This window comes from Vicia villosa, linkage group LG3 (assembly GCF_029867415.1).
Source record: "Vicia villosa cultivar HV-30 ecotype Madison, WI linkage group LG3, Vvil1.0, whole genome shotgun sequence".
NCBI lineage: Eukaryota > Viridiplantae > Streptophyta > Magnoliopsida > Fabales > Fabaceae > Vicia > Vicia villosa.
In genome coordinates this window covers 5373340-5445428 of record NC_081182.1, presented here as the reverse complement: position 1 = coordinate 5445428, position 72089 = coordinate 5373340, and the positions used below count along the sequence as shown (strand labels likewise).

The 72089-nt window shown below is 32.5% G+C and overlaps 3 protein-coding genes and 1 long non-coding RNA gene across 4 annotated transcripts; 1 reads left to right on the top strand and 3 right to left on the bottom strand.

Moving 5' to 3' along the window:
- Window positions 1-49375: 49375 nt before the first annotated feature.
- Window positions 49376-51390, top strand: LOC131660138 (tubulin alpha-1 chain). Its single transcript, XM_058929295.1, has 4 exons — window positions 49376-49598; window positions 49766-50000; window positions 50115-50485; window positions 50588-51390. The coding sequence occupies exons 1-4, from the start codon at window positions 49506-49508 to the stop codon at window positions 51242-51244; spliced, it is 1356 nt and encodes a 451-aa protein (XP_058785278.1). The 5' UTR covers window positions 49376-49505; the 3' UTR covers window positions 51245-51390.
- Window positions 51391-55581: 4191 nt separating this feature from the next.
- On the bottom strand, window positions 55582-56261 carry LOC131660140 (uncharacterized). The gene is made up of 4 exons (XR_009300744.1): window positions 56161-56261; window positions 55989-56078; window positions 55715-55778; window positions 55582-55638 (listed from the first exon to the last, which is right to left on the bottom strand). It is a non-coding gene; the product is annotated as an uncharacterized LOC131660140 (long non-coding RNA).
- A 1594-nt stretch (window positions 56262-57855) lies between these two features.
- LOC131660137 (xylulose kinase 2) lies at window positions 57856-61792 on the bottom strand. Its single transcript, XM_058929294.1, has 11 exons — window positions 61638-61792; window positions 60897-61551; window positions 60710-60798; window positions 60237-60301; window positions 59682-59737; window positions 59339-59459; window positions 59154-59228; window positions 59026-59079; window positions 58834-58925; window positions 58578-58752; window positions 57856-58401 (listed from the first exon to the last, which is right to left on the bottom strand). The coding sequence occupies exons 1-11, from the start codon at window positions 61694-61696 to the stop codon at window positions 58169-58171; spliced, it is 1674 nt and encodes a 557-aa protein (XP_058785277.1). The 5' UTR covers window positions 61697-61792; the 3' UTR covers window positions 57856-58168.
- Window positions 61793-63424: 1632 nt separating this feature from the next.
- On the bottom strand, window positions 63425-66776 carry LOC131654800 (cation/H(+) antiporter 2-like). Its single transcript, XM_058924732.1, has 3 exons — window positions 66527-66776; window positions 65436-66416; window positions 63425-64711 (listed from the first exon to the last, which is right to left on the bottom strand). The coding sequence occupies exons 1-3, from the start codon at window positions 66677-66679 to the stop codon at window positions 63500-63502; spliced, it is 2346 nt and encodes a 781-aa protein (XP_058780715.1). The 5' UTR covers window positions 66680-66776; the 3' UTR covers window positions 63425-63499.
- Between the last annotated feature and the right edge of the window lie 5313 nt (window positions 66777-72089).

Here is a 72089-nt window from a genome sequence, read left to right as displayed (position 1 = left end):
AAGTGGTGATACCACCGGTTAAACAAGCTGAAGAAAAAATTAAAAAAGATGCTGAACCGGTAATCAAATTACCCTTCCCTTCAAGAGTAACAAAGAAGAATTCAAAAGAGAAAGACTTTATGAAGTTCACTAAATTGTTCAAAAGGTTAGAGGTGAATCTACCTTTTTTTGAAGCACTTGAGCACATGCCTTTGTATAAGAAATTTATGAAGGAGGTGTTGGCAAAAAAGAGATCACTAGGAGGAGAACCAAAAATTGTAATCGAGAAGTGTGGTATAGTCTCTTCAGCAAGAAAGATCCCAATTAAGAGGAAAGACCCTGGGCCGGTGGCGATACCATGCACTATCAAGAATATAGCATTTAAAAAGGTACTCCTCGATTCTGGTTCTAGTGTAAGTTTAATGCCTTTATCCATTTTCAAAAAGCTTGAATTAGAAAAGATTAGTGAAAGTAAGAAACAGTTAAGGTTCGCCGATCACACCGTTAAGAAATCCTATGGGGTAGCTGAAGATGTACTAGTGGAAGTTGATAAGTTTGTTTTCCCTGTTGACTTCCACATCATGGACATTCCGGAAGATGAAGAAACTCCTATCCTTCTTGGGAGACCCTTTTTGTCGACAGGCCGCTGTAATTTTGACATTGAAAAAGGGACGCTAACGCTGAAATCATTTGATGAAGAAGTAACCTTGAAGATGTTAGGAGTCAGGAAACATAGGTCAGATGTGAATGAGAAAACTTCAAGTGGTATGACGGAAGGTGAACAAGAAGACAAAAATCTTAAAAATCTCCAAGAAAAAGTTTCAAGCATAGCCTCTCTGTTGGAACCAACTTATGTAGCTGTCAAAAGTCCTAAGAAAGCTAAGGAAATCGAGAAAAATGTGGGAAGCAATTGAAGAGAAAAGTTATCCAGGCTTTTCATCTTCATGAGTTCGCGGTTGCGGAAGTGGCAAGCAACAAGGTTTGGAAAAGGAAATACCCTCCATAAAAAAAAGGGTAATGGAACGTCGAGCCATGCGACGTTAAACGAAGCGCTTCGTGGGAGGCAACCCACGATTTTAATAATTAATCTTTCTGGTTGTTTGTCTTATTTTCAGGAAATAAAAGAGAGCATCTCCAGTGGAATCTAGGAAGTGATCATTGGAATGCAGTACCTCTGTAAGCAACCTCTCTGAGGCTGGTTCTAAAACATTGAGGACAATGTTTAGTTCAAGTGTGGGAGGGGTTCTTTTCAGTTGCTTTTAGTTTATTTCCATTTTTTTTTGTGTTGTGTTGACATTGTGTTATAGATTGAGTGATGGATGCCGAATGAATGATGAATGGTAGTTAGTGGATGAAAGGTGCAACCTGAACTTAATCTCTCGAGGTACTTTGGAAGTGGACATAGCCGAAAGTGTCAGACGCAACTTGAAGAACTGGACTGAGAAGGCAAGTGGTGAAATCGAGCCGGAAAGGAAAGTCATATGACATAAAGGGTGTGTTGAAGCTGCGAACTTAGCCTACATGGTGAGGAACATAAAAAGCCAAACACATGTAAAGATCATCATGAGAGTGAAATCAGGTATGACTTTATCTCTCTAATTTTGCGTTTGTCCTACCGACACCGTACAAATATGAAATCACACACTGAGGCACTTGTTTGTTCTCCCCAGAGCCTTTCCGTCCTTCATTTATTTTTATTTTATCCCTCGTTAAACCCGTTGAGCCATTCCCCCTTGTTTGTTTAAACCCACACATGTCATCCTTAACCATAATTCTATCATTTTGTTTGGCACTTGTGTAATTATTGCTTCTTTTGGACTTGTGTTAAATTGTAAGTTCGGGGTGGTGCTTAAGAAAATAAAGGGCAAGTGTGATATGAAAAAAAAAGGAGAAAAGAAAAGTGTGTAAAGCACAAGAAAAAAAAAAGTTTGAAACACTTGCCTAAAAAGATTTGAAAGACTCGAATGATGTTGATTACCCGGTAATTAGGTAAAAAGGAGAGTCTAAGAAGAAACCCCCTCACACAAAACCGAACACAAAGACAAGAAGAATAAGATAAGTGCTAGTTCATAAACCATTTGCATATCAATTCCTTGTTTATCCTTCCTTCCACCTCAGCCACGTTACAACCTAAAAAGTCCTCAAAAGTGTGTGAATTCTCTTTGTGTAGTGAAAGTAGAATATATGCAAAGTCAAGGGTTGATATTGCATATCGTGATGTTGAGCGAAAAACACTCTAACCCCGAGAGACAATGTGAGAAGTGTGAAAAGTTTGCAGGTGAAATACACTCTGTTATGAAGAGTGATGGACAACAAGGTTCGATAAGCCCAAAAGCCTAATCAAGAAAGAGAAGTAAGTTGCGAAAGACATCGACTATGTTGTGGAAAAGAAAAGTTTAAGGTGACCTCTGTTTGATCTCTTGCATCACTTGAGGACAAGCAATGAGATAAGTTTGGGGTTGTGATCGGTCACCATTTCTACTTAATTTCGTCATACATTCGGCATAAGATCGCCATACTTGGTAACACTTTGTGGTTGTTTTTAAGTGTTTTTCTTTAATTCATCTAATTCTAGTTATTCTATGAGCAATGTGTTTTTATGTCGTTTTCATTGTCAATTAGGTGCTTTTGATCTCGTTTGGTAATGGTTTCAGGTTAGCTTCAGATTGATGGAAGATCGCGTGGCCAAAAGATGTGAAGAAAGAAGCAAAAAGCAAGAAAAAAGCATATGGGCAGAGGCGGACACGGTATGACCGTGTCACCTGACACGGCCGTGTCAGGCCTCAAGAAGAATTGATCTCCCAGACCAGAAGCGGACACGGTCAGACCGTGTCAAGTGACACGGCCGTGTCAGCTGTGCGGACAAAATTTCTGAATTTTGGTTTTTTCCAATTTTTAAAGTTCCAGGGGCAGTTTGGGTATTATGGCTGAGATCTGAAAACCTAGAGGGATTAAAAGAAGATTGAAAGACAAGGAGAAGACACTTTTGATCATACGATAGAATTCCAGAGCAGAGAAAGATAGCTTCATCAAGGTTGTGGAAGACGAAGAGATTCAACGGTGGAAACCATTGAAGATCAGAGTTCTCCTACTCTTTTGTAAATGTCTAAACTTTCTGATTTTGGTTTCTTAAATATTATGAGAGGCTAAACCCCCCAATGCCAGGGGGTGTCCCTGATTTGAATTGTAATGACTTTTGAATTCCGTATTTCTTTAATCAAGTATTAGTTTTATGCAATTTGATTGTTTAATGTTTTTATGCCTTCTTTGTCGGAAAAACAAAGATTGATCTACGGTTAACAATTTGTAGGACTACGGTTGTTAAGGTTTTTAAACAATTTGATCTAGTAGTTATCACCTAGGACTAGGGATACCGAAAGGTTATTTGAACATTCTTGATTATTTACATCTTTGGTTTGCAAACCTTTGTTTCTAAGGACTTAGGCAATAGGATTGCAAACCAAAAGGTTTTCCACTAAGGCCTTAGGGAAACACCCTTAAGAACAAATAGTTGCATTCTATGAACTTGTTAAAGAGATCTTTTTACAGAGTCATTATAAGGAAGATCAAACACCTACCCTGGCATTACCTCAAATTACATCTAAAAAGTCAAACTTTAATTTCAGCTTTTTTTTATTATTTCTTTTATTTAAATTTACTTATTGCATTATAACAAAACACCTATTTGCTCTTTTGTTTAATTGACTTAAATAACTTGTGTTTCCTACGCAATCCTCGTGATCGATACTTGGGGTAAAACCCATTATTACTACATCGGTGAAAATAGTACACTTGCTATTTTTCCGATCAGAGACTTATCGAGAATCAAACATCCCGCTGACTGTAATCTCAAAATAAACAGTTCAGGCAAAAGTTAGGGATAACAAAAATCAAAGAAAAAATAGGTCACTACAAATCCTCGACCAAAGCAAAAAGAATTACAAAGAAGGATGATTGACTGTCCAAATAAACTTCTGGTACTTCGACCACTATCAAATATCAATGTTAACACTTCAAGCTTTGCTAAAGATGAAACGCAAAGTTAACTGAGCATAGGATCGAAGAACATCTCGAAGATTGGGATGGGTATAAATAAATTTTGAGCCATTATCCTTTGTTTCTTAAACCGTGAACCAAGTCACGTTACAACCCTTGAAAGTTCTAACTGAAGTATGGTTAGTTCGAAAGCATACTGTAACCAAAAAGGTATCCTGACTCCTTAAGGTTTACCAAAAATGCTGAGTTGATATTTCATATTTTTACAAACACCACGTTTTTAAAAATATCACGCTTTTACATGTTTTAATGTTTTTCAAAAACTCAAGACAGACGTATGCATTGCATCTCATGAATTCATTATTAAACATATTCTGCTACATAATTTCAAATGTTAGCAACAGAAAGAATTTGCACACGGTACAACTAATGACTGAAAGTTATCCCGACAAACAATATTACTCCAAGAAGCAATGTCTCTTACGTATACAAGGGGCATGACACGTTTTGCCCAATCAATCTGGGGCAATCAAGTCAAGATTCCAAGAATCTCTCAAATTCCAAATAGTCAAAGGCATACATCCCAAGTGGGTTTCAAACTATTTCCCAATCAATCTGGGGCAATCAAGTCAAGATTCCAAGAATATCTCAAGGATGCCAATCAGGGGCATGCATCCAAGAAGATCATGAAGCTACTTCTCAACCAACATAGGACATTGTCTTGGGCCTATGATTACTAGGGGCATGTCGCCCATAATGCACATCTCATAAAGTCCTCGCGAGGCGAATCTTTCCAAAAGTTCCTACTAGCAGGGGCAAATCTATGCAAGTCCAGTTTGACATCTTGATCAATACTCAGTGGTGTGTCCTAATCAAATCCAGGAATGGTAGTTACTATAATACTGGGGGAAATGTTCAAGGCATCCATGCCTTCCCACAACTCCGATTTCACAAGATCATATCCCCACAGAGCAATCCTCAAGAAGATATCTTCAAACATACTCGACCAACAAAGACATGGCTCCCCGACAGAGTTTACATCTTCAACATGGCCGGTTCCCCGACACCTTGGCTCTTCTCTAACATGGTTTACTAATATCTTTTATTCCCAATCAAGGTACATTAAGTTGCTGATCATCCCCAAGCAGAAATCATAAATCCCCAACCAAGCATCTCCAAGATAAGATCAACAACAGAAAGATCCGCCTTTTCAATCAAGATGTGTCAAATAGCATAAATCATAGTCATACGTCATAAATCATAAACATATTCATACATCGCATACATTACCTCATAATGAACTCATGCATAACATACAAAGTTTCTCATTTATTTTGAGGGACTCATTACATAACACATGCATCATGACATTATATAAATTGCTACACCTATTTGCAGAATGCAGGTACAAACAAATGAACGAAATCTATAACTTTCCAAGATCTAATTCATTCACCACGAACGGTGATGACACGATCATTCTCAAAAATCTAATTCAGCTACTACGAACGGTAGTGACACAATCATTTTCAAAGGTCTAATTCAGTTACTACGAACGGTGTTGACACGACAAGAGAATCTAATTCCATCATCACGAACGGGGTGGACACGATCAATTATCCCCTAGAGTCTAATTCAGTTACTACGAATGGTGCTGACACGACAAGATATCTAATTCTATCATCACGAACGGTGTAGACACGATCATCCTTCCAAGGTCTAATTCAGTTACTACAAACGGTGCTGACACGATCAATATTCCAAGATCTAATTCTATCATCACGAACGGTGTAGACACGATCATCCTTCAAAGATCTAATTCGGTTACTACGAACGGTACTGACACGATCAAAGAAAGAGACAGACTTAATCATGACACCCAATTCAGAAAAGACCACGATAATGGAATCACGACAACAGAGTCACGATAATGGAATCACGACAACTGAGTCACAATAATGGAATCACGACAACTGAGTCACGATAATAGAATCACAACAACTGAGTCACGATAATGGAATCACGACAACTGAGTCACGATAATGGAATCACGACAACTGAGTCACGATAATGGAATCACGACAACTGAGTCACGATAGTGGAATCACGACAACCGAGTCACGATAATGGAATCACGACAATGGAATCACGACAACTGAGTCACGATAATGGAATCACGACAACTGAGTCACGATAATGGAATCACGACAGCTGAGTCACGATAATGGAATCACGACAATGAAGTCACGACAATGGAGTCACGACGATTAAGTCACATATCTAATCCCAGCATTCAGTTCAGAAACGATCATGACAATGGAGTCATGACGAGGAAGTCACGGCAATCGAGTCACGACAATACGATAATAGAGTCACTACAATCAACTCACTTCACACTCCCAACATCCAGATGGCATCTATTAGATGGCATCTTTAAGCCCGTTTCATACATCTTTTCCAACACTTGGACGACATCTTCAAGCCCGTCTCTGGTAAAAGTCCTTGCTTCAACCAGGGCAAATTCCTGGGTATTCTAGTGTTCAATCCCTTCTATCTTCAGATCCCGACAGGCACACGTGTCAGTCTACATCTTCAGATATAAGAAAATTGAACAGGGACAGCTGTCATACCCCCAAAATTTGCCCAGACTTTTTCTCCTATTCAAATTCAAAGTCAAGACACCTCATATGGTTTATGATATTTCAGACTATCTCCATGACAAAACTCAGGCTCTAATTCAAAAGATTGATCATTCAATGGCCCAAACGATCAATAATCGACTAGTTGACCTAAAAGTCAAACTATGGTCAAACCACAGTCAAAACTTCTGATTTTTTGTCAACATCCTCATTTTGAAGTGTCATTCATTATTTGATCAAGGATTGATCATGATTCATTAAGGAAAGCTTTAAAATCATCAAAATTCAAACTTTCTAAATTAGGGTTTCGGACCTAAAAGTCAACTCAACTTTGACCAGCCATAACTTTCACATGGAACATCATAAATTTCCCATCCAAAGCTCATTTTGAAGGAAATTGAATTCTCTACTATTTTTTCTCTCACAAGCCAAGGCCCAAAATGCACCATATGGGAGATATGTGCCAAAACATTACAGGTCCTCCTAAAGGATCGCAAAAAGTCATTTTTTCTCAAAGCTCATAACTTGAACATGGTAGACTCAATTGAGATGAAACCAAAAGGAGCTTTTAGAGGACTCTTTAAGCTTTCTAAAAAGTCCTAGAACACTTTCATACAACAAAAATGGAGAGAGTTATGATTGGTAGAAGTTGGCTAAAAATCAAGAAGCGCATGGAACCCTAATTGATCAAAACTTAGACTTTGGATTAATGGGCCTAAGTATTGGACTACAAACACATCCATGGCACAATTAAGGGCCTATAAATCCATCCTCGCCCTTTTATGATTTTATTTTTTTATTTATTTACATTTATATGGATTTTATTCATTTAAATACTAAATAAATTTAATAAAATATAAAACAAATGGATCAAATGACATGGGTTGGTTTATAATCATGTGAAAGCCCAAGCAAAGTTTAAAATTCGTGATAGCTTGGAAAAGGAGAAATATTTTCAATTTTGGAAAGATTATATGCAAATCTTTTTCAATTTCTTTTCTCCCCAATCAACATAATTCATTCAAGGATTAATTGACCTAATATGTTCTCTATATATACTAGAATACAATCAGCACAAGGATTCACGCAGGGCTGCCTCCAAGAGAAGACCACAAGGATTCAAAACATCTTCATAGCTAGGGCACGAAAAAAGAACGAGTTCCAATAGGATTCAGTCGAAACAAACCATTCTATCTTCTTCCTAAGGTGCCAAAGAACAGGTATGGACCATAAGATATGATTTAAATAGCCCTAAATGCGTGTGTTTCATCACCCATGTTCATATATGTTTGGTTTTTGTTTTCAACGCATAGACATATTTTAATGAAATCTAATGGTATATTTGAGATCCTTGTGACTTTTAGAGAAGGTCTGTATCGTTGGCATGAAGCTTTGAGGGGGATACAACGTCCCACCATTGTTAGGGCAAGAATCATGGAGGCTTTCGTTTTCATTAATGCAACGTGATTAGATCCAAAATGATGGCCCCTATAGATTCAAGGCATCCTATTTAACATATCTGGGCACTTTGTCTCTTTGCCTAAACGTGTTTATGCAGGATTTGAGTTTTCCAGAAAAAACGCAACAAAATTCGCAGGAGTTTTCAAAAGAAAATCCGCAGGTAATTCTGGATGGGAGGTTGAAGAAGACGATGAATAGTGGTGGCCCACGCGTGGCTCAATTCTGTTGGCCGGTCAGCCCATACACTCTCCCTCCTCACGCGTGTCTTCCTTTGGCTGGCCAGTCAACTTTCAGCGCCTCCCTCTCTCTTCTCTCATTGGCCGCGTGCAGATTACAGGGACCCACCTTGACTTGGTCTTTTGAACTTCACATTTAATGTTTGTTTTTATACTTATATTTTTCGTGCATACTATTGTTGACTAAAAACACGCAGCAAGATTGGCAAGAGGAAACGGTTATTAACCAAAAGGGGACTGGTTCGATCCCCACTCCAGCCATATATTTTTTATGAAGAAACAAGCTGGTAGATCCTGTGTGTGCTCCCCCCTGAATTCCATCACGCGCCTTCATTCAATAGCCATCAGGTCACACCACTATCAGATCCAACACTCAAGAAAACGATGGTGCACCATAGACGCTCATAGACATGGCACACCTCATAAAACGCCCACCAAGTTTTTTTTTAATTATTTTTTTTATATCATCTTTTCTTTTCTCTTTTAACTAAATTAATTTAGTTTTGACATAGTTCTTTTTTTAGTTTTTATAAAAATTCTTTAAAAATCTTTCATAACCTTTTTTATTTAGATTAATAATATAATTCTAATTTAATTTAGTTTTAATTTTAGGTTTGTTAGATAATAATTAATTTCAACTTAGGTTTAGTAATTTAAATTAGTTTTAATTTTTTAGGTTTGTTAAATAATAATTAATTTATAATTTTAGGTTAATTAGACAATTAGTTTAAATAGGTTTAGGTTAGCCTTTAATCAATAAACCATGTGACTATCAGTAATGTAAGGGTTGTCTATCAAACCATGATCAAACTGTAAGTTTAGGTTTTATCCTTAAATTTTTAGCCATAAAACTTTTAACCCTGATTTTTCCAACTTTGATTTTCTCACGATTCTCTTCTCATCTCAAAATCCATTGAATGGCGCATGTACGATTATTTGCTATTTCCGTCATTATTTAAATTATGCATTTATTTATTCATGCTTTCATTTAATTATTTAATTTCTGTCATTTAAATTCTAGAAGGTGTATAGGTTGTTCATTCGATTTTGATGTAATAGTAATTAGGACCTTTATGCTTTCCGTACTTTACTTTCCGCCTCCCCCGGTTTTTATTATGTATCCCCCAATCCCGAAGCTTTGTAATAGCGTAGGATTTAATTCCCGCACTTTAAATTTCTGCATAATATTTTATTGCGTGGTTAGTAAAATAGGGAGTGACAACAAGTAATCGAATATAGCTCACCTAATACAAGATAAATATTTGAATCTAACTCACGTGATTGATGCACACACTCACCTTTAAGGTACCCCTCTTGTTGCCTGTTGCCTTCGATTTCGATCAAATAGTCAAGTCCCTTCGAGCGTAGGGATACCTTAGCTTGCTGCCTTCGATTCAAAAATCACCACGTCCCTTCAATTAAAGATCATAGTCCCTTCGAGATGCCTACGATAAATATGATCTCGATGTTGCCTCGATAAATGATGATAGTCCCTTCGAATGCTAAGGTATCCTTATTGTTGCCTAATGACTATTATATCCTTCCCTTAGACTACCTACCCTCTTTATGGTAGGGACAGTCTTATGGTGAACGATTTTTCTCGATGACCCGCACATCCAATTAAAAGACTTTCTGCCCTCTTATGGTATGGATAGACCCTTTCACCTGAAAAGCTAAAAGAACGAATTTTCAAACTTAGGGTAAGTAGCTTTTAATTGCTTGCTCGATTCAAATTCAAATCAAAAATACTTTTCCCACTCATTTTTCAAATACTTTCAAAACAAGGCTACGCTTATTCACAAGCTAAAGTCCTTAAACGAATCTTTTCTTATTCAAACTTTTCAAACAAACAAAGTGAGCTAAGCAATTAAGAGCCCATGGAAGACTATGGATGCAAAGTGTGTCTTACACCTTCCCTTTGTATAACTTACCCCCCGAACTCAAAATCTCTTTAAAAGGTCTTTTCCTGTTCTTTTAGCCTTTCCTAAAATTGGATAAAATAAAAGTCGGTGGCGACTCTTGCTTACCGCGACATTTCGAATAAAGTCAGTTCACCGTATTACACTTGTACAACCTCATTCATAACTCTCATTCCCAAAATCAACTATCTTCGAGTCTTATCTGATTATAGACCAATTTTTTTGATGGGGTTTCTATGTAAGATATTATTCAAATTACTTGCTCTCAAGTTGAGAAAATTGTTAGGGAGGTAAGTATCCAAAAATCAAATAGCATTTATTTTAAGGAGGAATATTTTTGATGGATTTTTTGTTGTGAATGAAGTTTTAGACATGGCTAAGAGAGATAAAAGGAATTTTTTGGTGGTTAAGGTGGAATGTGAAAAGACTTATGATAGTGTAAACTAGAACTATATTATGTTCCTTCTTAAAAGGATGGATTTTGGAGTTAAGTGGAATCAATGGATAGAGGCTTGCATTTTTAGTAACTCAATGTCAATATTTGTTAATGGAAGTGCCATTAAGGATATTGAAGTATATAGGAGTTTTAGGCAGGGGGCTCAGTCCCTATTTGTGTTAGTTACGAAGGTCCTCAAAAGGTTGATGAGAAAAGCGATTGAGGTAAGGGATCTCACTAGTTATTATGTTAATGAGGAGGTGTTTGTACATTTTGTTCAATTTGATGATAAAACTTTGATATAAGGTGAAGCTAGCTGGAAAAATCTTTGGTGTATCAAATCAATTTTAAGGTGGTTTGAATTGGTGACAACTTTAAGAGTCAACTTTTGTAAAAGTCGGATTTTTAGAACTTGTATCTAAGAAAGTATGATGAATACATAAGACACTTTTCTGTCTTGCAGAATAAGGTCCATGCCTTTTAAGTTTCTTGGGTGTGAAGGTGGAAGATAGCCCTAGAAGATTGAATATTTGGAGTAATGTTATTGATAACTTGAAGAGACGACTATCTACGTAGAAGAGTATACATCTTTCTATGGGAGGGAGAGTGGTGATGATAAACTCTACCCTTAACTATATACCATTAAATACCCTTTATTTTTACAAATCTCCTAGTAAGGTGCTTAATCATATCAAAAGCAGTCAATATATTCCTTTGGGGTGGCTCAGATAATAGGAATAAAATTCATTGGGTAAGTTAGAACAAGGTGTGCATGGCCAATGAAAAGGGCGGGCTTGGCTTAAAGAACATTGAAACTTTTATAAAGCTTTGCTTTTAAAGTGGAAGTGGAGGACATTAAAGAAGATAGATGTTATGTGGTATGAAATCCTTGAACATAGATATAAAAATATTGAAAATTTGATGTTCATAATGATAAAGGAATGATTAGGAAAAATGATTCCATATGGTGGAGATATTTAATCACTTTGGATGCTAAGGTAGGTACAGAGAAAAACATTTTCTCTTATAACACTATTTTTAGATTGGGAGAAATGAGGAATTTAGTTTTTTGGCATAGTAAATGTCTAGGTGATCAAACTTCGAAAAAGGCTTACACCGACGTCTATGAAGAGGTAGGGAACCCTCTTGTCAGTGTTGTAGAAGTTGGAGCGAGGAACCAGCTGGAATGGATATGGAATTGGCAGTCTAGCTTAGAAGATTGTAGTGGTGATGTTGTTGATCAGGTGGAAGAAATAAAAGTCATGTTGCATGAAATGGAGCTTGACCTAACTGTTGAAGATAGATTCACTTGGATAGCCAATAACTCACATGTTTTTACTGTGAGTTCGTGTTATGCAGCGTTGGAGAGAAGAGACAATAACGCTTTGCTTAATGAAGAACATAAATTTGGGCTGACAATCTTGTGAAAGAGTAAAGCTCATTCTTAAGTTCTAATTTTTGGTAGGAGGATGATCATCAACAATTTTCTAACTAGAGACCAACTACTGAAAAGAGGCATCATTAATAGAGATAGTGTTAATATAAGCTAATGTGTTTTGTGCTTTTAGGAGGATGAAGACAACCACCACTTGTTCTTTGATTGTCTAGTCTCTTGAAGATTGTTGGAAGTTGTTCATAATTAGGTTGGCTAGCGAGAGGGAGGTCAAGAAAGGAGTTTGTTTAGATATATTTTCCAAAGTCATCACTAGAATAAACCGGATGGCAGAGACACTATTAGCTTCATTTGGTTATCAACAATTTGGAATCTATGGATAATGAGAAATGCAATCATGTATCAAGGTCGTATCTTCAATTTTGAGAATTGTTTATTGTCCGAAAAATTCTTGTCTTGAAAATGGTTTGTTTTAGATTGCAAAAGTCATATTAAATGTAATTTTTATGATTGCTTTAGCTCTCCATTAAATTGTATTAGGAGGAAAACTAAAAAACTTTTAATCTTGAGATATGCTATTTATATACTGGGATTTCTTGCAATGTATTTTACACCATATACTTTAACAAAACAAAAATGTTTTTGCACAAAAACCAAGAAAAAATAAATTATTAAAAAAATAAAACTTATGCATAGTATGTATAGAAATACGGTGTTAGTGTAATCAATGGTGTACACTTATCATATCTGTTTAATCTTTGGTGTATTGTGGCTTAGAGTACCCTTTATACTTTGCTCTTGCTCTTGAATGATATCATTGTTTATAAAAAAAACTCATTTCTTAAGTAGTAGTAGTAGTAGTATATATATATATATATATATATATATATATATATATATATATATATATATATATATATATATATATATATATATATATATATATATATATATATATATATATATATATATATATATATTAAAATCTAATGGTTCAAATTCATTTTCATATAAAATGTCATTCTCATATGTTAAATTTATTTAAAAATAGTCAAATTCCTAAATTGTCCTCTTAATCTAATTAATTGAGTCATTGAAAATACAAATTTTTTAATAAATTAAGATATATTTTAGAGATACTTTCATTAGAAGAGAATAAAGCGGTATGGTTTATATTTCATTCAAAAAAAACATTAGTTATTTAATATAGAAAAATATTAACGAATGTATTCGGAGCACCGGTTAAAAAACTAAAAAGGTAAATTAAACATTTATTAATTAATCAAATAGAGATTAATATGATAAAAAAATTTAAAAAATAAAACATAAATCATTGCTTTTCTAAAAAAGTAGTGTGTGTACTCAATACATTAAACATAGAATTTTTTAATTTAAAATTCTTAATCAATGTTCTGGGACACTGGTTAGCATAATTTTTTATATAATATTATTGTTATTGTATATTAAATATTAACTATTAGTTATTAATAAAAATTTAAAATTTTTATTACAGAGAAAAATAAGTAGAATACAATAGTAAGTAGTTAGAGGGATTTGATAAAAAAATAGTATATTATTTTTTTAGGAAACTAAAAAATATAAATTATTTTTAATTTTGAAATTATGAATCTCATGTGCTTTAGTGAGTTTTATTTATTTATCTGAAAGAATATTTAGTTTGTAAAAAAAAATGTGTTTTTGGATATGTATTTTAAAAAAAGAGTTAAATATACAAATTTCCTTGTAATATTAGCGAATTTTGCTTTAGGCCCCTGTAAAAATTTTAAATTTTTCTAATTTTAATATTGTTTTCTAAAATTGTATATATTAAAATATTATTTTAGCCTTTAGGACACATGACCTAATAAATCTTCCGGCCCAATACCGACACTGTCGTTGGGCATAGTCTATCTTGTTATACTTCAGATCTAACTGTCCCTCCGCATTTGTCTCCTAAGATTGTTACACTTGTATGATAATTTCATTAATTAACAACACTACTATAATTTTTTTTATTGATTAAAGGATTCTTCCCAGCTTTAATATAAGAGAGTTCAAGTTTATTCGAAACGCACCAAACATACAATGTTGTAATTATTTAAAAAATAATTATTTTTATAATTTAAAAAAATTTGTGACAAATAAAATATAATTTTTTAATCAAATTAAAAAAAATTAAATAAACGAAATTTTATTGATGTACACTTGTTGGATATGTGCCTTAGAAATTATTCTTTTTATTGTTGTAATTTATTGGATGTATGTCGTTGAAGATTAAACAAAGGATACAATAAACTAATAACGTGTAATGAGAATTGATGAAATTGTTGATTTGTTATTGATTAAAATACATTTTAGTATCATTTCTCAGCATATAAAAAAATGAGAGAAAATTTTCAAAATAAAAAAAAAAATCTTTAAAAAGAAAAAAGTTCACGTACGAAAGTGTCATGAAAGGAATAAATATACTTTAATTTCATATCATAAATTTATTTTAATATTTATTTTTTAAAAATATTTAATATTTAATTATAAATTTAAGTTATTATTTATTAATAATAACTCACTTTAATTATATTATAACTATGTTATAAATAAATATCTTTTGAAAATAAAATCAAAAGAAATTTGGGATATTAGTTAATTCAAATATGGATATCCAAAAATCATTGAAAATAAAATAATAGGATATTTTGGATGTGCATATCCAAAAATATTTGAAACTAAAAGTTATGTGTATTCGGATATGCATATCCGGAAAATATTTTCAGATTTTTATATGAATTTTTCAATGTATAGGGGTGTATAAAAGATTCCCTTCTTAAACTACCCATGATCAATAAAAGAGTGAAGTGCGCCTCTAAGTGATAGCCCAAAGGGATGAATGAGCCTATTTTAGTATGACTTGGAATTCTTGAATGAGTTTTCATTGCTCGGTGATGAAAATGCAAAGCAACTAGCAAACAAAGATGCCCACTCTCCAAAAGTAATGTTGATTTGGCAAAAATGATGACATGCCAATTCCCTACAAGTTGATTTAATCTTCTTTGCACTTGCATAGGGATCCACAATTTATTGAAGAAGAGAAAAATAGTTGTTATTCTTGTGTCAAATAGGGATGTACAAAATCGAATCGGCCTAATAAAAAATTACAAACCGAACCAATTCAAACTGAAAATCGTAAAAATCGCATTTGGTTCGGATTAGTTCGGATCATTTTTTAACAAAATCGTATGGTTTGCTTCGGTTTTCGGTTTGTATTTTACAAACCGAATCAAATCAAATCAAACCGATGTTACAAAACCTACTAACCATTGTATATATTTTTTAATTCTTTAGAAAAATCAACATGTATTTTGTGTATATTTTATCATATTCTTTGTATGAAATATATATATACGAAAAAAGTTGATAAGGATAAGATTAAAAGAAGTTTAACGGACATTATTTTTGCATCCCTTTTATATATGAAATACAATAATATTTCAAATTTATTTAAGCAATTTCATGTATATTATCCATTTGACATAAGATAAAATTATAAAACGCAATTCATATTTATGCATTCAAATTATAAGCTTATTTGAACAATAAACTTGTTTTATAATCATGTATGAATGACTAAACACAAAATTATGTTGTCTTAAATATGTGTATGTATGAATCAATAAAAATCTAGTAAAAAACCGAACCAACCAAAACAATCCAAACCGCATTGATTTGGTTTGGTTTGGTTTGGTTCAGTTTTATTTCTAAAAGTCAAGCGAACCAAACCTAACCGCATGTGTTTTTTTCTTGCGGTTCAGATGACTTTTAGCATAAAAACCGTCAAAACTGCACTGCGAACACCCCTAGACAACAAGCATAATGAATGGATAATTATGCTCTATTGATATTATGATCTCTATAATATAATGCACAATGTCTAGAATATTTCAATGATTGTATTACTATATGCTCAAAATTTATAAGTCACCACTCAACACACAACACTCACCTTCTCATGAGTTAAGTTTTCATGTCGTCTGGATGTTGAATACGATGTCGAGATCCATTGAAAGAGAAAGCCAAAAACAGAAAGACCAGGAGCACGAGAAAGAAGTGCAATATAACAAGTAAAAACGCAACACCAAACAAAGGAATCTCACATAAGTGGACAGAGAAAAGAGGGGAAATAAAATAACAAGAGCAGAGAAATGATTCAAACACAAAGAAGAAGAAAGATCTTAAGAGATTCAATATGTTCTTGGATCATTCTTGGAGCAATCTTTTCAATCTTTAATTATGTATATGATATGGATAAATGTAACTTACAGATAAACTATGCAATAAAATCTACAAACTTAGCGTGTTGCGACTATGTGAGAGAAAATTAAAACTGTTATAAAATAAAGAGAAATAAGATAAAAGATAAGAGAGAAAGATATAATGATTCTGTATTATTTCATCGGTGTATTTCTACAAAGAGATTGGTCCTATTTATAGGATAACACTTAGACAATGTAATAAATACAAATGGTTATAAATAAGGAATAAAATCATTAGGAAACAAATATCCAATTATTCATAACACTCCTCCTTGGATGTTTGTTTTGGATATGCCTCGTTAAAACCTTTACTAGAAAAAACTCAGTGGGAAAAAATCTAGTGAAAGAAAAATAGTACAATATCCTTTTAAAATAAATTTATTTCTCCCCTCAGCTGAACGTTCATTTCTTCAACGATGAGGACCAAATTTTTGTGCTAGTTGATTAAAAGTTCTGCTTGGGAGTGACTTTGTGAAAAGGTCTGCAACATTAACACATGAACATATTTGTTGGATGTTTATATCATCATTCTTTTGAATATAATGAGTGAAAAAGAACTTTGGAGAAATGTATTTTGTTTAGTTTCTTTTAATGTAATGATCTTTCAATTAAGCGATGCATGGCGTATTATCTTCATATATGGCTGTTGTATTTGTTTTTCCAAAAGACACCACGGGTATTTTGTATGTGTTGGATTAAGGATCTCAACCAAACACATTCTCAACTTTCCTCGTGTAGTGATAAAAGTTTTGCATGATTAGATGAATTTGTTGTTATTGTTTGTTTCACCGATCTCCATGAAGTAGTTGTACCTCCACATGTAAATAAATAACTTGTTTGTGATCTACCATTGTGAGGATTTGACAAGTAATTTACATCTGCATAACCTGTTAATTCGAGTTTGGATACTTTGGTATAAAACAGGCTCATGTCCATTGTACCTCTAAGATAACGAAGTATAAGTTTGACTTTGTTCCAATGTCTTCGTGTAGGTGAAGAATTGTATCTTGCTAATAGATTGATCGCAAATGATATATCAGGCGTGTATAATTAGCAAGGTTCATCAGTGCTCTGATCACACTGAGATATGGTACTTCAGGACCAAGCAATTCTTCATCATTTTCTCAAGGCTTGAAAAGAAAGGACCTTTCTCTATATCTAATGATCTAACAACCATTGGAGTAGACAACGAGTGACATTTTTCCATATAGAAGCGTTTTAACACTTTTTCTATATAGCATTCCTGGTGTACAAATATTCATTTGTCAAAATGCTCAGTCTGTAAACCTAGACATAATTTTGTCTTTCCTAGATCCTTCATCTCACACTCTTTCTTTAAACAATTCATAGCTTTTGAAAACTCTTCAGGAGTTCCAATAATATTTATGTCATCGACATAGACAACTAGTATTGCAAATTCTTTTCCTGATCTTTTTATAAAAATACAGGGACAAATGGAGTTATTTGTATATTCCTCTCAAAGCAAATATTCACTAAGTCGGTTACACCACATGCATCCAGATTATTTCAACCCATAGACAAATTTGTTCAATTTTATGGAGTAGCTTTCTCGAAATTCGAAATTATGTGTCTTTGATATATTAACCCTTTAAGGAGTAAATGTCACTATCAAGTGAGCCATATAAATAAGATGTGACAACATACATCATGTTCATATTAAGTCCTTCATGTACTATAAGGCTAATAAAATATCTAAAAATTAATTGAATCCACTACAGGTGGATATGTTTCATTAAAACCAATCTTAGGTCTTTCTGGAAATCATTGAGCAACATATCAAACTTTATACCATTCTTATTTTTCTTTTTCACAAAAACTCATTTATATCCTATTGATTTCACACCTTGAGGTGTTCGGACTACAGGTCCAAAATCGAGTCACTTATAAAGTGAGTTTAAATCTTATTCAATCGAATATATTCATTTTGACCAATTCACTTAGTCTACAATCTTTAATAGACTTTGACTCATGATCTTCTTTGTCAATTATCACATTTAGCGCTATATTTTACAAAAAAATCATCACTGTCGACTTCGTGTCGGTTCCATTTTATTCCATTATGGACATAATTTATCAAGATCTCTTTATTTTCATAAGTTTCAGGTACCTGATCATTCTCTTCTGGAGATAAAATGTTTATTATGTCCGAAGATTCTTTTAGATTTTCTATATCCTCACTTGGGTCATCTTTAATTTTAGCTTATTTGTTCGGTAGAGGATTATTAATATTGGAACCGACTTTACTACCATGCTTCATGCACGGTTTCAATTCGTTTGCTATATTTGATTATCCAATAAGGGAATCCACTTCGATTGTAGTATTAGCAACTGTAATTGGTTGTATTAAATTTACAAATGAATAATCTTTCGAACTTCTGGTTCATATTGGTTTGTACAAGGATCAAGATCTAAAATTGTTCATTTGAACTTCTTGTTCATGATTTCAGCTGATTATTCTCTCCCCCCTAATATTGGGAAAATTAATTTATCAAGTGATAATCAGCCTACTGGGCTGCAATCAAGTATTTGATTATTTTCTCAAATTATATCCTCAAAATCGAGACTCATATTAATTATATTTTTTCAATATTCTTTCATGACTCATCTTAATGTATTATATTGGAGCAATTGGAATATACACCAGACATCTAAAAGTTCACTTAGATGAGAAGTATTAGAATAAATTAGGGAGGACTAAGATATAATATCTTGTTGGCTTGATGCGATAAATATTTTAATACCTTATTTTGGGTGTTTCAAATATATAATTTAAAATTGATGATCTTATAAGTATCAACCATATAATTAACTTTAGACGTCTAAGAGAATGGATCTTCAGGTCCATTTTTTTATGAATATATATTACATGATATTTAATATCAATTTTAATAATATATGTGATACTTATATAAGAATTTCTAAACAAAATCTAGAAAACAATATCTTAGTCTAATTAGTTGAGAAAATAATTTCACAAACTTCTGGTTGTAAGTAGAGACATATGCATGATCATTTAGTCGATGTAACAATTAATGTCATAAAAACTCAATTTCTCAAATTTTTCTTTGAAAACACAAAAAATTATTGGATTGAAGAAACTTCTGATTATCCAAAACTAATTATCGCATCATAATACATCCTAGATGACCAAACCAATTTTGTCAACAATTCACTTAAGTGTGATCTGTAAACTTCTGGTTTACATTAATACATATGATTATATTCTTCTAATTTGTTTCAATCCATAGTAAATAATAAAATTATTTATATAAACTATATTTTTTAAAATTGGATGGCATATAATTAATTACAATTTCTGCATCTAAATTAAAAATTTATAAATTTTGATCATAATGACGTAGTACATAAAACACGTTACTACATTTTCTTAAGCTTTATGTATATAGAATATAGCGTACAGAAATTATTCAACAAATATAAATAACTCTACAGATTTTATGTAAGAATTATAACTTAATAAACAAATTTTTAAAAAATAAAATAAATATTTTTTTCATTAGAAATTTAAACAAAAGAAAATATATGTATACTATAAAATGCATTATTTTTAAGAAAATAATTTATCCAATCAAATTACCAGTAAGACTTATAATATAAAATTTTCAAAAATAAATATACAGAAAAAGTTCATTTTATATTTGGGCGATTTGTTTTATTTATATTTTTATAAAACACACTAATAACAATAACACAAATTAGTAACAAGTTGATAACATTTAACTATCAAATTAATACTTGTCAATGTTAATAAAATAGTCACAAAACTATAAGATTCTATTATAAAATAAATATTAAATTAATCATATTAATTTTTCCAATCAATAATTTATAACAAACTAATAACATTTAGTTATGAAATGTTTATTTTTAAATATTAATAAATTTACAATCTTGATTTTTTTTAAATAGTTATTCAAGATTTCAATCACAAATATTTTATTAATAAAAATAATAATATTTTCTTCTGAATTTTTTAATATTATTGATACAATCCTCCTGGGATTCTTTAATAATAATAAGAATATTTCTGAGAAACTTTAGCATTATTGATTTAATCTTTCAGGGATTCTTTTTAATATTATTGATACATCCTTTTGGGATTTCTTAGCATGATTGATGCAATTCTTATAGAATCCATAAAAATCGTCATTGATACTTTTCTAATTAATGGAGACAGAATAGTTATTTTTTTTATCAATCTTCAAAGGATAATCATTCTTTGATCAATGCATAATGCATTAAATAAATTGATCTTTAAACAATCCTTTAGGGATCCTTTATAATAAATATATATATATATATATATATATATATATATATATATATATATATATATATATATATATATATATATATATATATATATATATATATATATATATAGTTATGAATATTTATGTTAGTGGATGTCCATCCATCTCCTAGTTTTTCATCTTCCTATTCCATACTTAATATGTGTGATTTTCTATCTCCCTTGAGTCCTATAAATAGAGGCCCATATTACAATGTAAAGCACACTTGAAAGAAGATGATATAATATTGTTTTTCTCTTCTCTACCTCTCTTTGATCTCTATCGTTTTAGTTAGTTTTATAACACGTTATCAGCACGAAACTCTATCGTGTGAGCGATTTTATGATCAATTTTCATAATCATGTTTCTTCTCTTTCGAGTAAGTTTTTAAGATTTTTCTTCATCTTATAGATTAAACTTTAGCATGCTATTCTATTTTATTTTTTTATAAAATTTTATTGAAAATTTTGTTTAATTAACACAATTATATATTTTAAAGTTGTCTATCATCGATAAGTTCTTGAAGCATCCCTGAAGGATTGCTTAAAGAATGATTGTTCCATTTTTATGAAAACAACAATTGTAACTTTCATGCATTCCTGAAGAATTGCATGAATAGCGTGCATCCCAGAAGGATTATAAATATTATTATTTTTATTAGTAAACGATTTGTGATTGAGTTCTTGAAGAACTACAAAATGTGATTGAGTTCCTGAAGAACTATAAAAAAAATTGTGATTGTGATTGAGTTCCTGAAGAACTACACAAAAAACAACTCTCTTAAACTAATGTTAAGATATCTCAGAAGGATTGCTTAAAGAATTATTTTTCTTAATCGATGTGAATATTTGTGACATGACTTTGAAGCGATTTTTTGAGCTTCCTAGAAGAATTATACAAGTAATTGTTTCTTTTTATCACTACAAGGATCATTTGTGATATATAATTCCCGAAGAGTTAAAGTTTTAAAATAAGGATTTCTCACACCTTAAAATGTTGTATCTAGAATATTAGAAGAATTTTATCATGCTATTAATGAATCGCAGAAGGATTGCATCTATACTAATAACATATCCCAGAAGGATTGCATGTGTTATGTTAAAAATTTGAAAAATGATTGCATCACCTATATTATCGAATTCTAGATGGATTGGATCAATAATACTGAAGTATTCCAGAAGGATTTCACAAAAAATTTGTGTGTTTCGATGTAAAAAAAATTGTAATATACTCATAAAATGTTTGTCATTCCAGAAAAATGACATGAGTGACTCTAACACATCCCAGAAGGATAAATATATTTTTGGATTATTGTAATTTTCTAGCATTTGTTTATGTTAAAAACTTATTAAATTTGTTAGAGTATAAATTATTTCATCTATATATATGATGATATAATTTTAGTGATATGATTTTGTATGATTTTGATAATTATATGATAATATGTTCATATGCATGTGTATGATTAAAGTGTTAAATCATGAGATATTATTAGGATGATCAATGTTTGCGGATACAATTTCTTTATTCACATTATTTCTAATTATTGATATTTTAACAAGAGAATTAAAACATTGCAATCTAATAAAGAATATATCAATAGTCTAAAGTTGCTACATATTTTAAAGTTGTTACAATAGTGCTTAGATTTCTCATTTAAATCTTAATTATACTATTCTTTTCTTTTTACAAGTATAGTGCATGGATGACATTTGTTAGTCCATCTTAAAGACACACGAAAGTAATCTCATATTTTGATAGAGTCGAGATTCGAATGAACTTTAATCCTTTATATTTTCTTTTTGTGTGTTCTCTTTATGTCTTGCCAAATATTTTCGTCATAGATAATTCACATGAATTTATATTGGAGGAATTGAATATCTTTGTACTACACAAATGAATTTGGACATAAAATGTATAATAGAAAAGCTATCGGCTTTTCCCCCGGGCTTGTACAATACTTATATTAGTACAATTGAAGCACATGTCATTGTAAACCAGTAGTTCACAAATTACACTTAAATGTGTCGTTGGTAAAACCGGTTAGGTCATCTCGGATATAATATGATGCGAATAATTTGTATTGAAGAACCAGAAGTTTCTTCAATCTAGTCAATTTTTGTGTGTTTCTAAAGGAAAATAAAAATTTGAGAAATTGCGTTTTTATGACATTAATTATTGCATTGACTAAAATATCATGCATATGTCTCTACTCACAACCAGAAGTTTGTGAAATTTTTTTCTCAACTAATTAGACTAAGATCTTGTTTTCTGGATTTTTTTATAGAAATTACTGTATAAGTATCCCATATATTATTAAAATTGATATTGAATATCATGTAATATATGTTCATAAAAAGAAAATGGACCCAAAGATCCATTCTTTAGACGTCTAAAGTTAATTATATGATTGATACTTATGAGATCATCAATTCTAAATTATATATTTGAAACACCCAAAGTATAATATTAAGATATTTATTCGCATTAAGTCAACAAGATACTATATTTTAGTCCTCCCTAATTTATTCTAATACTTCTCATCTTAGTGAACATTTGGATGTGTTGTGTATATTCCAATTGCTAATACATTAAGATGAGTCATGAAAGAATATTGAAAAAATATAATTAATATGACTCTCAATTTTGAGGATATAATTTGAGAAAATAATCAAATACTTGATTGCAGCCTAGTAGGCTGATTATCACTTGATAAATTAATTTTCCCAATATTAGAGAGAGGGGATAAGCAGCTGAAATCATGAACAAGAAGTTCAAATGAACAGCTGAAATCATGAATAGGAAATGAACAAGAAGTTCAAATGAACAGCTGAAATCATGAACAAGAAGTTCGAATGAACAATTTAAAATAAATTGTTGTCTTGATCCTCGTACAAATCAATATGAACCAAAAGTTCAAAATATTATTCATTTGCAAAGTTTATGAAATAAATTATCAGCTGATAATACTCCACTCAAAGTGGATTCTCCTATTGGATAATATATTATTACAAATGAGTTGTTGTTGCGCCTGAAGCATGGTATGAAAGTCGGTTCCAATGTTAAAAGTCCTCTACTAAGAAAAGAAACTAAAGATGACCCAAGTGAGGATATGAAAATGCTAAGAGCACTTTGACCTAATTTAGTTTTCAGTTCCAGAAGAACAAATTAAGTACTTGAAATATGAAATAAAGAGATCTCAATAAATTATGTCATGGATGAAATGGAATGGAACCGAAATTGAGATAACAAAATAAAGTCAATATTGACAATATCTTTGTATACAATATAGCGCTAAAAGTGATCAATGATAACGAGGATCATGAGTCAAAACCTATTAAAGATTGTAGACTAAGTGAGAATTGGCCAAAATAAATATATTCAATTGAAGAAGAATTAAACTCACTTTACAAGTGGCTCACTTTTGGACCTGTAGTCCGAACACCTCAAGGTGTGAAACTAATTGGATATAAATGAGTTTTTGTGAAAAAGAAAAATAAGAATGATATAAAGTTTGATTTATTGCTCAATGATTTTCACAAAGACCTAAGATTGATTTTGATAAAACATATTCACATGTAGTGGATTCAATCGATTTTTGATATTTAATTAGCCTTGTAGCACATGAAGAGCTTAATTTGAATCTGATGAATGTCATGACATATTATTTATATGGTTCACTTAATAGTGACATTTACATGAAACTTCTTGAAGGGTTCAATGTACCAGAGGCACATAATTTTGGATCTCGAGAAAAATACTCTATCAAATTGAAAAAGTTTCTCTATGGGTTGAAAAAATATGGATGCATGTGGTATAATTATCCCCAGTGAATATTTACTAAATGATGAATATGCAAATAACTAAATTTGTACTTGTATTTTCATAAAATGATGTGGAAAAGAATTTGCCATACTAGTTATCTGTGTGAATGACACACATATTCTTGGAACTCTTGAAGAGCTTCTAAAAGCTATAAATTCCTTAAATAAAGAGTTTGAGATGAAGGACCTAGAAAAGACAAAATATGTCTAGGTTTGCAAATTGAGCATGTGGACAAAAGAATATTTGTACATCAAGAAGGCTATATAGAAAAGTGTTGAAATGATTCTATATGGACAAATGTCACATGTTGCCTATTCCAATATGGTTGTTAGATCATTAGATGTGGAGAAAGATCTTTTTAGGCCTCAAGAAAAGGATGAAAATTGTTTAGTCCTGAAGTACCATATCTCAGTGCAATTGGAGTACTAATGTACCTTGCTAATTATACACGTCATAATATATCATTTGCGGTCAATCTATAAGTAAGATAGAATTATTCACCTACACAAAGAAATTGGAAAGCGGTCAAACATATACTTCGTTATCTTAGTGATAAGTGCCAAAATGTACTTATTTTGTGTATGTAAATAGTGGCATTTATCGATACTTTTGTTAATACCGTTTGAATAATTCCCCGTTTTGTATATAAATACGTATACTTTGTGAATAGTTGTATTTTCATATGTTTTATATACCGTTTAATAGTTTTTTCTTTGTTTTTATAGGTATTCATGCTTATTGGAGCCTCGAGGAATAAAGTGTCGAAGGCACGGCTCCGATTGCGCAATTTTGGAACTGAATAAGGAAGTTTTGTAGCAGAAGGTCCGCTCAGCGGAGTTCAAGCGGAGCTTGGCAGAGATTTGAAGCATTTTTGGGTCCGCTCAGCGGAGGTAGCCCGCTCAGCGGAGCTACGTATACTGTTGTAGATATTTTGGGGAATAAGTGAAGGCCGCTGAGCGGAGGGGGTTCGCTGAGCGGACCTGTGCAGATTTGTGTTTATATTCTCTTCATTTGTACATTTCTAGGTTATGGTTTGGGTATTTTTGAGTCCCAACACCATCATTTTCATTCTTAGATCAAGATTAGCTTAGAAAACAACTTCAGAGGTTGCATTTGGATGATCGGGGGTGGATTGAGCGTCAAACGGAGCTGACAAACCGGGAGATTTTCGGTTCATTTCTCTTCTTCTTTGTGTATTTCTCTTTGGTTGGGTTTTGTTTGTATATTTACTTGAATCTTTTGTATATTTACCGATTATAATCTTATATTTAACTTGCTTTACAAATCTGTGTTGATATTATCCTGGATTTTTGCTCTATGCTGGGGATTTGGGGTGCTTTAGAGATAAACTTCTTGAATCCTTATCTAGGATGATAATCTGTTGGTTCTGAACTCTAGAGATAGATTTAGAGCTAGCATTCACTGTTTGTATATGTTCTTAATGCTTTTGTGTTTGAGCGGTGCGCGAGAGATCGCCGACGCGAGAATACGGATGTTCTCGTGACTTCGCGTTAGAGATAACCTTAGTTTTGAGATGATCTCGTTTGTGCTCCAGAGATGGACGCTTATGTGAGAGATACGTGATGACATAGATGAGTATCGTAGGTTGAGTATAATGGGTTGGTAAGTGTATGTTTGTTAAGAGTGAATATATTTACATGCCTGATAAGTTATTTCTCTTCTAAGAATGTGTTTATTCTTTTCCTGTCTATATCTTTGTTTACTTTTTGCTCATTTAATCCAAAGTTCAAAACTGTAGAAACTGTTGAATGGCATCTCTCCATCTCTGAGGACGATAAATCCCGGATCAATATTTCCAAATCTTGTTTGTTGCTTGCCCTATACTGCATTCAACAAAATGGCGCCGTTGCCGGGGATGGTTGTGATTGCATCACAATAGTTTTCGTGGTCTTGAGCTTTGTATATATCGTATATATTGTATAGTTTCACTTGTATATATATTTACTTGTACATGTTTACTTGTTTATGTTCACCATATAAGTTTACTTGTATATGTTACATATAATTATACTTTTATTGGTGAATGTTGGTGAAACATATTGATCTCGGATTAGCTATTTCCTTACAAATCTTCACTTTTCAACTTGTGCATCCAACATTCACCAACTTTCTCTTTATGTATGTTAATAGTTATATGTGTTTCATGTTTGTATATATGTGTTTGCTCTTGTACATATTTGTATATGTGTGTTTTCTTTTATGTTTGTATAATTGTTGTATATATTTGTACCCGTAACGTTTGTTGAGTGTTTTGGTTAGGACACTTTCTTTAGGCTTGTGCGGTGAGACGTCACCATGGCATGACTAGAGGAGGCTACTTTCCAAACACCGAAACAATAAAGGCGTCGAGCTAACGACGTAAAACAAGCGCTTGTTGGGAGGCACCCCAATGGTTGTAAATATTGTTTATATTTCTGTTTATGAGTTATTTAGGTGAAGTGGTGAGTGATTGGAACAACAGATCCTGTTCTGATTTTTCTGGTTTCTGCTATGTCCGCTAAGTGGAGCATAGCTCGCTAAGCGAGCATAGCATAATTTTGTTTTTCTGCTCTGTACCAGTGAGGTTCCCATTCCACCTGGTTCACTCATTTTTCCCACTTTCACCAAGGCTAATTAGTAGTGTATAGTAGTTTTGTTTTTCTAATTCTTTTGTGGTTGTTTGTACTCAAATTTTGTTCGATAATTCGAAGATTTTTGAGGTGATTCTCCAAAGCTTGAGTGTTTCAACTTGCGGATGTATGGTAGGATATTATTTTTGAAGTTGTATCACTCAAGGTAATTATTTATCGCTTTCTATAGCATAACATGTTTAGGAAACTTTTCATTTGTACAATTACCATATCATTCATTCTTTTGCATTACTTGCTTATTGATTGAATCACTTTAGTTCCCAAACCATAAATGTAAGGAAGTTTTTCATTGTTTACATATGCTGGAGGCCACAATCTTTGTTTTAACTGGATTTTATTATGCTTAATCTTTTGTTTATGTTGATTTTATGAAAGCATGAAAAGGATCAAGGCATTTTGTTTCATTTTGAGCACAACTACAAAAACCAAATAGTTAAATTCACCTTGTGAGTGTGTGATCATTTGTTAACCCTTCTGAGCCTTTTTGTCAACGTCCATGTTGTTTTTACTAAATGCTTATCTTTGAGTGTTTAGTTCTCATTTTTGCATGGATGATTGATTCTTTGTTTTCTTGAACCCTCAACCATGATTTTTGGTATGAATTTTTACCTTGCCTTAGGAAGTAGAGAGTATTCATATGATGGTGTGGTTGAATTCAAGTTGGGGAGAAAAATGATTGTGCACTTATTTGGTTGTTGCTATGAGGTTGAAAAAGAAAAGAAAAAGAAAGAAAAAAAAAGTGAAAAGAAAAGAAAAGAAAAAAAAAGGAGAAAAAGTTTTGAAAAAGAAAAAGAAAAGAGAAGTGAATAATTGTGCTAATAAGTATTGTGATTGGTTTGAGAAACTTGTGGTTAAGGAAGAAGTTTGATCGAGATTTTGTTGTTTGAATCTTTGGTGGATTGATCGCTCCCTTAGGTTTAGGCAAGTTTTTGTTTCGATTAGCCTTAGGATATATCCCTTGTTTGTTAACCAAGCCACATTACAACCTTGAAAAGTCCTTGTGATTCTTGCTTTTGTATCTTCAATGTGATTTTTAGATGAGTGCATAATTTAATCTTTTGTTTGCAAGATTGTTGGATGAGTGTTAAAAGTCCTTTACCTTTGTGTGTTCTTCATCCATTGATGAATTTTTACTAGGTGTGATTCATGATGTAAGCATGTATTGTGTTAGAATGTTTTGTATGCTTTTTGTGCTTAGGATTTGTTTCGTTTACATGTTGTCGTTGTAGGATAGTGGTAAGTATTTACTTTGTTTATACGTTTTTGTATTAAGCCATGCATTTGTTTTTGGTTTTCAAAACTTGTTGATTCACAATTCTTTGGTTTATTACTTTCAATTCTTTGATTTATTTGACATTGTTTGAGGACAAACAAAGTTTCAAGTTGGGGAGAGTTTGATAAGTGCCAAAATGTACTTATTTTGTGTATGTAAATAGTGGCATTTATCGATACTTTTGTTAATACCGTTTGAATAATTCCCCGTTTTGTATATAAATACGTATACTTTGTGAATAGTTGTATTTTCATATGTTTTATATACCGTTTAATAGTTTTTTCTTTGTTTTTATAGGTATTCATGCTTATTGGAGCCTCGAGGAATAAAGTGTCGAAGGCACGGCTCCGATTGCGCAATTTTGGAACTGAATAAGGAAGTTTTGTAGCAGAAGGTCCGCTCAGCGGAGTTCAAGCGGAGCTTGGCAGAGATTTGAAGCATTTTTGGGTCCGCTCAGCGGAGGTAGCCCGCTCAGCGGAGCTACGTATACTGTTGTAGATATTTTGGGGAATAAGTGAAGGCCGCTGAGCGGAGGGGGTTCGCTGAGCGGACCTGTGCAGATTTGTGTTTATATTCTCTTCATTTGTACATTTCTAGGTTATGGTTTGGGTATTTTTGAGTCCCAACACCATCATTTTCATTCTTAGATCAAGATTAGCTTAGAAAACAACTTCAGAGGTTGCATTTGGATGATCGGGGGTGGATTGAGCGTCAAACGGAGCTGACAAACCGGGAGATTTTCGGTTCATTTCTCTTCTTCTTTGTGTATTTCTCTTTGGTTGGGTTTTGTTTGTATATTTACTTGAATCTTTTGTATATTTACCGATTATAATCTTATATTTAACTTGCTTTACAAATCTGTGTTGATATTATCCTGGATTTTTGCTCTATGCTGGGGATTTGGGGTGCTTTAGAGATAAACTTCTTGAATCCTTATCTAGGATGATAATCTGTTGGTTCTGAACTCTAGAGATAGATTTAGAGCTAGCATTCACTGTTTGTATATGTTCTTAATGCTTTTGTGTTTGAGCGGTGCGCGAGAGATCGCCGACGCGAGAATACGGATGTTCTCGTGACTTCGCGTTAGAGATAACCTTAGTTTTGAGATGATCTCGTTTGTGCTCCAGAGATGGACGCTTATGTGAGAGATACGTGATGACATAGATGAGTATCGTAGGTTGAGTATAATGGGTTGGTAAGTGTATGTTTGTTAAGAGTGAATATATTTACATGCCTGATAAGTTATTTCTCTTCTAAGAATGTGTTTATTCTTTTCCTGTCTATATCTTTGTTTACTTTTTGCTCATTTAATCCAAAGTTCAAAACTGTAGAAACTGTTGAATGGCATCTCTCCATCTCTGAGGACGATAAATCCCGGATCAATATTTCCAAATCTTGTTTGTTGCTTGCCCTATACTGCATTCAACACTTAGAGATGCAGGTTACTTGCCAGATTCTCACAATGGTAGATCAAAAAGAGGTTATTTGTTTGCATGTGATGGTACAACCATTTCATGGAGATCTATAAAAAAACTCGTGGCAACAACTTCATCAAATCCTACATAACTATTAGCACTACATGAAGTCACTTCCAAGAAGAAATTTTAAGCAACTACTACAAATAATATCGTCTCACATGTAAATGTCTGCATGAGGGGGAGAAATACATATGTTTTGCACTCTTTTTTCCTTCACCATGGTTTTTTCCCATTGGGTTTTCCTGGTAAGATTTTTAACGAGGCAATTCACATTCAAATGATATTGTACTCTTTTTCCTTCACTAGAATTTTTCCCACTGGGTTTTTTCTAGTAAGGTTTTAACGAGGCATATCTTCAATGGACATCCAAGGGGGAGTGTTATGAATATTTATGTTAGTGGATGTCCATCCATCTCCTAGTTTTTCATCTTCCTATTCCATACTTAATATGTGTGATTTTCTATCTCCCTTGAGTCCTATAAATAGAGACCCATATTACAATGTAAAGCACACTTGAAAGAAGATGATATAATATTGCTTTTCTCTTCTCTACCTCTCTTTGATCTCTATCGTTTTAGTTAGTTTTATAACATATATAATTTATTTTTTCGAAAGCTAAGCTTGATCATAGATTTGATATATACAATTCTTACTTAAATATGAGTCCCTTGTGGATGTATATGCAAATCTTTAAGAACATTTGAACACTAATTTTGTTATAATTCATGATAAGAAAATATTATTCATTGTGAATATTTTAAAATACTCATGTAAATCAATATATCGTAAATTCTTAGTTCTTCAATAACTCAACAATAATTTTTTTTTGAAGTTCTTCCCAAACTTAATCACAAATCTTTTACGAAAATTCAATCACAAAATTTTTATGCAGTTCTTCAGGAACTCAATCACAAATCTTTTTATTAATAAAAATAATAGTATTTATAAATCTTTAGTTATTCAAGAACAATAAAACAGATTTATTATTTTTCTATCCTCGATTATTCATGAACTATAAAACAAATTCATAATTTTTCTATCCTTCACGATACTTTATATGTTCTTCAGGAACTATATAAGAAATTCATTATTTTGCTACCATTCAGAGATACTTTATATGTTCCTCAGGAATTATATAAGAAATTCATTATTTTGCATCCTTTAGGAATGCTTTATATGTTCTTCAATAACTATATAAGAAATCAGGGTCAGTCCTTTGAATTTGGGTGCCTTGGGCGAATCAAAAAAGTGGTGCCCCAATAATTTTTTTACAATAAATACATAAGGATAAAAGAAATAATTGGATAAAAAACACATTTTCATTTGACATTGTGCAAAAAAAATTAGAAATATAGATCTTTGAATTAATATTTATACTACATCAAAACATAAACCACGATAAAGAGACTTATTCTTCTTCTTCTTCTTGATCTCGTCTTTTTTCCTATAAAAAAAATTGACCAAACCTTTAAAATTATTTAAATATCATCCTCTTAGCATTTTTTTGTTGCAAAATCGTTAATAATTTGTTCATAATCAAGGTTCTTTAAAAAATTATTTTCAATTGAAATCAACGCAAGACTATTCAATCTATCTTGTGATATAGTAGACCTAAAATAAGATTTTAATAATCTTAATTTAGAATAACTTCTTTCAGCAAATGCAACACTGATAGAAATAGTCAATATTACTCTATAATATATGCGTGCATTAGGAAAACAATTAAAAGTCTTTAAAGATCTCAATATCATTTAGCTTGATTTTGATTCAATTGTTAAAATTTCTCTAATAACTTCTAATTCTTCAAACAAAATTTCACCATCAAGATCAAGAGAATTGTCATGTTTTAAACAAGTTTCAAGATGTTTACAACATGCTTTCAAGTTCCTATTAAATAATGATATAAGCCTTTCAATACTAAACTATAATCCAAAAATATTTTCATATGTGCTATACTGCTCAAATCTTCTATCAAGTGAGCCAATTCTTTGATCTAAAATATATAAGAAATAATAATTTCGAAAAGACTCTTCAGTAGACTTAAGATTAAGTTGTGTGGGTTGACATGGATTTTTATCATAGTGTTTTTTTCTACTAATTTGACATTTTTGAATAAACACACATTCAATCTCTATTTCATTCTCAATAAGCACTAGTCTTAGCATTTACAAATCCAGATTCTCTATGTTTTTTTCTACTAATTTGACGTTTTTGAATAAACACACATTCAATCTCTATTTCATTCTCAATCAGCACTAGTCTTAGCATTTACAAATCCAGATTCTCTATATTTTTTTAAATACTTGATCAAACCTTTTACTAGTTCTATAGCCACATCAATACACATGTCTTTTTTTTTTTGCAAACTTTTGTTAATTTCATTAACAAAAATTAACAATTCAAACCAAATAATCATAGCTACTAAAAATTCAAAGCTTCCAATTTTATGAGTTGCTAAAGATTTGACTTCACTCTTATTTTAGATATCATTATCTTGTTCAGTTAGTTGAAGTAGTGCTTCACTCTTAATTTTGGGATCAATAATATAAAATATTTTCTATATCATTGTTTTAATTTTAGTGTCTCAATTAAACTCTTTAGTTTCTAAAATTATGGATATATTAATTGATTTTATTTAGAGAAATCAATTAATTTTATTCTACTCTAGATTTTATTTATAAGAAATTACATTCTTTTATTAAGTAGTGCCCCTATAATTTTGTTAAGCAGTATTTTTAAAAAAAAAATATTTTTAGCAAGTATTTTTGTAATAGAAAATTCTCTTTTAATATATATAGGGGTAAGAATTTTTTTTGGTGCCCATAAAATTATGGGGCCCTGGGCTCCCGCCCCGCGAGCCCGTGCTCAGGGCCACCCCTGTAAGAAATTCAATATATTTCGATCATGCTTCATATGTTAAACTATATAACAAACTCATTATTATTCTTCAGGGATATTGAATAAGTTTTTCAAGAATTATATAAATAATTTATTTTGCTATCCTTTAGGATGCTTAATAAGTTCTTCAGGAACTATATAAATAATTTGTTTTGTTATTCTTCAGGATGCTTGATAAGTTCTTCAAGAACTATCTAAATAATTTGTTTTGCTATCGAAATAAGATAAAAGAGAAGAGAGATATAATAATTCTCTATTATTTCATCGGTGTATTTCTTCAGATAGATTAGTCATATTTATAAGACAATATCCAGACAATGTAATAAATACAAATGGTTATAAATAAGGAATACAATTATTGGGAAATAAATATCCAATTATTCATAACAAAAACAATAAATTTTAATTTTTTAAAGAAAATATGAGAGTTTATAGATTTTTTTATTATAAAATATAACATAATTAGCATTTTAGAATACAAATGATTAAATCAAAAGAAAAAAGAAAGAGATAAATAACCAAACATTAGGTGAAATTACGTTAAAGAATTACAAGAGCAATATTACCAAAATGTTATGAATAAATATTATTGTGGATGTCCATATGTATTGTAATCTTTCATCTTCATATTCCCTATTAAGTGGTATAGTAAGGTTATGATTTTTCACCTTCCTAATGTCCTATAAATAAGGTCCACTTTGCAATGTAGATAATACTTCTTGAAGAAGATAATAAAATACCACTTTCTCTCTTACTTTCTCTAGTTCATCTCTATATTGTTTTTGTTAATTTCATAACACGTTATCAGCACGAAACTCTATCAAACTTGAAAAAAAATTGAAGTCCTAACTATTAGAGGTAATATTAGTTAATTATTTTATTGTTTTACTTTCTCATTATCCGTGTTGAATTTTGATATTATATCTTATTAAATTATCAATAATATCTGAAGGATTACAAAACAACGTGTTTGTTATATAGTTCCTGAAGAACTTAATAAATATCCATTAAAGATAGTATTAAGTTTGTTATATAGTTCCTGAAGAACTTATCAAGCATCCCTGAAGGATTATAAATATTATTATTTTTATTAGTAAAAAAATTTGTGATTGAGTTCCTGAAGAACTATAAAAAAAAAATATTTGTGATTGTGATTGAGTTCCTGAAGAACTACACAAAAAAAACCTCTATTAAACTAATGTTAAGATATCTCAGGAGGATTGCTTAAAGAATTATTTTTCTTAATCGATGTGAATTTTTGTGACATGACTTTGAATAGTTTTTTTTAGCTTCCTAGAAGGATTATGCAAGTAAGAGTTTCTTTTTATCACTACGAAGATCATTTGTGATATATAATTCTCGAAGAGTTAAAGTTTTAAAATAAGGATTTCTCACACCTTAAAATGTTGTATCTATAATATTAGAATAATTTCATCATGATATTAATGAATCCCAAAAGGATTGCATCTATACTAATAACATATCCCAGAAGGATTGCATATGTTATGTTAAAAAATTAAAAAATGATTGCATCATCTTTATTATCGAATTCTAGATGGATTGGATCAATAATAGTGAAGTATTCCAGAAGGATTTCACAAAGAAATTTGTGTGTTTCTGTAGCAACCTGCCCTAAAAATATAGATTTTAGAGTCGCCACCTATTCTACCAGGGCGAATAGGAAACCCCTCGAAATTATAGAGATCAGGGTAAGATACTATATTCAGGTCGATGGAAGGTGTTAGGCACCCTCAACCCTTTCCTAAGGTTTACATTATAAAGCTAAGGTTTATGGCTAACATAAAGAAAGATGACAGACAGTTAATAGGGTTAAGCCAAATAATTATCAAAGTTAAAGGTTTATGATTAAGGAAACATAGTCAGGACAAAATGAGATTTATGGGGGAGGGGACTCGCCTTGTTGCCAAGTGCCTACGTACCTCCTTATGGAGGATCAGAGTCTACGTAGTTCGGGGCAGGGTTGTACGCCTTAGAATTTGATATGATATGGTTTGAAGGCTTTTTGAATGGCCTATCGTAGTTTTGAATTTGTGATTTTCGCAAGGTATTTTGAATTACCTTATCGTAGTTTTGAAAATCGCAGAATCGAAGAGATGAGTTTTGAGTGTTTTAAGTGGCGTACAACCCTGGTTTAATTTGTACTATTAATCGCAATGATAGATAGGTTTGATCACCATAATTAATAGATTAGTAGAGAACTGCTGGCAATTTTAATCGATTGATTCGATTATCACTTTTAGCAAATTGAGGTATTTTAATCACTGATTTATTAATTTATCGTTACCCCTCATAATCGATAGATTCAATTACAAATAATAACGAATTGATAAGAAGGAACGCTAATCATCGTAACCAATATGATGGTTAAAACCTTTTAGCAAGATAAATGTTATTTGGAATTAATGATTTGAATTTAATTGATTAAACAACTGATTATTACCCACCACGATCAATTAATTTAATCGAAGCGAATAAAATTCTAAGATTACTTGGCTAAAACCTAAGTTGGCTAGAAAACCCTAATCCTAATACCTTGGCCAATGGCCAATGGGATTGAGCAAACCCTAATATTTTGATAAACTCTTTCTAGGTTTTTTGTGATTTTTATAAGTTAAAATTAAAATAAAACTAAATTAAATCGAACAATCGAAAGATTCGGGGAAAATAATCCTAAACACTAATTATATTACTAATATGATTTTTTTTAAAATTAAATTATGTATAATAAGAAATGATTAAAACCAATTGTATAATTATAAAAATAATATAACAAATAAAGTAATAAAGGAACCTGGGCGTTACTCCTGTGCATTGCGCTCCTTGATGTCTACGGTGAGCTTCTAGTCTCTGGCGCGTTGGATCTGGGAAACGGATGATCCAGTGGTTGATGGTTGAGAATCCATGGTGTTCCTTCTTGGGCGCGTCACATGGAATCTATGAGAAAGAACTTTGTAAAAATCAAATGTCATGGTGGGGGTTCGAACCCATGCATTGTAACACACCTGCGTTTCTTCTTTACCAATTGGTCTGGGCATTTAATCTGTTTATTAAACAAATGTGATCAAAGAATTATTAAAACATGAAAATTTATGAAAAGTCAAAGTATCCGTCAGCCTGGGTCCCACGCGTTTTGAACCGTCCAATCGCGTTGGGAGAGAGCAGAAGACTTTTGACCGGCCTATGGCATGCATCCGCGCGTGCAGTCCTGAGTCAATGACACTGTTCATCTTCTTTAACAATTCAGCCCTATAATTTGCTACGAAATAGTTTCCCTTTTGCTATGGTTTTGGCCACGAAGACTCCTAGCGAATCCCTGCAAATATCAACACGACCAAATACGAAGCATGCGAGAATATAAAGAGACCAGATCCACACGAAATCATCCCCTGGTTATGAATATGGTCGTCGTTTGACCTGAAAACACCTGCCAACATGAAAACGACACACTACAATTTCCTTGCCCTAACAATGGAAAGTAATGGTTCCTGTGTTAAAACTCCAAACCAATGGTCCAATATTGCTCTAAACATCAACAGGAACTCATACACGTAGTTAGATTTCATTTAAACAGACTAATGCATTGAAAACGAAAAGTAAACATGGGAGAGGATAAAGAACGTGAGGGACGAATTCTGGGCAGCATGGGACACATGTGATGATCAATACTTACCTTCTCTTACCTCATAAATAGGTTGGAGCAATTATTTGGTACTGATAAGGGTTGTATGAATGAATACAAATTCTACACCTTTCCTTGCATTTTTGACTTTCAAACCCTAACCCTTGCAGCCATTTTTTCGTCCCCCTTCTCTTGTGGTGTGTTAAGAATATATATATGATAGCATTAGGGTTCCAAGTTGCTTGGAAATCAAGTTGAATGGAGAGGGAAAAAATTGAAAAGATTTGATTGAGATTTTAAATAAAATCTTGCTATTTTTGTTCCATTCTCTTTCCAATCACCATGTTTGATTTAATTGAATTTTAAGAATGATTTAATGATTGAAAAAAACAAATCATATACTAATTTGATTTTTTTACTTATTTTTCTTTGATTTAATTTGCATAAAATCAAGAAATAAATAAAGTACAAATACCAATCATGGACTAACGAAATTCTTTGGATCTCAATATGTTTCTTGGGCCTTTAAGTGATCCAAAACAAAGCCCCATGATATGATTCATTATTTTTGATATTTTACTTAATTTATTTTGCATTTATATAAATAAAATTCAAATAAATACAAATAAAAATACCAAAAATATGAGTATGGTTCCATAGGCCCTTATTTGGATCACATGAGGGTTTGAAGTCCAAAACTTAAGTCCATTAGTCCAAATATCCCAAAATTGGCCACTTTGTATTTATGCATTTCCTCAAAATCGTCTAACTTTAACCATGCGTATCTCCCTCAATTTTAACCCTATGGATGTGTTCTTGATCAAATTAGAAAGCTTAAAGTGTCCCCTAAATGATCCTTTTTGTTTCGTCTCAATTGAAGCTTCCATGCTCAAGTTATAAGCTTTGACCTGAAAGGTGTTTTTTGTTGACTTTTTGGAGGACCTATAATGTATTGGACCATATCTCTTAAATGAAACATTTATGGCCTTGGCATGTGAGAGACAAAGTTGTAGAGAATCCAATTTCCTTCAAAATAGGCTTTGGTTGGGAAATTTTTGATACTCCATGTGAAAGTTATGACCAGTCAAAGTTGCGTTGACTTTCTCCTAAAGAAACCCTAATTTGAACCTTTTTTGCATTTGTTCATTTCTGAGTTTCTGTTGATAAATCATGATCAACCTTTGATCAAATGATGGATATAACCTCACATACTTCATGTTAATCGAAAATCTTGAAGTTTGACTGTACTTTGACTATAGTTGACTTTTAGGTCAACATAGTCGATTATTGATCATCTGAGCCTTTGAATGGGAAAGCCTTGGGATTGAAGTTTGATAATTGACATGGATATACTTTGATATATGTGAGGCACCTTGAGATCCATTTGAGGTCTTGAATATTCACAATCCTTTGATAAAGTGAAAACCCTAGTTTTGGAGATCTTTGATTAGGAGAGAGTGACCTGAATAAGCCTTTGAAACTTAAGCCATTGAAGACGCATAGAGGAACCTTTGATTGAATATAAGAGGGAAAATTTTGGGGTATGACAGTTTCGATGTAAAAAAAACTTGTACTCATAAAATATTTGTCATTCCAGAAGAATGACATGAGTGGCTCTAACACATCCCAGAAGGATAACTATATTTTTGAATTATTATAATTTTCTAGCATTTGACTATGTTAAAAACTTATTAAATTGGTTTGAGTATAAATTATTTCATAATTAGAATTATAAATTTATATATTTCATCTATATATATGATGATATAATTTTAGTGATATGATTTTGTATTATATGATAATATATTCATATGCATGTGTATGATTAAAGTGTTAAATCATGAGATATTATTAGGATGATCAATGCTTGCGGGTATAATTTTTTGTATTCACATTATTTCTAAATGTTGATATTTTAACAAGAGAATTAAAACATTGAAATCTATTAAAGAATATATCAATAGTCTAAAGTTGCTACATATTTTAAATTTGTTATAATAGTGCTTAGATTTCTCATATAAATCTTAATTATACTATTTTTTTTTTCTTTTTACAAGTATAGTGTATGGATGACATTTGTTAGTCCATCTTAAAGGCACACGAAAGTAAGCTCATATTTTGATAGAGTCGAGATCTGAATGAACTTTAATCCTTTATATTTTCTTTTTGTGTGTTCTCTTTATGTCTTGCCAAATATTTTCGTCTTAGATAATTCACATGAATTATATTGGTGGTATTGAATGTCTTTGTCTTACACAAATGAATTTGGACATAAAATGTATAATAGAAAAGCTATCGGCTTTTCCCTGGGGCTTGTACTACACTTATATCAGTACAATTTAAGCACATGTCATTGCAAACCAGTAGTTTACAAATTACACTTAAATGTGTCGTTGGTAAAACCGATTGGGTCATCTAGGATATAATATGATGCGAATAATTTGTATTGAAAACCCAGAAGTTTCTTCAATCCAAACAATTTTATGTTTCTAAAGGAAAATAAAAATTTGAGAAATTGCATTTTTATGACATTAATTGTTGCATCGACTAAAATATCATGCATATGTCTCTACTCAACACCAGAAATTTGTGAAATTATTTTCTCAACTAATTAGACTAAGATCTTGTTTTATGGATATTTTAGAAATTGCTGTACAAGTATCACATATATTATTAAAATTGATATTGAATATCATGTAATATATGTTCATAAAAAGAAAATGGACCAGAAGATCCATTCTTTAGACGTCTAAAGTTAATTATATGGTTGATACTTATTAGATCAATTCTAAATTATATATTTGAAACCTCCAAAGTATGATATTAAGATATTTATTTGCATTAAGCCAACAAGATACTATATCTTAGTCCTCCCTAATTTATTCTAATATTTCTCATCTAAGTGAACATTTGAATGTGTTGTGTATATTCCAATTGCTCCAATATAATACATTAAGATGACTCATGAAAGAATATTGGAAAAATATAATTAATATGACTCTCAATTGTGAGGATATAATTTGAGAAAATAATCAAATACTTGATTGCAGCCCAGTAGGCTGATTATCATTTGATAAATTAATTTTTCCAATATTAGGGGGAGGGAATAAGCAGCTGAAATTATGAACAAGAAGTTCAAATGAACAATTTAAAATAAATTATTGTCTTGATCCTCGTCCAAATCAATATGAATTAAAAGTTCAAAATATTATTCATTTGCAAAGTTTATGAAATGAATTATCAGCTGATAATACTCCACTCAAAGTGAATTCTCTTATTGAATAATATAATATTGCAAATGAGTTGTTACGGAGCCTGAAGCGTGGTATGAAAGTCGGTTCCAATGTTAAAAGTCCTCTACTAAGAAAAGAAACTAAAGATGACCCAAGTGAGGATACGAAAATGCTAATAGCACTTTGACCTAATTTAATTTTCAGTTCCATAAGAACAAATCAAGTACTTGAAATAAGAAATAAAGAGATCTCGATAAATTATGTCATGGATGAAATGGAATGGAATCGAAATTGAGATAACCAAATAAAGTCAATATTAACAATGTCTTTGTATACAATATAGCGCTAAAAGTGATCAATGATAACGAGGATCATGAGTCAAAGTCTATTAAAGATTATAGACTAAGTGAGAATTGGCCAAAATAAAGATATTCAATTGAAGAAGAATTAAACTCACTTTACAAATGACTCACTTTTTGACATGTAGTCTGAACACCTCAAGGTGTGAAACTAATGGGATATAAATGAGTTTTTATGAAAAAGAAAAATAAGAATGATATAAAGTTTGATTTATTGCTCAATGATTTTCACAAATACCTAAGATTGATTTTGATAAAATATAATCACCTGTAGTGGATTCAATCGATTTTTGATAATTAATTAGCCTTGTAACACATGAAGGGCTTAATTCGAACATGATGAATGTTATGACATATTATTTATATGGTTCACTTAATAGTGACATTTACATAAAACTTCTTGAAAGGTTAAATATACTGGAGGCACTGAATTTTGGATCTCGAGAAAACTACTCCATCAAATTGAACAAGTTTCTCTATGGGTTGAAACAATCTGGACGCATGTGGTATAATCACCACAATGAATATTTACTAAAGGATGGATATATAAATAACTCAATTTGACCTTGTATTTTCATAAAATGGTGTGGAAAAGTATTTGCAATAATAGTTGTCTATGTAGATGACATAAGTATTATTGGAACTCCTGAAGAGCTACCAAAAGCTATAAATTGCTTAAATAAAGAATATGCAAATAACTAAATTTGTACTTGTATTTGTATTTTCATAAAATGATGTGGAAAAGAATTTGCCATACTAGTTATCTGTGTGAATGACACACATATTCTTGGAACTCTTGAAGAGCTTCTAAAAGCTATAAATTCCTTAAATAAAGAGTTTGAGATGAAGGACCTAGAAAAGACAAAATATATCTAGGTTTGCAAATTGAGCATGTAGACAAAAGAATATTTGTACATCAATAAGGTTATATAGAAAAGTGTTGAAATGATTCTATATGGACAAATGTCACATATTGCCTACTCCAATATGGTTGTTAGATCATTAGATGTGGAGAAAGATCCTTTTACGCCTCGAGAAAAGGATGAAAATTGCTTGGTCCTGAAGTACCATATCTCAGTGCAATTGGAGTACTAATGCACCTTACTAATTATACACATCATGATATATCATTTGCGGTCAATCTATAAGTAAGATATAATTATTCACCTACACAAAGAAATTGGAAAGCGGTCAAACATATACTTCGTTATCTTAGAGATGCAGGTTACTTGTCAGATTCTCACAATGGTAGATCAGAAAGAATTTATTTGTTTACATGTGATAGTACAACCATTTCGTGGAGATCTATAAAACAAATCATGGCACCAACTTCATATTATCCTGCATAACTATTAGCTCTATATGAAGTCACTTCGAAGAAGACATTTTAAGCAACAACTATAAAGAATATCGTCTCACATATAAATGTATGCATGAGGGAGAGAAATACATATGTTTTGCACTCTTTTTCCCTTAACCATGGTTTTGACCCACTGGGTTTTCCTAGTAAGGTTTTTAACGAGGCAATTCATATTCAAAGGATATTGTACTCTTTTTCCTTCACTAGAATTTTTCCCACTGGTTTTTTTAGTAAGGTTTTAACGAGGCATATCCTCAATGGACATCCAAGGGGGAGTGTTATGAATAAATATTATTGTGGATGTCCATATGTATTCTAATCTTTCATCTTCATATTCCTTATTAAGTGGTATAGTAAGGTTATGATTTTTCACCTTTCTAATGTCCTATAAATAAAGTCCATTTTGCAATGTAGATAATACTTCTTGAAGAAGATAATAGAATACCACTTTCTCTCTTACTTTCTCTAGTTCATCTCTATATTATTTTTGTTAATTTCATAAAAAAAAATTATTAGTATTTATTTTTAATTTTTGTTTAATTTTATTATTTATTTTTATAGGTATGCAATTTCTTTATAACTTTACCTATTGTCCTTTGGTATTTGTTAAGAGTTTTACATCACGAATAATATATAGTTTGAATTTACATCTTACTTTTCATTAAAATTATATATATATATATATATATATATATATATATATATATATATATATATATATATATATATATATAAAAGTGGAGATAACATTTTTTTTTTAAATCAATTTTATAAAGTAAAAATTATTCATAGTACTAAATATATGTTTATACCGCATACTATTCAATGTGAGATATTTAAAAATTTATTAGAAAAATTTTAAATTATATTTTAAAAAACATAAGTAATAATCTATATAAATATATAAATATATGTTTAAATCAGATAATATGTAATTTGAATTTACATATTATTTTTCGTCAAGAGTCTCACATGATCACAAATAATATATGGTTTGAATATATTTATAAGTGGAGATAATTCTCATTTTATGTATAAATATTTAGACCGCATACTATTTAGGGATGATCAAATTAATCGATTATTTGGATTATTAGTATCCATATTTAAATTCGGTTATTAAAAATCGGTTAATTGTTTTAACCAAATCTATTTTTTAATATATTAATAATATGCTTTTAATCAAATTCATATTTTGAACATCCATATCTAAAGTAAAAATCAAAATTATCTATTTTTTGAAAATCATTAAAAAAATTAATATTAATTTTATGGTTTAATTATAGTTTTAGTCCCCCTATTTTCTCGGATTCACGAAATTGGTCCCCCTATTTTAAATTTAAACAGTTTTGGTCCCCTATTTTAGATTTAAACAATTTTGCCCCCCCCCCCTTTCATACTTTTTCACTTAAAATTAACGATATTTTCATTTTTTAAATGACAAATTACTTGTAAAACATGACAAATCATCGTATATAAACTTATTATTGAATATCGTAGATAAAAATATAAGTTAAAAAATAAAAAATCTCATCGATTTTCTTTGAAAAAACATGGGAGGGGACTAAAACTGTTTAAATATAAAATAGGGAGACCAAAATTATTTGAATTTAAAATAGAGGGATTAAATTCCTGAATCAAACAAAATAGGAGGACCAAAACTGTAATTTAGCCTAATTTTTAATAAAAAAATTCAAAAAAAAAATTAAATTCTGAAAAAAAATTTTAATATTTTCTTTTGGCTTTTTGGAAAATTAAAAAAAAAATAAAAAAACAAAGAAAAAGATTTTTATTTGTTTTAGAAGACAGTGTTTTTCTTAAAACTAAATTATTTTTAAAGAAAAAACATATTTTCCAAAAAAACCAAATTTTTTTTTTTGTTTATGAAAAAAATCAAAAAAATAAGATAATCTATTTTTGAAAAAAAAACCTGAACTATTTTTCCTTCTGAAAATTCCAAAAAATTTTGAAAATAAATTGTTTAAAAAAATTTTAAATTTAAATTAGTTATAAAATTGATTATAGATATAACCGAATAATAACTAATTTATAACAATTTTTAAAAAAATGGAATCGGGTTATGACATTTAGTTTTAATAACCGGTTATAATATATGAATTCTATGTGATTATGGATTAAATACTATTTGATGCGAGATTTTTAAAAATGTTAAAAAAATTCAAATATATTTTTTACAAACTCAAATAACAATCTATTTAAATAATTCAAAAAAAAATTTAACGGTACATTAGACATTGTCAAGATCTCCTTATAAATGAAAGAAAACAAATTGAAATATATATATATATATATATATATATATATATATATATATATATATATATATATATATATATATATATATATATATATATATATATATAGAATTGTGCTTATTTTGTTTATTTTTCGAAATAAGTTTTCTTATTTGATTTGATTGATAAACTCATCAAATAATAACGTAGGACCTATATAGTGTTGATAGGCCACCAGTTGAAGATATATATATGTACCAGAATATGGGCCAGGCCCATCACATGCAATACAGTATGCTTATTCTTTACCCTTCCCTTGCCATCATTAACAAGAGAGACTACAGAGGCATTGTTTAAAAAAATGTGAGTTATGTATCCTTTTAAGTCTCGAGTTAAGAGTAAGAAAAAGTATGACTTACTCGGCTTTGGTGGTTTGAATACAAGGAAGAAGAGACAGGTAAAATTCCACATAAAAATAAAAAATCTAAATAAATTATGTAATTTAGAAGCTATGTCAAATAAATTATGATATCTTGATAGGTTGTCGGTGTTCTTTTTTTAACCGGCTAGCAAACTCTATTATTTATATGTATCAATTGTGGCTAGAGTTAAGGGAGCTGTTGTTTCAGAGTTTAACTCTTGACAACGACATTTATTTATAAATAAATTGTTGATATTTATAAATCATCAACTATTATAAAATAATAATAATTTGTGGCTAGAGTGTGTCATATAGTTTTCTAGGAGTGTGAGTCTAAGTTGTGCTTAGAGGATATTACTTGTTGAATGTGGTTTGTTTTGTTGGGATCTAGATTGGTCATTTTGGTGGTTTTTGGGTTCTTGAAGTCTTCGATTATTTTCTTTTTATCATGTTTATTTCTTGTGCTTGTTTTTCTTTGATGGACTTTTCGTGCACTTTTTATGCCAAATTGATAACTTCTTATGTATCTTTGTACTCTTTGTCTCTTCTATTTATATAATTATTTGTCTTTAAAAAAAAGTTTTCAAAGGGATCCGACTTCTCACAAAAGTTGATGATTTTAACTTGAGAAAAAAATGCAATTAGATCTTCTAATGGAGGTGCACGTTGGTTGAATATGACCTATTGCTCATTAGTTGATGAGATTTTTCGAAGTTATATATTATTTTTTCATCATTTGTTGATTTTGTATCATCATGTGTGGATGAAGGATGTTTCTAGTCATTATCGGGATTATTATAAGCAATTTTTATTGATTCACACATGTCTCAAAAAATCAAGTAAATCTCAGTATTATTTTATGACGTGCTTTCTTAATCAAAAAGTAGAAAGAAACTTTAGCCACCTCATGTCTCATCTTTCACTATAGCAAAAGTGATTAAAAATATGTTGTTGTTCCCATCATGTGCGATGACTATCAATTTCTCAGAGTTGTTCGATAAAATGGACTTAAAGAAAGAAAACTTGTGGCCAGACGAGGGGTCTAACTTACAGGCGTTCAATGGCACGACGAGCCATCCTTTGGGTACATCGAATTGAGGATTTCTATAGGGGAGGGAAAAATGTCAGGACTTCTGACTCACAGTTATTCGTAGTTTTACACAAGATCGTCTACAATTGCATACTCGATAGACCTTTTGTGGTGGCTCTAGACGTTGTAGCTTCTCCCAACCACTTTAAGCTGAAATTTCACAATCTATACGGTGAACCAGTTACAGTCGATGTTGACCTTGTGGGAGTCAAGCGAATTCACCAAGCATTGCAACAAGATCCAAAGAAAGGAGAGAGTGCAAGGCCATGGAGATCAACGTAACTTCCCTTACTGACCAACTAATGAGCATGAACATTCAACCTCCCACATGTGGAATGTGTCATACCACCCGAATAAGCAAGAACGATTGACTCAACAAACTACAAAGGTGGGGAGAATATGCGGTGGCATGCCCACCTGGTTATGTTTACAACCTCATTGGGTTATTGTTTCTTTGTATAATTAATTACCTCACCACAAAGACTCAGGCGTGCTGACATAAACACCTAACGCATATAACTAAAGAAATAAAATCCCCATGATTCAAAACACATAAACATGGGGATAACCAGCACACCCCCGCATAAACACCTCACAAAAAATTGCAAAACAACTAAATTGGCTATAACGAGCACACTCTCACTTGATAGCTAGCCACTCTCGATGCTAGAGATGGTCTGTCACATGTCAACCTCAGACTAGGTTTTCACTTGGGTGGGGGAAAAGGTACCCACCATTGATCAGGAACGAACCTAGAGACATCTAGCAAACTTTAAGCAAAAGCCTCATAAGTTAAAGCAAAGCCTGAAACAATTAACTCATTTTTTTTATAATCAAAGAAGGTATAATAAAAAGCACAAGGGGTGCTAACCCACGATTACAAAAGAGAGGAGCCTAAACCACTCTCAAAATAAAGGAAAAAACTCCCAATCACACCCACCTAACAAGAGAAACAACTAGATGGATTCACACACCATTCCACCCATTGAATGGATTCTCTAGAATTATAAGAACATAAAATCCATTCCCACGCTACTACTTTCATCATCCCAAGCGCATCAAAATTATGCAACAAGACATTATTAAAAGTAATCTCATTTCTACAATTCCAAACCCCCCAACAAAACGCTAACCCAAAAAGCCATCTACTATTCATCTTACATTTTATTCTACAAATAGACTCCAAAGAGCAAAGACGGTTAAAAAGATTACCCGAAAAGCTTGCTCCATCAATCCGAAGCCAATCGCAAAACTTTTCCACCAAAGACAAGACACCGGACACAAGGAAAAAAGATGCTCCACATTTTCCTCCTCCAAACCACAAAGCGGACACAACAAACGTAACAGATCCACCAAAATCTTCCGCTTTGCCAAATTGTCCTTCGAAGGAATTCTATTTAACAATAGTCTCCAACCAAAAATTAAAACCTTACTAGGAACTTTTGTTTGCCAAAGACCATCTAATGCCTTCAAAAGAGAGACATCAAAAGTAGAACTCCTACCATTCCCTTCCAAAACCATAAGATATGCATTCTTCACCGAAACACCCGACGAGTTCCTCCACCAAATGAAAGGATCATCTACACCAACTTTTGGTTCATTACCACATAAAAAAGATATAAGAGACTCCACACTTTCATCATCCGCTTCCCCTCCAAATGATTCAATAAAATTGATGCGCCAAGCCCACGATCCGGAAATCCAAAAACCATTATCACTCACTTTTGAGCAAAAGGGATCGGCAAAGCTAAAAAGAGACGGAAAACGATCACAAAAAGGGATACCTCCCAACCTCCTATCTAGCCAAAAATCAATAGTATCTCCATTACCAAGTTTGCAAAGAATAGAAGAAGAAAACCAATTCTCCAACGGTCCCTCTCCTCCCGAACCGACCAAGCAAATATCCTTCCACCAAAGTGAGACTTTGATTCTTTTATGAATCACCGAATTAGAGAGCATAGTCCTTGTTATGTCACCATACCTGTAAGAAAGAAGGTTAGTCCATAAAAGATTTTTTTAACTCAATATTCTCCATCTCCATTTACTAAGCAACGCCACATTGAACATCCTGCAATGCTTCACGCCTAAACCTCCCTCATTCTTAGAAAGACAAACCGTATTCCACCCAATCCAACTCACCTTCTTCTCCCCTTCCACCCCACCCCAAAGAAAACACCTTTGATTCTTGATAATCTCCTTAATTCATGTAACATCAATTTCTTAATTGTAAATTCACATACTCTTATTTCCCAATTAAGGATGGCACATTTAGAATAAAAAAATGGTGAAAGGTATGGCTAATCTCTGAGTGAAACAACCTTCCCACCTCTAATAATTTGGAGTTGTACTTGCTCCCTGGAAATATGAAAAGGAGAGTGAAAATGCTCTACTTACAATAAAGCATTTTTGAAAGACTAAAAAATAGTTGTGAGACCAACGTTGGACGCGACATCGAGTTTCTGGGCCAAAGAGATATTCTCAAGGCGTAAGTTTTTTAGATCTTCCTGAACAATTGAAAGAGATACCTTCACAACAAATAAAAAAGACTGAGAAGATTAAAAGTAGAGCTATTCGAACAAAAATTCACTTTTCTTTAAGAAGTATCGAATTTTAGGTATTAGCTCACTATGTTGTAGAACTGGCATCTCTGACCAATCCAAAAGGGTCTGAGACACTAATTCTCTCGCTAAATGGTGTTCCCGATCTTAAAGTCGGCAAAATAATGTAAATTACATGCATGAAATGGCTAGTTAGAATCAAAGTGAGAATTAAAGGGAGAGAATGGTATGGCGCATCCGAGATTTTAAGGGAGGTGTAAATATAAAAAGGACCCTCACCAATCTATAAAAATTATAACATCAATATAATTGACACAAGAACAACCAATAGTGGCTATACTACAAAAGGGTTTAAAGCTCTTTTCTTGAAAGTTATTTGACATATCGAACATTGAGAAAAGCATTTTAAGCCATAAGTTGTCACTCGTCCCTTCGATAAATTCAATATTTTAAATAAAGCAACCTATGGTCGAAGAAAAGAGGAAAATGGTAAATTAATAGATTATGAAGCTAAATGATGTTCACTTCATCAAAGAGATCAAGTATTCCACTTATATGACAAATGTAGTCATGGTGAGAAAAACTACCACCACCAACAACAATAACAACCAAACCTTATTCCACTAAGTGAGTTTGACTACATGAATCAAGTTTCGTCATAATGTTCTATCAAAAACCATACTTCTATCTAAATCGTTATTCTCGAGATATTTCTTTATAACTTTTCTTATAGTCTTTCTACATCTTCTTTATCCACTAATTGTTTGACTTCTCTTTATTTGATATAATCTTTTTATCACAGAATCTATAGGTCTTTTATCTAGATGCCCAAACCACCTAAGTCTATTTTCCACCATCTTCTCTACTATAGACGCTATCCCAACACACTCTAATGTTTTCTTTTTAATCCTATTTGTCTAGTCTTACCACACATCTAACACAACATCATCATCTTTTATACACTTATTTTATTCTCGCATTGATTCTTAACCTTCTAGCATTCTGTGTCGTATAACCTCTCAAGTCTCACTATATTTCGTTAAAAAATTTCTTTTATCTTGAACGATACATCTCATTCACATAAAACACCTGAAATCCTATTCCATTTCAGTCATCCAACTTAAATTTAATGAATTACACCTCCTTCTATTTCTCGTTAATTTGTATTATATACCTAGTATATTTCAAGAGGGTGATTTGAAAAATAAAAATTATTATTAAGATAATATAACTTAAAAAAATGAAAACGATTGCAAACTTTTTTTACATTTTCTCTTTGTATTCTAAAATAAAGTAATTAGAGAAATAATTTCAAAATAGAATATTTAAAGAAAAGAATTATTATTATTTTGTTTTAGGAAAAAAAACTTAAAATTGACTACATTTTTGTTGATACGTTGGGTAGTGAGAAAATAAAAAAAAATCAATGACATTCCTTGAATTTCGGGGAGCGAATAAAATCAACAAAATTCAAAAATCAAAACGCCCAACGGTCAGTTGCCAGGCTGTAGTAATCCTTCCTAACAATAAAAAAAATCGCTGTCAACCAGGGTAAACCCAACCCTAGTTAATTCCTAACCACACATTTCAAATTTAGTTCTTTTCGCTCTATTATATAATAACCTCTTCCATCTACATTTCCAATTCATCACAAAATTCACAAAGGAGAAGCGTCTTAATAAACGCGACTCCTCTTCCATTTTCGTTCCTTTCTTCAACCTTTCAAACTTTTTTCGATTTTCTTCGTTCGATTTTCCAGCGAAAATGAGGGAGTGCATTTCTATTCACATTGGTCAAGCCGGTATCCAGGTCGGAAACGCTTGCTGGGAGCTTTACTGCCTTGAGCATGGCATTCAGGTACAAATCGAGCAAATTAGGGTTTCTGATTTTTTTCTTTCAATTTTTTGATGTTTTGATTGTAGATCTTCAATTTTCTGTGTTTGAGTTGTTTGAATTCTTGAATTGTTGTTGTTATTAATTGTGATCTTGATTGATTAATCGGTGTTGATTTTTTGTTTTTCTAGCCTGATGGTCAGATGCCCGGTGACAAAACCGTCGGAGGAGGAGATGACGCCTTCAACACATTTTTCAGTGAAACCGGTGCCGGAAAGCACGTTCCACGCGCCGTCTTTGTAGATCTTGAACCTACCGTCATTGATGAGGTTAGGACTGGTGCTTACCGCCAGCTCTTCCATCCTGAACAACTCATCAGCGGGAAAGAGGATGCAGCTAACAATTTCGCTCGTGGACATTACACCAGTGAGTGTTCCGTTTTTCAGTTTCATGTTTCTCATTTCGTGATATTGTTTATTTGAATTTGAATTTGAAAATTGAATTTGGATCTGATATATGAATTGGATCTTTGTTGTTCAGTTGGGAAGGAGATTGTTGATCTGTGTCTGGATAGGATCAGGAAGTTGGCTGATAACTGCACCGGTCTTCAAGGTTTTCTTGTGTTCAATGCCGTGGGTGGTGGAACTGGATCTGGTTTGGGTTCTCTTTTGTTGGAGCGTCTTTCTGTTGATTACGGGAAAAAGTCCAAGCTTGGTTTCACGGTTTATCCTTCTCCTCAGGTTTCAACCTCTGTTGTTGAACCTTACAACAGTGTCCTCTCAACCCACTCCCTCCTTGAACACACTGATGTCGCTGTCCTTCTCGACAATGAAGCCATTTATGACATTTGCAGGCGTTCTCTTGATATCGAGCGTCCCACTTACACCAACCTCAATCGCCTTGTCTCTCAGGTAACATAATCTCAAGATTGGATCTTGAAATTTATCTGACTTGATTGGTATTTGAAATTGAATTATGTAATGAATATTGATGTGTTTGATTTGATTTTTCAGGTGATTTCATCCCTCACAGCTTCATTGAGGTTTGATGGTGCCCTTAATGTTGATGTTACAGAGTTTCAAACCAACTTGGTTCCTTACCCTAGGATCCATTTCATGCTTTCCTCATATGCACCTGTTATCTCTGCCGAGAAAGCTTATCATGAGCAGCTCTCTGTTGCTGAGATCACCAACAGCGCTTTTGAACCATCTTCCATGATGGCTAAGTGCGACCCTCGTCACGGAAAATACATGGCTTGTTGTTTGATGTACCGTGGTGATGTTGTGCCTAAAGATGTGAATGCTGCTGTTGCAACCATCAAGACCAAGAGGACTATTCAGTTTGTTGATTGGTGTCCAACTGGGTTCAAGTGTGGTATCAATTACCAGCCTCCAACTGTTGTGCCTGGTGGTGATCTTGCCAAGGTGCAGAGGGCTGTTTGCATGATTTCCAACTCTACCAGTGTTGCTGAGGTGTTTTCCAGGATTGATCATAAGTTTGATCTTATGTATGCTAAGCGTGCTTTCGTGCATTGGTATGTTGGTGAGGGTATGGAGGAAGGAGAATTCTCTGAGGCTCGTGAGGATTTGGCTGCACTTGAGAAGGATTATGAAGAGGTTGGTGCTGAGTCTGGTGATGGAGATGATGGTGAAGGAGATGAAGATTACTAGATCTTGCAGGGCTTGTTCTTTGTGTTTTGCAATGTGCTTCTTTGCTTTTTGTTGTCTTGGAACAATTATGTGTTGATTTTGAATGCTTGTAATCAATTGTGCTGTGCTTAGCACAAAGAATTAAATCTACACTCTATTGCTGGAAATTGCTCTTTTCTGTTATACTATTGTTGTCACGAACTTTTTAAATACTCATCGATCAAGCTGGAATTGAACGATTGTGCTTTCTCAACATCTCTGCAATCTTGGAAATTTGAATGACTCATTAGCCTTACTTGTGTTAATGATAGGATGAAATCTTAAAAGAAAAGTATCATATGTTTTCTTTCTGGTACCTAACTTAAATACAAAACAGTGATTTGAAAATTTAGCCAAATTCTATTCTGAGAAATCGGTGTGTCAATTGACTCTTCAACCGAAGGAAATTTGAAATTGGACTCCTCAGCGGCTAAAGCAACTGTTAGGTAAATTGTTAATTGTCAATAAAATAATAAACATGTATAGGAAATTTAGGTCTTCTGAAATAATTCAAAAAGTTACTTAGGTTACAAAATATATAGCTGCATTTAACCGTTTGAGGGAATTTAGGTCTTTCGAAATAATTCAAAAAGTAGCATTTTGTATTAACATCTCATGAAATTGTGTATTAACAAAATTTGAATATACTTTTCATTATGGCATATCAAAATTTAATTTCCGATTGAGAGAACCTTGAGGAGAGGCAACATTTGGAAAATAAAAAAATAAAATTATTAATACAAACAACAATATCTTGAAAAAAAAGTAAATTTCAACTTTACAAAATAATAAAAAATATTCAATTTTTAATATTTAATCCCAAAAATTCTCAATACATTTATTGAATAACTTTTGTAATCTTTGTTAATAATAACATAATAAAGAATAGAAGGAATACTAACAAATGTTTTAAAGACATGTTAGCATACCTAACAAAAAAAAAATATATATAAGGAAATTTCAAAATACATCCTTATAGGTTTTTAGGGGTCTTTGGCAAAATTACAGTTTTTATTGAATATGTTTGGAAATGCATATCCGAAAATATCAAATGGTAGCTTTCGAACACATATATGAAATAAACACTATTATCTAACAGAAACAAAAATCTTAAAACCAAAGCTACTTAACAAAGATTTTACATATATATTAGAAATTACATAGATAGTGGAACAAAAATTTAACATTTCATATTGTTATAAACGGATAGCTGATGACTTTGCAATATTTTGATAACATCTTATCCTGAATCTTTGAAGCTTTGCATCGACTTCAATCGGACCCTTAGTAGAGTATCAGTGAAAATTACTTCGCATAACCTTTAAATCGTCATTTGTCTTCAGTGTAAATTGAGTAGTCAAGTGAGGATGAACAATACTCGAGTATGACCACCTTTCGATAGCAGAAGAGAATTCAGTATGGTAATTAGCTCGACGAGAAGTGTGTCCTCGGAGAACCAAAATTGAAGTGGCGACATCTCATCATTGAAGTAGACAAAAGCAAGGTGAGGATATGTTTGACTCATCTCTGTTTGTAACGTGTGATGTTGAATAAATAGTTTGAAGACCCATTTGGAGCAATTTGGACCAAAGAATTCTTATTCTGCCATGTTTTGAATATTAATCTCCGAATTTACCATTTTTTTTTTACGAAAATAGGAAGTTTTCGGAAATGTATTTCTGAAATATTTTAAAAATTGATTTAAAGTGCGTTCGGAGATGTATCTCTGAATAATATTTTCGGGTTTTCGAAGATTTGTTTCACCCTATAAAGATGTATTAAAAAATTTCCAAAAGTGATAAAAGTGCTAACGAATCATCAGTTAGTAAGGGAACATAGACATATGATTAGCTATTATGGGAGATAAAATCTTTCATGTAACAAGAACAAATAAATAATTGCTTATATCATTTGGAATGTATAGGCAAATGCTATTATTTACCTTAAGTTTGGTCTGGACTTGATGAATAGTAGCGAGAGTTGGGCGATTCCTTTGAGAGGCAGAATTTTCAAAAGTTATGGCAGGGTATCAAGTAGGGATGTGCATGGTTGGTTATTTTCAAAAACCAAACCATAATCATTTTGAAACTATTTAAATGGATTGGATTTATAACCATAACCATATTTTAATCAAATCTGATTATAAAACCGGTTATAAATTTGGTTATGATTATATAACCGGTTTTTTAAAACAATTCAGTTTTGAAAATTATTTTTTCCGAAATTTTTTGTTTAAAAAAAAAATATATTTTGAGAATTAAAATATTTGGATTTGGATAATAACCGAATCCAAAATAATTTAACTGGTTAATAACCATTTAATTATATCCGGGTTATATGAATGGATAACCAAACCATTAATAACTAAACTAGTTAATAACCTTTCAATTATATCTGTATACTTAAAAGTGGTTTAGGTTTGGTTATGGATTTGGGCATCACAACCGGATATTTTGCACACCCCTGCTATCAAGTATCATATCTTCTCCACTCTTTGAACCGGTATAAAGTCTGAGTTCCTGGGTTTGTGCAGTAATACCTCTTGGTCTATTGGCTTCGGTCATCAAATTAAGTTCTGGACTCATTCCTGGTGCGGTCCCCCTTTGATTAGCCACACTTCTCTTGGTTTTCTGCGTGAGCACGGTATCAATTCGAATTTTGTGCTGGCCGATTTTGTTATTGATAGCAGGTGGGTGTTTCCGTCGTCGTGGCAGATTTAGTTTCCGTCTATGCTACCTTCAATTCCAGACCTTCCTCTCACTTCTGTTGGCAATCACGATTTGCTTGTCTGAAATTACACTGTTTCGGGCTCCTTGTCTCTTAAAGATGCTTACAGCTTCAAAGACAAGCTCTTGCCGGTTTGTTTTTGGCCCAGCATTATTTGGTGTAATGATATTCCCCCTAATAAGTCTATGCTAGTGTGGAAATTATTGAATGATAAAATTCCTGTGGACGATTCGATTAAAAGCAAAGGTATTTCCATGGCCTCCATGTGTTGTCTTTGCAATTCTAATGGAGAGACTTCGAATCATCTCTTTTTTCAGTGCCGATTTGATGCTGCTATTTGGGATTGATTTAGGATTAAGGCTAATATCAGTGTTGTTCCAACTTCTATGGAGCAGTGGTTAAGCTGTTGCAAAGGGGCTAAGAGAAATCAAGTTGCCCTGGTCACGAAATCTGCGATCGTCCTCATCATCAATCAGATTTGGTCTACTAGGAATAATTGGAGGCACAATAACATTAAGCCTTATAAATTCAAGTCTATCAACTGGATCATGTCGAATGTTAAGCTGTTTGGCAACAACTCTGCTAACACATCAGCTATTTCCATGTCGGACTTCATCATCATCAAAGAGTTTGATGTCCTTATCCGTTCTCCTCGGGCCCCGAATATTCGTGAGATTCTCTGGCACCCTCCTTCTTTGGGATGGATCAAGTGTAACTGTGATGGCTCGTTTAATCTGGTTTCCAAGGCAGCTGGGTGTGGAGGGATATTCAGGAATCACTTGGGCAATTTCATCCTCGCTTTTGCTGAAAATCTTAGTTCAGGGTCGTTGGTGTTCGTGGAATTCTCTGCTGTCCTTAAGGCTATTGACATAGCTATTTCTCGTGGTTGGAGGAAGTTATGGATAAAAACTGACTATAGTATGGTTGTTAATGCTTTCTCCAACCCGACTTTGGTTCCTTTGAAGCTTTCTCAGAGGTGGAATAGAAATTTGAATCCATCTAATTTACTAACATCATTATCACTCACATACACAGAGAGGGAAACTCTTGTGCTCCTCCGTTTTTTTTACTCCATCCCTCTTGGGATTAGGGGAGATTTTGTAAAGATTAGAATATGTTAGGAATACCTTTCTTTAGATTCGATAGGTTTTGGTGGGGCTAACCTAGTTCCCCTTTCTTTTGTTTCTTTTTGTAATCTCTTCTTTTTTTTCAATATATGAGCCTTATTAAAATAAAAAAGGGTTTAATATACTTCACCCCCTGCCAATATAGCGAGTTTCGGTTTGGCCCCCTTGAATGTTTTTTTTTACGAAACGCCCCTTATAAAACCCAAAACCTGGATTTACCAAACCCTTTTACCACATTTGCTGACTGGGCTTTGACTTTGGATGATGTGGCAAAAGGTTGTATAAATAATTAATTGAATTATATTTAACCACTAATACAAAATAGTTTCCACCACCACCACCACCACCACCACCACCACCACCTTCACCATAACCAACACCACCACCACCACCACCACCACCACCTTCACCATAACCAACACCACCACCACCACCACCTTCACCATAACCAACACCATCTTCACCTGTAGCATGAGATAAGGGCCGTGTTCCAATCATTAGCGACGAAAATGACATCTTCACCTGCATAAAAAAAAATCAAAACATCATGCTTAAAAGATCTTCGACCATATATTTCATTTATGACCTTAGTCCATACCATATGGTCCTGAGAAATATTTATTGCTCTTAAGATTCAGAACTCTCGCTGCTTCCAGAGCTGCCTGTTAAGATTAATTCCAAGAAAAAAAATTATATGAGAAAAACAGAAGCTAAGAGTTTAGAAATATGAACACATATCGTATAGTGGCACAAACGAGTTCTCGATATTATACTAGTATAATACAAATGCAGCAAACTTCGAAACATAAAAAGCTACGGATACAATATTTGCAAACAGAACATTTGTAACCAAATGGATATGATTATAGAACCTGACAGAAGATGCTAAAACGTAGTTGATTGTCTTGGTAATCGTCTCCTGCAACAGGACCATAAAGTTTTGTTCCAGTTTTCCCCCACACCTTCATGTTCAGTCATCATCGATTCATCGGTAAGCAAAACAGTGAGTCTATAGATTCAAAAAAAAAAGAGAAATACTCTCACCTTTTCAAGAAATATAGGGTGATCTACAAAGACGCGATCAACTCCTCGTTTAAAGCAATGGAAGAAGCGGACTTTTTCTGTTCTATCTCCTACTTTTACCTGTAATAAACAGATTACAATACAACGCATTTAACTATAGTATAGCACAACGGTATAAAAGGAAAAATAGGTTCAATGAAGATTAAAATGAAAACATCATCTCTCATTTGGCCAAGGATAATATAATATACCTTGATCGTTACACTTGTATCCCATGCGTCTTTGTATTGGTCATAGCGCGGAGTGACGGTCATAACTCTGTGTCCATTAGCCTAAACAAGGATTAATTAGAGAAATTCTCGCTCTCACTAGTCACTCGACACCAAATATGTCAACCAGCAAGAAAAAGACCTAAACCACCAGTTTTACTCCACGGAGCAACCTCAGTTCCAACAAAGATCAAATTCATGCCACAAACTATAATACCTTTAGGCCTAACACTCTTTCTCTGAACACCCTTCTTTCTCGATTGCACTCCCTTCGTTTTAATCGGCGTCCTATTTAGTATCTCATCCAACGAGTTCAAAACTCTGAGCCCATTATGAGTATTGTCTTTCCTTATGGAACCAAGTCTCATTGGTCCCATTTTAGACTCACATGAGACAGTTGGTATATTGACATGAGAGGTTCTGGATACTATGTTACTTGAAGCAGTCACTGTTGCCATTTTTGTATACTGAAAAACAAATATTCCATTAGTTCTGGATACTATGTCATTTTCGTCGCTAATGATTGGCACACGGCCCTTATCTCATGCTACATGAAATCCATGTACCAATCAATTTGGATTCTGTTCTTATGTTGGTCGTTTAATTATTCATGGCTTGTTTGGATCGCTTAATACTTGCTGTCCAGGTTTAATACAAAGCATCACATCTTTGTCGGCAAGAACTGCACTAACTGGTATAATTCCTCCACCACGTGCTTTCCCTAGAATGTGAATGAATAAAGAGAGATATATATACAGAATGTATCTTCAAGACTCATTCATATTGTGCACATTTTTGCAAGCAAACTATTAATTTATACTCCATGAATGGATCAAACCATACAACGGAAGTAACAATGAAATTCACATGGTCGACGAAAACGTAAAAAATAAGTGATAAGTTTTCAAAACAAAACAAGTTCAACATGTTCTATGCGGTATATCATACAAAGGAACATATCGAGTGTTTCCAGGCTAATCAAATAAGTATTCTCACAAAACATACCCCTGCTTCCCCTTGGATAGGTTCTAAAATAGATGGTATTGGTTATGGTGAAGGTGGTGGTGGTGGTGTTGGTTATGGTGAAGGTGGTGGTGGTGGTGGTGGTGGAAACTATTTTGTATTAGTGATTAAATATAATTCAATTAATTATTTATACAACCCTTTTGCCACATCATCCAAAGTCAAAGCCCAGTCAGCAAATGTGGTAAAAGGGTTTAGTAAATCCAGGTTTTGGGTTTTATAAGGTGCGTTTCGTAAAAAAAAACATTCAAGGAGGTCAAACCGAAACTCGCTATATTGGCAGGGGGTGAAGTATATTAAACCCAATAAAAAAAAAAGTGAGAGAAGTCACTTGATGAAAAGTTTGCACTAAAATGTTTATCTTCAGCTTAATGAAAAATATGTAAAAGAAATCAAAATTCAAGGACAAGGAAACATGGCAAAATGAATTATAAAACCGTGTACTATGGCATGAGAGATTCAGCATATGTCATGTTTATTTTCATTTTGGCTTGGTTACACCAATTATCACATTCATCCCCGTGGTTACACCAATTATCATTACATCATAAACTTATAATATAAAACTTAGAAGGCTTTAGCCACATATTAAACACCACCTCTTATTTCATTTTATAATATAAGTGATGCTTAAACTTATGTAATCACTTTATTCTATTCACAGAAAGTGAAAAAAACTCAGTAAGGACTTTTCCTTTCCAGTTAAGAATTCAGATCAAAATAGCAAGTTAAATACTTCAAATGCGTCCAAGCTTTTCAACCAGACGATTCTCTATCTCGATTCTCTTTTTCAATACAGCAGCATACTTGGAAAACAACTCCTGATCCCCAGCACTAGCTGAAAGCTTGCAGCTTAAAGATGTTTTCTCCAATTTATCCATGTACATATCTGATATCGGTAAGAAACCACCCTTCTTGTTGCAAAGCCAGCCATGAGCAGCTCTCACTGCAGCTCCAAGAGAAGCTGAATCTGTCACCAAGTTGAAGAATGTTCAATTTGATTAGTTGAGTTCATTATAGGAATCTATTAAAGTGGTGTAACTGAATTTACAAGCATCTAAACATAATATATAAACATGCACATAGATAGTTAAAGAAACTTTTGCATTACTAAAACTCAAGCAGAGATTGCCAATTTTTGCTTACCAGGTCTCTGAACTGTATAAACATCACAGCCAAAAATTGAAGCTATTGAGTTGAGGATGCTCTGATTGGCCGATGCTCCACCAGTGGCTATAATTCGCTTTGGTGGAGAAGGCATACCGAATCTTTCAGCATGAGCGCGCATTGAAAGAAATTGACCCTCAATTAATCCTCGTACCTGCAATATAGCTTATTGTTCAATATCAATTTTTTATCCAGGATTTCAACTATACAAATGAGTTGCCAGGTATTTCTTAACCTCAGATTGAGGATCAAACTCCTTCACTTCCTGCTCCTTCATTCCATCCAATGCGCCTGTGAAATTTTCTATAATATAGCGGTGATAACCAACTGGGCCCATAAAAAAATTGTTAGCAACTTCTTGAGTAAAGCAGGGTCTATTTGGTGTTGAGTATAAGTAATTTAATAGGCGGGTAAATTAATCGGTAACCTGGAAGAGGTGGTAGAATTTCATGCTCCTTGTAGTAGAAACCTAACTTCCCACCTGTTAGCAAAAAAGGTATTGTGAGAACACAGATCGAAATATGGATAACATAATATAAATTTCATGATACGCACCATTCAAAGGTTGTGTCTGCTGCAGAAATTTATTGAAAGTATCCCAAGAATTTTCCGCGTAACGGTCACGCACATCTGACAATTGAGATAGGGTCCGTAATTAGAAACTACAAGAGTTATTTTAAGTGGGCACTGTTATGCAAATAAACAATAAATGTACCAGACACTAAGGATAACAACACTACCTTCTCGAGTAAGGGACCCATTTTTGTAGACTAACATTACCATGTAACCTTCTCCATCAACTGGACTAGGGAAGACATGTCCCTCTAACCCTGGATTAGGATCTTTAGTGATCATAAATACCTGAGAGACAAGTTAGAATGTATTATAACTAAAAGTAATGGCATTAGTTTGCATTTTAAAAAGTTGCTTGTATGCTAAAATGAAAACATGTAATGGGATTTAGCAATAAAATAGTCAGTTTTCCTCCATTAGCAACATGTTAAGCTGATGTCATTTCTTAGGATTCTCAGTGAGCAATTACAACAGAAGTAAGGTAACATAAGATTCTGTATCATAACATACGGTATCACTGGTGCCGAGGCTGATGGCGAGATCTCCTGGAATATTTAGTGTCAGACCTGCAGATATGGAAGGTACTGTTAAGACAGACTGATAAAAATAGGGATAATGTGTGTATTGGTTATGAGTTGACAAAATTTGATTTTGAAAGAATTGATTCCAGAAAATTGGTTCTGACTAAAATCGAGTTGAATGTAAATTGATTCGAGAAAATTAGATTTTGCAAGAATGCATTCATATAAAAGTGGTCGAAAAAATAAATTCAAAGCTAAATCAAGTGTGGGAGTAAGAATCAATTTCGAAGGCAAAATCAATTCTACCAGAGAAAATCCAAACATGTCAAAATCAATTTTATACCTTATAAAATCATGTTTGCCTGATCCAAAAGTGGAACCAAACATACCCTACATAACTTATGTTTTTAAATTTTAATTTTCACCAGAGAGAGGTCGATTTTCACCGTTTGAACTTCGACTGAAGTATATAAGTAATTCTCACTAGAAAGAATATAAAACCAGAGATAAAATTGTAGAACATGTATTGAAAAAATTATAGCACCTGCCACACTGTTAGGGTTGTCTCCTGACCATTGAATGACCAAGCAATCCTTGTTAAAGTGATACCTAATGTGAAACAAATAAACTTCAGTCATCAGTCTAAGCATTTGATATGGCTCATTACACATGCAACAAGTGGATGGAAACCATAGCAGTTTCATACTGGAATTCATACAAAGATTTCCCCATGCATTCAACAGAAAATCACTCATTACAGAACATGTTTTGGTCAGCAAGTGACTGTGAGACGATTTCACATCCTTACAGTACAACACTATTTCTCAAACTTGTTGGAGATAGCTAGCAAATAAATAGCTCTCTATCTCATTAAAAAAATGGTTTAAAAATGCATATTATCCACAATTATACTCATTAAAATCATTGGACTTTGACATATGTACGCATGCAAATGCAACAAACTCGCTTTGATTTTGCATGCATTCAAAAGAAGAAACAAAATACGCAAAAACCAACCTCTCTACAAAATATGAAGCAATATTTCCCGCAACAGCATATGCAGGAGCCAAATCTCCAAGTTTTGACTCCAAACCCGGCGCAGTTGCCTGCAACAACCATTACAATTCATATATTAACATCGATCAAACACGAACATAAGAATATTATCATTAGCTAGTACATGAAAACCAATTCAATAAAAAACCTCAAGTGCAACTTTCGACCAAGCCTTTGCTTTAATATCCATCAAATTCATGCCACCACCATCCGAATGATCAATAGCAGCATACCCCCCAATAAAAACCGACGCCATAAACGAGCTAACAAGCGAAATCCTCTCCGTCTCATTATAAACATCAGGCTGCTTATCAAATATCTTCTTAATCTGAGGCCCCGTAAACCTCTCATAAGCGCGCGACCCCGTCACTCTCGCCAACTCCAAAGCCCCCCCACAAGCCTCCTCTATCGCCCTACACTCAACCGTCGTACTACAATCCATCCAAATCGGCGACTCCTTAATCGAAAAAGCATTCTCAAGCTGTTCCAACAAAGGCTTCTTACAATCCAATGCTGATAATATTTTCAAACTTCCAATTTTCCAGTAAACACTTCCATGCTGCTGTCCACTACCGGAAACAGCGGCAATTTTGGAGAAATCCAAATTCGATTTCGAAAGCTTCTGCAAAATGAGATCGAGTGCTTCCACCCACATTAACGTGGGAGAAACGATTCTTCCATTGATGGATTGGTCTCTGTAAACACCGTCTTTGGTTTTGTAATGCGGTAAATCTGAATCGAAATGAATCAATTCAGAAGCAATGATGTTGAGATTCGAATCCAAAACCGTTGCTTTTAACGATCTTCAAAAAATGAAAATGAAAATTTTAGTGTCAGGAAATGAATACGAAACCGAACTGAAAATTGAAAATTGAAAATTGAAACTTACTGAGTTGAACTGTCGAATCCGAGGAAATAAGAGTCATTGGGAAGTGAAAATTCCGCCATTGTTGAGAGCTTCAAAACTCGTTTTGGTGTTTCTGAATAGAAAATTTTGTTATGATTATTATATATAAATGATTATTATATATAAATAAATTTTGGTTTAGTTGGATAAGAACAAATTATTTATAGATATAAAACAATAAGTTGTCCTAAATGTTAAAAATAAATATTTAACTAATTTTTTTAGTTATTAATTCGCTAAAATAGTAATTTATTACACTGTCAGCCTTAATTTTGTTGAAAAAAAGAGAGGCTAAAAGTGATTTTGTTATGCGAATTATATATAAATAAATTTGATTTGGTTGAATAACAACAAATTAAATTTAGATAAAACAATTTGTTTTTTTTTCTATTTCCGATTCCTAATTTTTCGTCTGGCTATCTAGAAGAAACAATTTTTTTGTTTGATGGTATATAAAATTTTTAATTTGTAAAAAGATTTGATATCTTTAATTTATTTTTAAAATTGCAAAGATTTTGATGATTGATTGTCCTCTGTAAAAACTATTTTATTTCCTTTTATTACAAGTAGAATTTTTTTAAAATTTAATCTTAGAAAATTTTACTCTATTAATTACGCAATTATATAATCTTAAATAATCAAATGCATGGCCAAAATGAGAAGTTTGAATATACTAAGATTAAATAAGAGGTATAAAACATGGAAATAATTTATATTCTTTTATGTGTTTTAAAAAAAAAAAAATTATGTAGAAAAAAGATTTCACTTTTTTATAAGAAATAATATAAATTTATGTGATTGTTTATTTGGATAACATTCTTTATTTTAAAGCAATCTAGAATGTCAACTAAATAAACTTCAATAATATATTAAAATAAACAATGATTAAACAATCAGGAAGAAACCAACCATCGGAGATCCCCTGATACTCTTGTTTCATTGAGAGATATCACTAGAGTATATCTCTACAAGAGAGAAGTTGTCTCAAGGATTCAATGCAAAAATGAGAACCATCTTGTAACTTTTGAAATAGTAATTAAAAAGCATTTAAAATTTACAATAAAAAGAAATTTTTAATTTTTTAATTTTAGATTGCATTTGAAATTCATTAAATTTATTTTAGACAAAATATTTTATAAATTCCTTTCATTTTAAAAAATTCTCCAAATATTTTCTTAAAACATTAAACTTTATCTTAAAAAATTTGATTTCTCTCGAAAAATTTCTCTAAGTTCAAAACATTCTTCCATTCACACACATAGGCGAAAGTGAAGTGATTTTACATTACATTTCATGTACACCTTATGCTCATAAAGTTAAGTAAATGAAGAAGTCTAACATTATTGTATTTTGTAACTTGTTTATCACCAAAAACTGTATAAACAACATGGCTATAAGCCTATAACCATTTGAAAACAATTAATAACTCATATATTTGCAATAGCTTCACTTATTGGTGGATAACTCACATTTGCAAGAGTATACAGATCTTAATTTAAGTCACAAAATTCAAATATTAACCTTCATATAAAAAAAAAAAACTTACATTTGCAAGAGCTTTCAATGAAACAAACTCATGCGAACAAGAGAAACAGAAATTACAATAAAGTTTAAATTTTACAAAAATCACATACTATTTTGACATAATATTTCATTATATTAACTACTCATACGAAACCACTAATTTTTCTACTAAAGGCATCGAAACTATATAAAAACATACAGTTACAAAAATCTATTTAGCCTTTCTTTTGTTTAACACACTACTGATTAACAAAAAAATGTTTCATCTGTACATTGTATGCTCATAAAGTTAAGTACATAATTATTGTACTTAATCCTAATTAATCCTGAATTAAACCCTTCTTAGCATCTCTATGTTGTTGAATTATCAAAACAGAACCATGAATATCAAAATCTGAAGAAGCCAAAACATCACCAACTGTTCCAAGTTCAGGACACTCTTCCCAATCACTCATACCTATTGTTAATGAACTATTTCCTCTACCACCTCTCCCTACTATAAACAAAGAGTACATGTCTCCAATCTCTTTCAAAGACTCAACAGTTTGTGTTCCATCTTTCACAAACTTCTCAACATATCCAATTTGTCCTGAAGTCACATATCTATTATAGAAATCAACCATAAAAGTATTGTCGACCTCGTTCACCGTCTCTTCTCCTGACAACGACATAAGAATTTCCTTTTCGTCGAATTGTACCCCGTTATCATTATGTTCGTTATGTGATGAGGACGACGTAGACAATAGGAATCGGATTATTGTTAAGTTGACTTTAGGACATTTTGAGATACGTAGGCTCCAAGCTATTGCCTCGCGATCGTCTGGGCCTCCGAAGAAAAGTGTTGCAACATTTTGTGTACCTTCGGACGCAATCAACTGCGAGAAACCGGGGACTTTAGTAAGGCCTCGTTCGATGATGACGCCGATAGAACATGGCGCGTGTCTAAGAACCTTTTGATTAGTGATCCTTATACCTTCTTTTCCACTTTCTAATTTTCCATCAATTCTTTGATGCTTGTGAAAAGGGAGAAGGATGATTGATACTTGAAGATCTTCAGCTTCATTGCAGACATCTTCATACAAACTTGGGAAAGAAGATACTGCTCTTTTTTGATGAACCAAAATCTTTGTGTCAGCTGTGAATACATCTAAGGAGTTATTGATTTCAACCACATCGTTTCCGCCATAGTCATCATCGTCGCTAAGGTCACCGTTTTCTTTTTCATGGTACAATAAATTGGACTTGATCTTCTTCACGAGCTCGATTAAGTGCATTAAGTAAGTGGTTGAAGGCGATGTTCTTGATCCGTGTATTGCTAGCACAGTTGCTAGTATTGCGGATACTTGGCGAGGATCGTATACGCAAGCTAAAATTCGAAGTTCGTCTTCCAATTTCTGTGGCTCAATTGCTGTGTGATTGTGTGAAAACATTTTCTCTTCTCCTCTTGCTAGAAAAGACACAATAATTCCTGATATTACTGTGTTTAGTACTATTGCTACTAGCAACATATTGTATGATTCTGCATCAATATGCTGTAAATACAACAATAACCAAATTAGTAGTTAATTTGAGATAACTGTAACCATAACTAGTAAGTAAAACACTATGAAGCGCATAAGCCTGTAGGACCAGACGTGTTCTAGTGTCTGACGCATGTCGATGTCTGACACATGTATGACATTTGTACGACACGTGTTTGAAAATACAAGTGTTTATGCCATATCGTCTCCTTTGTCTGACACCTATATGATACTCGTACGAGACATGTTGGAAAATTCATAGAAGTGTCTATGCCATATAGTGTCCCATGTCTGACACCTATATGACACTCATACGACACGAGTAAGACAATTCATACAAGTGTTTGTGCCGGATCGTGTTCCGTGTCTGACACCTATATGACTTCTGTACGACACATATTGGAAAATTAATACAATCGTCCGTACCGTGTTGTGTCCTGTGTTTGACACCTATACGACCCCAGACGACACGTGTTGAAAAATTCATACAAGTGTTTGTGTTCTGTCGTGTATAGTATCTGACACCTATATGACTCCAAACGACACGTGTTAGAAAATTCATACAAATATCTATGTTGTGTCGTATTCAGTGTTTGACACCTATATGACACTCATACGACACGTATTGAAAAATTCATACAAGTGTCCGTGTTGTGTCTGTGGGAGAATCGGTGTTTCATAAATTCATAATGTAAGCAAATAAAAAGCAAAAAATATTAAAAATGCTAAGAATTACTTGTTTTGCAGCAGCACCAATGAAAAGAAGATCAGCATAGCCTCTAGTATTCATCAAAAACCCAAGAAAAATCCCTTCACTTGTAGGAATATGAAGGTAACGACAAACCAAGAGAGTCCCCCCAAGCTTGCTTCCAATGCTCAACAAAATCATTATAGCAGTATTTGTTATGTTATCCAAACTCTTAAACACATTTATAAGGTCACATTGTAAACCCATGTACCCAAAATACACCGGAAGAACAAAGTTATAAATTGAATAACCAAGTTTATGAAGCAATGTCCTAGCTGTTTTTCCTTCTTTAGGAAAAAACAATCCAACGCAAAAACAATGAATAATACTATTATACCCCCAAATTTCTATAACCATTGAGGTAGTTAAAAGCACAAAGAGTATAAGCAATAGCTCAGGGGCTTGTAAGTATTTTTGGTTCTTATTTCTTGCATTAAACCAAATTGATAAGTATCTATTCATGAGAGTCACTAGGAATGTAATAATGAGACAATAAAAACCCCTAGGAACATCATTTAGTTGCTTCCAATTAACCATTATGTTGAACAACAACAAACAAACCATTTCTGTGATCAATGCGGCCGACACTGCGATCCGGCCTACGTCGGACGCGGCGAACCGTAAATCGGCTGCCAAACGGATGACCATAGGGGAGCTTGTGTATGCTACAACTAACATAATGATGGTGCAAAAATAAATCATTGAGGTATTTATACCTAACTCTTGATATAAATAAAATGAGACGGATAAACCAAATATTGCACCCATTATTGCACCACCACATGCTACTAATGTTACTAAACGTAGATGACGCTTTGTGTATTGGAAATTCATCTCTAACCCGAATAAAAACATGAAGTTTATTCGACAAAAGAAGCTAACGACTTCGTAGTAATTCATTGAATTCGCGGGGAAAAATGTTTCTTTTATGTAAGAAACATGTGACATTGGACCTAACACCAACCCGGCCTGCAATTCAAAACAACGCAAAAATAATTAATTAACAAAAAATTCAACGTTGTAATAAAAATAAAAATATAATAAAAATTATACAGAAATAACAGACAATAAACTGTTACCAGAATTTGTGCAATGGGACCAGGTTGACCAACGGTTCTAAGAACAACGTTGAAGAAGTGTGAAACAACAAGAATACAAGAAACTTGCATGCCCATTGAGTTTAGAGGGTTAACAAGATCTTTGTTACAAAACATGTTGTGTGTGGCATCCATTGTGTTTTTTTATTAAAACTCAATGAATTAATTCAAGAAAGAATTGATATGAGATTATGTGTTTTAAGAAATTCTTTGTTTTGCATGTAGTTTCTTGTGTTTGTGTTTGTATTTCAGATCCTAAATTATTGGTGGAAGACTCTTAGGTAATGAAACATATGTTATTTATGCTGTTTCATCCTTTACTTTAGCTATAGCTAACAATTGATTTTTATGTTTTAAGTTTTTATTTTATGTGAGTTACTAAATTTTAATAAGAATTAAGTTTTAAAAAAATACATTTTCCAAAAATATTAATAATATTGTGATAGAAAAGCACAATTGATATTCTAAGATTCTTAGTTGGAATATCTATCAAGGCAACAACTATTTCATGGAACATGAAGCAATGTACATGCAAGAATATTCAAATAGTAATAAGATGGTTGATAATAGCTCTTTTATTGAATAAATGCTTGAAATAAGGATGAAACATAAAAAAAAAATGTTATGGAGGAATATACTAATATTTAATATTTATTATTCTTTTTACTTACATATTAATGATAAGTAGAATATACTAATAATCAATAAAGATAATTTGATAAAATTAATATTTTTTATTTTATTTATTACATTTTTTTGATCAATATGAAAATTAAAAGTATGAATTTATTTTCAACAGAGAGAGTATTGACTTTTATATATATTAATACTTTTTATAAGAATGAATAACATATTTTTCCTTTAGTTAAATTTTCAATTCCTTAATATGTTCATATTTATATGATAAATTTTTTAACAAAAAATACATGATATGTTTTAATTATAAATTATTGGTCAATCAAATCTAAATATTACTTCCTTCAATGTCATATATCAAATAATATTTCATAAATTTTAATATTCCATATAAATATTATTGATATCATGTTATAACACAAATTTCATATCCGGTCGAATTCAACCAAACATTTACATAGGTGAATTAAATCTACATTAATACTTTATAAAAAGAGTACACAATCCACACTTCTATCAATTCAGCTTGCTGGGTCGGGATTAGGGACATTATTTCTGCAACTATCTTAGAATTTTTATTTTTTTTAATAAATAATGATTTATATAACCTCAAATTGGATACAGGAGTACATCAATTGGAGACAACACAAGGTACACCATTACCTCACAATACAGTTAAGAGGCATAGTGTTTCAAAAGTGAAAATTACATGTAATATATGAGCTATTAACAGTACTAAACCACCCCTAAGAATTTAACAAGATCGCGGAATAACAATCGTCGAAGATGAATGTATTACCGTTAAAGACAATAGTGTTCCTAATCACCCAAAGATTCCACACGACCGCCAACCAAATCAAACATATTGTTAATCTATCATCTAGATTCTTGATCTTGTGACTACAAACAAGAAAAATCAGCTCTTCTCCCGTAATATCGTCCCTACTACCAATCCAAGATTTAATTTTATTCCATAATCCTCTTGTTATAACACAATTTTCGAATAAATGTGTTGTAGATTCGTCTTCCGTCGCACAAAAAACACGAGTAGTATCCTCTCTTTCTGCTATAATACCTCTTCTCCGCAAGTGATCTCTAGTGGGCATCCTATCCAAAAGAAGCCTTTATCCGAACGGCCGGATGTTAGAAGGAGCTTTCAACTTCCATAAAATAGAAAGTGCAGATTTTGTAGCATCATCAAGGCCAATGGTGTTGTCTCGCAACCTGAAGCTATTCGCACAACATTTAACAGAGAACACATTGCCTTTCGTTCCAGCCCACTCAAACTCGTCTTCAACCCCCTGCTGCAGGGCTGCCGCTGCCAGCTGAGAAAGCAGATTCGATAGCATCTATGTCAAACTGTCGTCCACAAAACTTGTGATAGCTCCTGCATTCCAGCCCCAATTTTCCTCCCTCCAAGAACCAGCTTCTGCTACAGCCATAAACGGAAAAAACTCTTAATGCACTATACCTTCTTAGAGGTCCTAGGTAAAAACTTCAAAGTACTTTTAGAATTTGGATATGCATTTCCGAACTCACCACATCATATTTTTTTAGGGATTTTCGAATATGCATATCTGAAACAACTTTTTATTTACACTTTGATATTAACGACTAACATTTATATTAATTTTTATTTTTAACGACTAACATTGATATTAATTTTTATTTTTACAAGAAAGGTCAGCCCTAAAGTCCGTGAACCACGCGCGAAAAATATTCGATCTTGTTCAGCCCCAGGAGGATTGATTCAAGAAGGACATCCTTGGCTCTGGACTTGTCTGACTATCTTGTTCCGGTTATGGGACTATCAACCACGGCATGCAGGGGGAATTTTGCAAGAGATGACACAAGGAAGCCTCATCTTTCCACTTTCCTGTTTGGGGAGATAACGATCACATTAGATGACGTCGCATGCCTTCTACACCTTCCTATTAGAGGGAGGTTACTTAACCACTCTCGGATCGGTCGTAACGATGCAATTGAATGGATGGTTGAATATCTGGGAGCTCAACCAGAACACGCTTATGACCAGTGTGCCGTAACTAATGGTGCTTACGCCAAATTCTCCTTCCTAGCGGCACTATATGAAGAGCACCTGAATGCGGCAGAAGCATCCGCGAGCGAGGACAATGATTTTTTTGTTTAGTACCATCCTTTTACCTTTTACTTATATTATCATTATTGTTGGTAATAATTTTAATTTTTTTTTAAAAAAGTCAAAGATGTCATATTTTTTCTTTGAAGTATTCCCACTTTTGTTTCTCTTAGTCGCTTAGAATTTTTATATAGGCAATGTTAAGTTATATTAATAATGAGTACAAGGGATACTCTAACTCATTACACCACCAAAAACCAGACGTCTTACAGATTAATAAAATCTAACGGGGCTTATAGCCAATTATAAAAAGAGGAACACCTTCGACCTCCCGAACCAATCGCTTGCCAAATCCACGAAACCACTTGTATGTTTGCTACCATATCTGCTAGCACGCAAGTCTCTTCCTCGAAGCAAAGTTCGTTTCTTGTATTCCAAATAATCCAAATGGTTGCTAACCAGATTAGGAAAATCTTCTTCTTCTTTATTTCCCCTTCAGAGCTAATAGAAATTGCTCCAAGTGATGAATTCCAGCGCCCCTCCTTCAACTGAATGTCTAACCACACGCAAATGTTGCTCCACACATTTTTGGATAACGAACATGAGAACAACATGTGGTTTAGATTTTCCAACTCTACGCTGCAAAATGCGCATAATTTGTCATGATCGTTATGAATAATACCTCTCTTTGCCAATTGTACTTTCGCGATATTCTATCAAGTAACACTCTCCATCCAAACACCTTGAGTTTTGATGGAATTTGAGTTTTCCAAAAGAGATTCAAAGCCATTATGCTATTCCTATCCACGGCCTCTTCATTAGGGGTGTTCGCGGTGCAGTTTGGACGATTCTGACGTAAAAATCACCCGAACCGGAAGAGGAAAAAGTGTGCAGTTCGATTTGGTTTGGTTGGCTTTTAGAAATAAAATCGAACCAAACCAAATCAAACTAATGCGGTTTGGATTGGTTCGGTTGGTTCGGTTTTTTTTACAAAAATTTATTGAGCCATACATACACATATAGATGACAACATAAATTTGTATTTAGTCATTTATGCGTTATCAAATAACAACAAAATTCATCATATTTGGATAATAAATTTCCATTTAATATACAAAAATTATATTAGATAAAAGTGGAATAAAAAACATAAATAGTAGCATAAAATAAAATCAAAAACATTATAATGAAATAGAAAAAAAGAGGAGATGAAATATTAGAGAAGATGAAAAAGAAAGAGCAGAAGATATGAGATTAGATAAGAAGAGGAACATTAAAAACGTAATTGGAAGAGAGAACAATAGAATAAAAATAATAAGATGAAAAAGAAAGAACTTAAGAGACGAAAGACTAGAAAAGAATAGGTGATATGTACTTGGAAAAAAAGATAAGAAGAAGGTGCAATACCGGTAGGAGAGATTTGAGAAGACATAAACTGAAACCTTAAGTGTGAGGAAGAGAAAATCATTCGTAATCGTAAGGTTAAGGCATAATAGATTTGAGTTTGGGTTGGATATAAGTTAATTGAAGTTTGGGGGTTGTAACATAATGCGGTTTAGTTCAGTTTGTAAAATGCAAACCGCAAACCAAACCGAACCGCGCGGTTTGTTAAAAAATGACTCAAACACATTTGAACCAAATGCAGTTTTTTGCGGTTTTGGTTTGGTTTGATTCGGTTTTGCGATTTTCTATTGGGCCGGTTTGGTTTTAAACACCCCTACTCTTCATCATGCCTGTCACGAAGAGAAGAATAACAACTTTTAATTGAGAAGACGCCAAATTTTAGAAAAATTCCCATAAACTACCAAATTTTGGGAATTTTTCTAAAGAAAACAGCTTTGAAACCACTTTTTTCACACGATTCATCACCTTCATAACAACCACCATCTTTCGTTTCTTATAAAAGAAAGTATGTAAGTTGTTTATTACTCACAAAAATCTCCATGTTATTGTTGTTGTAGTCTTGTTGTAATATTTCATGATCATTGTTGTTTCAAATTTAATGTAATATTCATTATCCATGTAGTCATGTTGTTATAGTTATGATGTTGTTATATTCATATTGTTATTGTTGTTCATGATGTAGTTGTGATGTTGTGGAATTTGTATTGTTGTTTGTTGATACGGTAAAGTGGCAAGCAAAAAGTAATATGTATATTATTACCGGGTGATATAGGTAATATCGTATCGTCTCCAAAGGGATTAGTGAGAGGGAAAAACTATCGTTCAACAGTTTTAATCCTTCTAAGTTTGATTTTGGGTATGGAAAGTAAATGCGGGAAAAGTAAATAAAGCAAATAAACAATTTATTGCAGCTCAAGAGAATTCATTCTGCAATTGTACTTCATTCAACCCGTCAAATACTTAAATCTGAAGATCTATCGCAACACACTTACTATACGCATCAAAATCATCAGGCATTGCACGAGACATACCACATCAGTGTCCATTTCTGCAACACCGACGAGAGTTCAATTATATTTCTCTTTTGGCGATGTCTCAACCGATTGAAACAACACAAAGACATTAAACTCCGATACCCATAAAGATTATCAGCCCTAAATCTATGTCTAGAGTTTAGAAACTAATAGATATCATGCCTAATCAAGATTCGTGATGTCTATTTCTACAATAACACAAATTCGACACATTTAAATAAAAAGATCAAGAACAACATCAATGATGATTTGTAAAGTAAATATATATACGATCCCAAGATCGACAAATGTACATACAAGAAAATAAAAATATACATACAACACCCACCATTGGAATGGGTCACAGGGAAGAAGAAGAAGAAGAAGAAAAAGA

What these genes read in the sequence shown, in the direction of transcription:
- LOC131654800 (XM_058924732.1), bottom strand. Translation starts at nt 66,679, where the DNA reads ATGGATGCCACACACAACATGTTTTGTAACAAAGATCTTGTTAACCCT. An exon ending in GTCCCATTGCACAAATTCTG is followed by an intron (nt 66,417 to 66,526) that starts GTAACAGTTTAT and finishes TTTGAATTGCAG; the next exon opens with GCCGGGTTGGTGTTAGGTCC. An exon ending in TTGGTGCTGCTGCAAAACAA is followed by an intron (nt 64,712 to 65,435) that starts GTAATTCTTAGC and finishes TTGTATTTACAG; the next exon opens with CATATTGATGCAGAATCATA.
- LOC131660137 (XM_058929294.1), bottom strand. Translation starts at nt 61,696, where the DNA reads ATGGCGGAATTTTCACTTCCCAATGACTCTTATTTCCTCGGATTCGAC. An exon ending in GCAGACACAACCTTTGAATG is followed by an intron (nt 59,080 to 59,153) that starts GTGCGTATCATG and finishes TTTTGCTAACAG; the next exon opens with GTGGGAAGTTAGGTTTCTAC. An exon ending in AATTCTACCACCTCTTCCAG is followed by an intron (nt 58,926 to 59,025) that starts GTTACCGATTAA and finishes TTATGGGCCCAG; the next exon opens with TTGGTTATCACCGCTATATT.
- LOC131660138 (XM_058929295.1), top strand. Translation starts at nt 49,506, where the DNA reads ATGAGGGAGTGCATTTCTATTCACATTGGTCAAGCCGGTATCCAGGTC. An exon ending in GCCTTGAGCATGGCATTCAG is followed by an intron (nt 49,599 to 49,765) that starts GTACAAATCGAG and finishes TTGTTTTTCTAG; the next exon opens with CCTGATGGTCAGATGCCCGG. An exon ending in TCAATCGCCTTGTCTCTCAG is followed by an intron (nt 50,486 to 50,587) that starts GTAACATAATCT and finishes TTGATTTTTCAG; the next exon opens with GTGATTTCATCCCTCACAGC.